Genomic DNA, 65,371 nt, shown 5'->3' on the forward strand with positions numbered 1-65,371 from the left:
CATCCTTCGCTCTGCTGGAACAGAACATTGCTCTGAGGGAGTGGCTTCCTGACCATCTGGTAGGTGGCCACTCTGTGACCCACTTAGATGCTCTTGATATACATCTCTTAGAAGATCTTGAGAGTGCAGGTGTGGGTGACAAGAGATGTACAGACTGAGACATGGTGTCCCTAGCAGAAGGATGAATGGTGATACAGAAAATGGTGAGTAGAAATAAATGGTGACTGGCTTTTGGGAAGGGGAGTAGCACTGTGCTTGTTAGCGGGGGTGGGAAGCCTTCTACCCCCTCTGGTGGTTCAAGGGGACTTTGTGAGATGTAGGAAGAAAAGGCTGAGCTTTTGCTTTTTTCATCCATTTGGGAGTCTTAGTAGGCAGTTACTGAAGAAGATGGCACTGCGATACTACTATCAGAGCTAAGAAACCGAGTCAAACAAGTTATGTCATGGCCTCTGCAGTGCTGCCTCAGGGCAACCCTCAAGGGCTTTATATCTTGGATGAAAGCACTATAAGCACAGCATGTAACAATCACTGGTAGTTCCGGATTTCTTTGGGGGACCTGAACAGGGTACTATCCCCTCTATTTCGAGGAACAGGCTGTTGGCTGGCTTTTTCCCTCTGTATTTGCTCTGTGAAGGATTCCTGCAACAGCCATTTGTGGTAATGTATCTGCCCAGTAATAAACCTGTTATTTGCTTTTCATCTTCAGCAATATTGCTAGTATCTCAGCCAGAGCCTAAATGTTTTCAGACAGGGATGTTAGCTTCCCTTTAATCACATGAGCAACATACCCTAAATGCTCTGTTGGCGGGGATTGTGGGCACCCGGACCGTGAATTTCTTCAGTTCAAGGAGCAACAGGCAGATGGGCTGGGTGGATCTCTCATCCTGTTTCCACAGCATGTGTGCAGTGTCATAGTGATGAGGTGGTGGAAGAAGATTTTTCTCACTGTTTTTTGCCACCTGGCAAAAGTAAAAGTGGTAAGAACCCTTGACCTGCATGACAGAAAGCAGGAATATAAGCCAGAGTTGTAAAGCTTATAAGTGAACTCCAAAGACCTGTCACATACATATGCAGGACTGAAGGCCAAGGTGTGTCACACTGTGACCACCAGAGTTGATCACAAGCCATTTGCCATCAGCAGGAGATGAGGATCTGTTTTCCAGGGAGAAAACTCATGTTGGCCAAGAGCACACCTGCTGCTCTATTTTAGAGCATTTGACAAAATAAACGAGTTTAAACAACAAGCAAAGCATGTGTTTCCTTCTCTCCAGAGCAGGAAGAGGGGGAACCTTTGGTTCTGTTAAACAGATCAGCACAATATACAGGCTGGATATTTTCGGAGATGTGGCCAGTCTAAAGAAAAGGATCCCTGCAGTGGTAATTGTTTGCTCCCACAGTACATTTTAGGTACTGCCAGTGGGTTCCTGGCATGTTCAGGAAAATTGAAGGTTCTGATGCAGCCTTGCTCATGATAGATGACAGAAGCTGGAAGGATTAAAATAGCCTCAGAACAAACTGCTCTTAATCTTTAAAACAAGCAGACATAAGGATGCCGTGACCTATTCCTGCAGGAACAGGCAGACCCACTGCTGGATGGCTCTCAGGCAAACTATGAACCTAAGCAGAGAAGAAACAAAGAGTGTGTGAAAAAGTGGGAGCCTATGAACAGTCTTAGGCAGGGTGCTGTTAGCCACAAACAAAGGTCTGAGTATTCCTCAAATTGTCTCATCCAAAGTTCTACCCCTCATCAGCCTGCTGCCCCGCCTCCATTTGAAGGTTTAGCAGCCGTACTTGTTTATAGTATAATATTTTCATTTTAAGTGTAAGAAGGATATATATTCCAAGGCCTTGAGTCACCTTAATTAAAACTCAGCTCCATTTCTGATATTTAATAAATTCTTGGTACTTCAATTAGAAAAAAAAAGCATCAAAGGATCATCTTCCTGATATCTGAACATACTGTAAAACTTTTGGTTTGATCACTTTTTCATGACAAGAACAACGTATTTGTTTCAAACTTTAAATGGAACATAGCAAAAACTTTCACTAGTAACCACTTAGCTCTTGATCTAAATGCCTGGACAGAATGAGAGAAGTATGGGAATTAGTCTACTAAGTTGGAGAAAATCTTTCGCTTGGGACCTCATTACAACTGCATTCACACAGTACTTCATTGTTACCTGGGTTGCTTACACCAGAAATAACAAACGTGCTTCCTCCAGGCCTTAAAAAAAAAAACCTACCAAAAGCCAGACCCAGTGACAGGAGATGACCTTTCCTTTGCAGCACCCGAGGACTTGGGTCTGTGTGACACACACAGAATAGCCTGGAAGTCTGCAAAATGCAGCAAGGGGCAATGCCTCCCAAAAATCACTGCCTGCGTAAAGACGTAAATTATGAGTTTGGGATGTAACAAGCTGTAATTGCCTCTCCTGTCACCTTCAAAAGAGTTCCTGAGTTTTGAGCCTGTTGCAGCTGTCGATGGCTGAGGCAAGACCTCTGCTTCAGTGAGAGGCACTGAAGAGCAGAGTCAATCTGCTAATGTACATCTCTGGCAGTGGGGTTGGCAATTAACCTTGGATTGCCACGTTTCACCCTGTTGCCTCAACAGGCACTTTCCTTCCTGAAGGACCTGGAGGACACACAGTGCCCTTGCGCAAGTGTCCCGAGCGTGCGCTCCTGCCGGAGGAGGCTGGCACACACCTTTTCCCAAGAGTATCACCACTGCAAGGAACAGGAAGAGACAAGGTGTGGAGGAGCTACGGGGGCCATAAACCCATTTCTTTATTTTGCTGGTGTTGTAGGCTGCTTTAAGGAAGGATTTTACTAACTTCAGGGATAAAAACTGAGTGTGCTTGTCAGTCACTGTGCAGTGACCAACTGACATACCTGTCAGTAAAATGAACAGGATTTTAACAGCTCTACAGTTTCAAGTTGCTGTACTTCATTCTCTCCCTTCTTATGGCTCATTCAGAGGGCTGAAAACCAAGCATCTTCAAAATCACTATTTCTCTTCCTTTCTAGTAACTTTCTGGTAAGTTTTAATTGAAGGAATATTTTGAACATCGAGAAAGCAAAAACTATCACATGTCATTAGCAACAACACTTAAAGAGATCAAGTCTGAAAATAAAATACAGAGGCTTAGTATGTATTTCCACCAATAACTCAGATTTCAGAAATAAGCAGCGATACAGCTCACTAATTTTTAAAAAACAGTTATGTAATTGTTTTCAAATGTTAAAATTACTTCTATAAAGTTGCTGTAATTTTTATTTTCTTATCCATGTATCCTAATTTATGACAACTAATAGCTTTGAGATTTTTTTGTTTTATCCAATCCCTCACCTTTTCAATGTGGTAGCCCATCAGTCACTTTCAATTCACTTTCCACAGCTGGCAGGGAAGCAGCCTAGCCAGCACTTTCAGGAATTATGCGAGACATTTTCCCCTGCATGTTTAGCCATAAGCATTCTTCCCTCTGCTGCTGCAGGCCCCTCCTTTCACACCAAGTCCTGCTCACAGCTTCCTTGTCTTATATCTCCACCCTGTCCTATTCAGCAAAAGACCCGACTTTTAGTTAGCTCAATTCTACCTCAAGTTTTAGTACATACTGAAGCTCAAACGTGTTGGCCAGGCTGCCTCTGCATATTGCCTCTTTCCCCATTTTTCTGTCAACATCTGGCAGGCTCATTTTACATTCTGCACAGTGAAGCAGAAGTATTACATTGGTTATCTACACAATGCAAATACACCTAGCATTTCACAGTTACTGGCCAGAATTGCTAATACTGTAGTTAAGCTGCTACTGAGCTAATATCCTTAAATGCAGTTACTTAAACCAACACCAATTAACACCAGAGAGGATTTAATGCTGCAGTTTTCCTCAGATTTTTTGATTTACACAGTATCATAATGCTTCTCTTTTCTCCTAATCAGTCACAGTACTTGTGTGTTTTGAAGGATGCCATGATGCACATGCTCCCTCCTTTCCCATCAGCACAGAACACCATCCTCTTCTTTCTCTACTACTGCTCTTTGCCAAAGAGTAAATTTTCATCCCCGTGCTTTTGTTGCCTAAACTCCTCTAAGCTGAACTATGACCTCACAGCCAAAAGACCCCCTCCTTAGATTGCATTTTCTTTTCTCATGTCAGATAGGAGAGAACTCAACCATGTATTAAAACAGGAGCTTGCTAAGACCTGCTTCATGGCTCGCTCAGTTTCCCACTGCTGCTCTAAGGGCTTTATGAAGCAACACCTCCCATTCCAAAGGGAAGGAGCCTCCCCCCTCCTTGGCCCCCTGCCCAGCGCAGACCCAGGGGAAACACTTTCCTGAATCAGCTACCATTTCACTTCTGAGTTCAGATTTTGCAGTGAGGACAGGAAGTGTTTCATTGCACTAACTGAAGTCTTCTGAACATTTTTTATATAAAATACTGGAATTAATGTCCTCAATAAAATGTATCTTTATTTTTTCCTCCAGAAGAAACAAGAGGAATAGAGGGGGAAAAAAAAAATTAGATTATGCAGGTTTGTTTTCTTCTTGTATGAGGCCAATCCACAGAGGGTAAAAGTTTAATTTTTTCAGTGTAAACAGCATGTTTGCTTAGTGCTCTCGCATATGTTTTCCAAATAAATAAATAAGTAGAGCAATACTGCTGTTTACATCTGGAGTCTCAAACCTTCCCCCTGAGTCAGTAACAGATCACAAACTCTCTCAGACTAAGTACAGAATGGGGGGAAGGACTATTTTTGCTCAGTGAATGCCTTTAGACCAAAAAATTCTTACAGCATTATAGGCTATAAATCATTTTATGAAAAAATAAATACAGTGTGTCAATCCTGCAGACAGAAGCAAGCAAGGAACATGATGTCATCACTCATCTTTTTAACAACATTCAATTAGACCTAAAACTGTATTTCCAAATAAGATGGTTTCCTTGAAATTATAGTCATATTCCTTTTAACCATAAAATGTACAGTGAAATAGTTAAGTAGAACACGCCTTTAAAAAAAACAACACAAGAACAAACTACTGACCATTGGTACTTACAAATAATGTAAATTATTATTCCACAACTGTAGGGATTGTCTTAAATAGCAAGATTTTTAATCAAGTAAAAAAATTACTTATTTACATAATTTAGATTGCTTCTGAATTTTATTCAGATTTTATTCTTAGTTTCATATAGACAGAACAAACATGGAAATCCTTCAACTACACAGTGTATGTAAGTTATCTGGTTATCCTGCAGCTGAAATCTTACAAAGGCCGCTGATCTCACCCATCTTGCACAAGCAAAGCTTTCATCTACTGTTTAAATACTTGTGTTTTACAAACAGCACTGTTAACAGTAGCACTGAAGATACACTTACTGAACAGCTGATGAAAATATTTTCCTGTATTTAAATGAGATGTAATTACAACTTTGCTAAAATGAACCACTCTGTTTACAATGGAAGCTAAAAGCAGTCCCAAATCACTGCCGTTAATCCTCTCTGTAACAGAACACATCAGTTCCCAGATGTTTCACAGGAAGTAATTCCTAACTATGCGCACAGTCACACACACACATACATACATACATGAAACAAAGCAAGGCTTGTACAGACTTAAAAGATTCACTATGAATTTCTTGCTCAGATTTGCCAGGAAAACCACGATTTGTCAGTTTTAGACACCTCACACGTTTACAAGGCAGACTGACATCTTTGGACCACTTTCTCCCAAAGCTGTATTAGACCACAACTCCTCCACAGCAGCCTATGAATCGCTTCTTTCATTGCCAGTTTGTTTTTTTTCTGGATCAAGATAACTGCCTTCAAATAACATTCTGTTTTTCATTCCTTCTTTAAGCATTCTTTGCCGAATCCTTTGTTGAGCCAAATTGTACCTGCAGTAAAACCTAGAGGGGGGGTATGAAAAGAAAACATGATTCCCTGCCTTATATGAGTCACAGTATCAAATCAGACTTATTCAGCCAGTTGAAACGTTGCGGTCACATATAAAAATGCTAGTAAAATTCAGCATGCTGCCTTTGGAATTAGGACAGAAGGATGGCATATGCAAAGGAAAAAAAGAAAGAATTAAGAAAAATGGAAATAACTGGGTGGCTTGAGCTCTTAGGATTCAAGAAACAATAGCAAGTTTTTTAAAAATATATGAACATAAAAATTCACTCACATTGAACTGTTTCCCTTTAAAAAAGAGAAATATCTTGGGGAGAAGGAAGAGGATGCTTTGCTAGGCAAGTTTTTTAATGGAGTTTCAAAAGCAGTGTGCAATACTGTTTCTGAAAACAAACATGGGGATCATGTAGTACAGTTCAGCCAACACATGCCTGTTAAAATTGAAGAAGCATTTTACATACCAGTATCCTAACATTGTGGAAATAAAGCCACCAACTGCAAAGTCACAAGATCTTCTAACTCTACCTAAGAAAAAAAAAAACAAAAACCCTCCAAAAAGTTAGAGGAAAAAAAGCCTTGGATGACTTCCCATTATTAATAACACTTAACAGCAAATAAATTTTTTTTCTTACAAATAAATATATAACCAGAAGGAATAAGTACTTACTAGTTGCTAAAAAATGTCCAAGACCCACAACTAAAGACCCCAGGGAGCCATAGAGCACGGATTCTCGGGCACATGGGACACTCTGAACATCAAGAAATCCCAAGAGTTTAAAGGACTGTAAGACACAACAAAAAACACACCATAAACTTTAAAAAATCACTTTTGTAGAAGTCTATGATGCCAACTCCATTCTAAAACTGACTTGTTATTTTAGTAGTCAAATACAACCACTTGAGGATTTACTGCTTGCACAGTTATAGCTGAGGAAAAGTGAACAAGCACAGCTGTATCAGGAATAGTTTTGGAAGAATTAACTACTAATTTATGCAACATAATTTTCTACAAACCTGTTGATCCATCCTTTCTACTGAATATTATAAAATGACTACTTAATTTTCCCCTTTACATTCCCCAGAAAAGGAAGGGAGAAAACCCTTAAGAATGCAGGATTTTTGTTACATCACAATACACAAATAAGGTTACAATCAAGTACATGGTTAGTTATGCCATGTAATTTTAGTATCTGAGAAGGCAAATGTGCTTTTAAAAAAAGTGAAATTACTACAAAATAAGCATATAATAGAGAACCTTGTACTGAACAGTGAATGAAAATGTTTATAAATCAGTAATTTTTAACCTAACCCTATGTACAGACAGGGGCTGGGCACAGAAATTCTTCTATACATAATGAGTAATTTTTTTAATTAACCTACTGGTAAAAAAAAATCAAACTACTACATATCCTGTCTCCTATCTATAAACTGACCTTTTATTTCACTCAAATGGCAATTACATGTGGCATTCACAAAGTCAACTGCAAACTGAAAAGTATGATTTTCATTTCAGAGACGCCTACTCTGGCTTCTGCATGTAATTCCTACTTCCCACCTGACAAACATCCTTGCAAATGCAGGCTGGCACCACAAGCAGGAGTGAGAAACTGCATACAAAAAAGAAGCCTCAAGATGACGTGAGTCAGGGTCAAGGTGGCTGCACCGCAGTAACATCTGCACATCTTTCTGCTATCATTCTTTTGTCAGTGATGGTCCAAGAATACATCTTCATTCTGTTTTTAAATCCTGAGAGCATTAAGTGCCATGTGTGCAACTGTATCTAAATTCATCAAAGATGACTGGTTTATTTTTTGTAAAGGTATTCTACTTGGTCAAAGTGGATTTTAAAGATGGAGAACTACAATCAACTGTTCGTGGAGGGCCGACATCTCTGAGACAAGTCATCACAAAGCTGTGGTAATAGGGATGACAAGCATCTGACAACAGCTGGATTTGTATGCAAGTATGGAAATCCCCATCGTTAGTTTTATCCACGTTCCCTATGGAAAACTATCAGCTGTTTCCACATAATCCCTGTGTACACGCCAGACAGAAAGGATGTGGTCTACTCTCACATGGAAGAAGTCACTGGATATGCTGCTGTTGTTGGCCAAGGAGGTATCCCTGCTACATCTGTGTAGCATGATGCACTCTTTTAAAATAGCATTTCACCTGTTGCCGAACTGGAAATCATTTGTTATGTCTCTAACCACTGTAACCACCGGCGTTAAGGAGGTTCGAGTGTCACGACGGCGTTTCGCTCACAGAGAGAAAGTCCCACGGGGCGGTCCGGGGGAAAACAAACACACACAACCCCCTACCCCACCCATTCGGCCCTACAGAGCTTCAGTTCTGCCGTGGGTTTCCGTGTATTGTTCCCTAATTATTTCCTCTGGAGATAAAACAGCGGGTGTGGGGGTCACGGCTGCTCTGCGACAACCTCCCATGTCCCCAGCGCAGGGCTCCCGCGGAGACACGGGTACCCGCGCAGCTCTTCCTCATTCTCCTCCTCCTCCTCCTCCTTCTCGCCCCTCTCCACCCCCCCTCCATTACCTTCCTCGGCTCAGAGTCGCCCTCGCCCGCCATGACGCGGCAGCGCCTTCCCGCCCGCACCAGCGAGCCGAGGCCGCGCCCGCGTGGAGAGCGGCGCCGAGGAGCGGCCGCTCCGCCCGCCCCGTCTCTATGGCGCCCGCGGAAGGGGCGGGGGCGGCCACGCCGGCGCCATTTTAGGTCCCGGCGCCGAGAAAGATTCCAGCGAAAATCCTTTGTTCGGCGAAATGGGTCACGGAGCGGGGGGCGCGCGCGCGGGCGCGCGGGCACGCGGGCGGGGGGCGGAGCGCCGGGCTCATCCCGCCCCTCTCCTCCCCTTCCCTCCCCACTCCCTCCCGCTCCAGGCGCGCGCCTCCGTGAGGCGCGGGAGAGCGGAGGCTGTGGGCAGCGCCTCGATCCTGGATCCCGGATCCCGATTCTTGGCTGCCGGCGGACACCTGGGACTACAGGAGACTGTGCTCGGGTGTACCATAAATGCTGGAAGAGAGGCCCTGCCGGAGTCCGGCTGAGCCGCGTTGTTAAAAGCCAAAAAAGAAATCACAGGACTGAGGGATGTAAACACGCTCAGTGGGTAGCACCTAGTGGGAGAAGGAGGTGATGGGATCCCTCACGGCGTGTAGGTAGCCTGAAGGATGCGGGGATATACCCCCCAGCGGCAGATGGGGGAGAGTTGATTGTCCGTCTCCGCAACCCAGAGTGCTAGAAAGGGACGATGGCTTGTGCGGCTGGGAGAAAAGTACCCAGGTGGCAGCGGGAAGCAGAAAGTGGAGGAAGAATTGTTTGAAGAGAAGTGCTGTGGAAAATGGCCTCTTGAGAAGCCACGTACATCTACTTCAGGTAAAACCCCAGTGGGTTCGGAAGGGGTGAAACCTGTGTTAAATCACTTGAACATGGTGGAAATGACCTATTAGGTATGTAATTGTATCTGCAGTAAGGATGCAAAGAGGTAAATAGAGACAAGTGACTTAGGACAGAGTACAGTTCTGCAAGATACTGTAAAAATACCTTTTGCCACAAGAAAACAAGTCTCTACCTTCTAAGAAGTGAATTACAGGGTGGGTTCAATTTAAGATCTTTTCCATTTTAGTGATGAAGTATCACAAGGATGAGAGGTGTGTAATATTGCTCTTTGATTTAAAAAATAGTGTGTCTTGACCTAGGCGGCATGAGATGTCTTCAGATCTTGTTAAATATTATTATGTATTTGGGGTTTTTTTAATCTGATGCTAAATAAAACAGTCTTTTTCACACGCTGAAATTTATGTCAGTTTGAATTTTATCTCATTACTTACATGTTTGCAGGATTTTGGAAACAATGTATTTTCACACAATCAATTTTCATGTATCACTAGCTGAAAAGTGCTACTGTACATGATAGCTATTTCCATGAGCTATTTTAAATCCCAGATGGATTAGAAACAAGTCTCAATCCTTCCCAACAGTCCCAATCTAGCACTGTTTTGTCTCTTTGTAGATCTTGCAGGCAGTGCTCTGAATTCCTGAAACACACTGATTCAATACATTTACTATCCATTTTAAACAGATCAGTAGGAGTCTGGAGAAGAGAAGGCTTAGAAGGCTTAGAGGCGACCTCATCACTCTCTTCAACTACCTGAAGGGAGGTTATAGCCAGGCGGGGGTTGGTCTCTTCTCCCGGGCAACCAACAATAGGACAAGGGGACATGGGCTCAAGCTCTGCCAGGGGAGGTTTAGGTTAGATGTTAGGAAAAAATTCTTTACAGAGAGGGTTATCAGACATTGGAACGGCCTACCCAGAGAGGTGGTGGATTCACCATCCCTGGAGGTTTTTAAAAAGAGATTGGACGTGGCCCTTAGTGCCATGATATAGTAATTGGAGTTGGATCAGGGGTTGGACTTGATGATCTTGGAGGTCTCTTCCAACCCTACCTATTCTATGATTCTATGATTCTATGAGTCACTTGAATTGTGAGTAACTCGGGCTGTTTAAAGCTAATATATGTTATGTATGTAGTGCTGCAAACACAGGACATTTGCTGTAATGTGTGAAAAACAAATTATTGGCATAATCTCTCATTGGAAAAGTCTGTAATGTCTGGTTTTATCTTAGTTGGTTTAAAAATTAGACAGTGACAAACATTGAGGAATATAACGAGGAATCGCAAGAACGTGTTAGTATGTCTGAGATTAACAAGGCCACAGTGGTGAGAAAAAGACACTGCTTTTACTGCTGATGAGGTGGCCTGGCCTGCAGCAGTTCATATTTTGAAGGAAAAGAGTGGAAGGATGTTTTTGTCTTTGAAAGAGGAAATTGGTTTTAGCATTAAGGTGCCGGAGAGCAGAGAACACAAAGAGAGCATCTTCTGACTGATAGTCAAGAATAGGCTAGGAAGTGTGTGGTTTTCCCTGCATGGTTATGTATCCCTTTTCCAAGCATCCAAATCACGCAAATTACACTAAAATATCCATTGCCAATAAACATATTCAATTTTCTCCCTTTCTTTTTGGTATTCAGTCATTACTCTGCTTTACTGCTGCACCTCACAGTTCTGCTTCACCTGATTGAGAAGCCGCTCTAAAATTAATAACTATTAGCCTTTGTGGAGTTAGAAGTACACAGAGGGCTGCTTGTCAGTGCTTGGGGTCAGTGAAGATGCTGGAGCTGGAGCCTCCTTAGGTTAAGAGCAGAGGGACCACTGACAGGACACTTTGGGATAGCCTGAAGCGTGCAGCCATCATTCGCTTGTGTCCCATAGGGGCCTGAGATGTCTGTGTGTGGAGGGCAGGGGGTGGTGTCCTCCGGCACATGAGGAGGGCAGGGATCTTGAAGTGCGGGACTCATACTTCTGCTGCTTTTACCCTGATGTCCACTGAAGACTCTGGAAGTAGGATGTTCTTTTCACATCCTGGATTCAAATAAAAGTGCGGATAGATAGTTCTAGCTAGCTGAAATGCAGGTTTTAGTCTGTAAGTTGATAAAGCAGGATGAGGTTGTGGGGGCATGTGGTACTGTTGCATTTAGAGGGTGATAGCACAGGGGATGTGAGAGCTGCTAGATATGCCTGCTGCCTTGCCAACATGACTTGCTGCAAGGGCTGGACCAACCTTGGCTTAAGACTTTGGTACACCTGGTCCAGCAAAGGCATATCCCAGAGTATCTTCCATTGTTCCTGCCAGTGTGCCTAAAGGGACAGTGGTTGAGCAAGAGCCCTGCGTGGCTTCCTCCACTAACAGGGACCTGTGCTGTTTCTGGAAGCTGGGCATCTTGTATATGCAAATTTGGAATTGTTGCCTTGGATTTCTGAACCTAAAAGATAATTTAGATATATAAAAATATTATTCTTTCTCCTCTTGGAGCTGGATAGCCTTGGCAAAACCTGTCTATACGTGCTCAGTTCTATCAATCATAGGGTGCTGATTGCCACTTGCTCTCAGCAGTTTGTACTTCTCCTATATTTATGCAGTTCTTATTTTTATTTGTAGTGATCAATAAAGTGTAGCATCCTTAGCTGTATGCCTGTCCATCCTGAAATTGACAGCTTGGGAATGGTTTGGATTGGTCTTTGACTGTAGTCTTTGTTCTGTCACCCTTCATCCCCGTGTTTAAAGGCTGGGCCAGGCAAAACACTTGTCAGTCCAGCAGCAGGAAAGAGACCACAGTGTACAGGACGTGAAGCAGCCGACAGAAACCTGACTCACTGACTTCTCCAGTGCTTATTTCCTTCATCACACAGAGAACTTTGTTGAGGTGTCTGAACCTACATACTAGTAGGTATGTATCTTGCCACTTCTGAAACAATTTTGGGCTAAACTCCCAAGGAGTGGAATTTCCTACCTTTAGCACCTCTTGGTCAGGTAAGTTATTCCTATACCATAAGCTGTTTATGTAACCTTGTGGAAAAGCAAGCACATTCAAAAGCTGTGACAGCCTGTCCTAAGAAATACATTTATTAGGTTGTGGATGATAACCACATTTAGGTCGATGGCCACCACAGACCTTTCAGACAACTAACCTTCATGGTGAATTCAGCATCTCCTGAGGGCTGCATGCTCTGCCTGGTTAGTTTGCAAAGGTCCTCCTGGTCAGTCTGTAGCAGTTGTTAATGACCAGTGGAGGCTGCTCTGTCTGTTGGTATCCATAGATATCCTTTCAGCTCCACATGCAACTTAAACTGTTCTGAGGGGGACTGCTGACACAAGAGATAGTCCAGGCTTTCCTCTTCTTTACTGTGAATCCTGTCTTCTCCTTTGTACCACCAGCCCTGCTGCCTGAGAAGCTGAAAGTTAACACTACACAAAAAGCTTCTTCCTGGCCATGGTGAGGGGAGAAACAGGTTGGTTGGGGTTTTTTTTGAGAGCAAGTGATGTTGTTTATTAAGTAACAGGTCATCGGTAGTTGAGGCATGCTTCAAGGCAAATTTTGGAGATGTCCAGTGGGACTTTTTATCTGTCTTCATAGTCACCCTGAAGCTACTTAAATAGGAGTCAAGAGTAGCTTGTGCTGACCACGTGCCATTTTGTAAGCCTTGAAAGCAAGGAGTACTTTGCAGCCCAGAAAGCCAACTGTCCCCTGTACTGTATCAAGCCACCTGGTTGAGTTCTAATCTACTCTGCTCTCTTGAGACCCCACTCTGGGATCCTCAGCACAGGGAAGATATGGGCCTGTTAGAGGGGGCCCAAAGGAGGGCCATGAAGATGATCAGAGGGCTGGAGCACCTCTTCTGTGGAGACAGGCTGAGAGAGCTGGGGTTACTCAGCTGGTAGGAGAGAAGGCTCTGGAGATATCTTATAGCACCTTCCCGTACTTAGAGGGAGCCTACAAGAGAGCTGGAGGGGAACTTTTTAGCAGGGCCTGTTGCAATAGGACAAGGGGTAGTGGCTTTAGACTGAATGAGGGTACATTTAGATTGGATATTAGGAAGAAATTCTTCACTATAAGAGTGGTGAGGCACTGGAACATGTTGCCCAGAGAGTTGGTAAATGCCCCATTCCTAGAAACATTCAACATCAGATTGGGTAGGGCTCTGAGCAACCTGATCTAGTTGAAGATGACCCTGCTTATTGTGGGGGAGTGGATTAGATGATCTTTAGAATTCCTTTCCAACCCAAAGTACTCTATGATTCTGTGTTTCTGTGGTGGTTTGTGGGGGTAAATGGTTATTATGATGGCTGCAGAGATACTGTGCAGTAGGTCGTGTCAGAGTAACCACCCTTGTGGGGACAGGCCAGGCACGAGGAGTGTGAGCAGGCTGCTGTTGCCAAGGCAGTCACCAACCACACTCATGCAATTGAATTAAAAAAATTACTTTTTTTCCCCCAAACATTAATGTTAATGCAAATTACATGTCAACTGCATGGCAATTTTATTCTGAGTTGGCTTCACTGATCATTTCTGTAGGTTGACTTTGCCTAACTTATTCCTAACTGCCTGTACAGATGATCTTTTCATCTGCAACACATAAGAGATTTTAATTCAGTGTATTCCTCTGAAAGCTAAGGAAACAAGGGCAGGCTCCTAATAGCTTTATTTTTTTCTGCCAGATCTCTTAATCTGTTTATGTTATTTAGGCACTTGATTCAAAAAGGAAGAGGGGTTTATAGTATAAAAGAAGTCTTATATAAAACGTAGGAGTTATAATTGAGTTATACAGTTAGATGTAGAGCTACATTTAAAATTTCCTGACTTATTAGTATCAATTGGATTCTGACTAAAAATAGAACAGAGTTTTTCTTAGATAACCCTTTTTTCATGTTATGTAAATTACTTTGTCTATAAGGCATGTCTTGAATGTGTTAGTGGCAAATACTGATGGACACAAGTTTTCTTGTATTTCACCGTAATCCACTTCAAGCAGATGATGGTACTATTTATTTCTGCCATTTTTGGTCCTTTTTTTTAAGTTGCAACTTTGTAAGATATGGAACTTTTCTTTTGAAACTGAAGATGTTAGGAGATTTATACTGTTTCTGAAACAAATTTGAATAATAACCTAGTAACCATAGGGTCATAGAAACAGGAGTGGAAGGGACTCCCTTTTTGCCTCAGAGCTATTTTCCTTAGGCCTTTTTCGTTCCTAACATGTTCATCTAATTTTCCTTCTAAACTTCCCCTTCCATTTCACATCTTAATTTTTCAAAATACAGTAGAGGTTTCTATCATGAACAGCGTGGAGGGGGTTTATTATGAACTCTGTGCCTCATGTTCCATGTCTATCATATGAATTTGTCAGGCTTAATCTTTATTAACTCCTGAGGGAAAACTGGAGACTAGAGTTAACAAGATATTTCTATGATAATTGTTTCTTTTGGGACATGGTTTCTGAGAATTCGTAACAAACTGGAGAGGGTTGCACCACTAAGAAATTTATTTAGAAATAAGGTGTTTAAATAGCACAACAAAATTAGAAAATTCATAGTGAAAAAATATATTGAAGGTTATTAAATGCTCAGGCACCCTCTCAGACATAAGAATTCCCTTGGCACAAGTCACTGGAGGCTGCAGTGGTGTTCTGAGGAGGTATCATGGTGTGCTTCTCCTATCATTACACTTTTCTCTATATATCCAACACTAGATAAATTAACTTTTTTGCATTACTGGCTGCGGTTCTTGCATTTTTGCCAAGATTAGGCTAAAGCCCAGTGAAGAGAAAAAATCTTCTCATTGCTTTAATGTACTTTAGTCTGGACAACTGGTTCATTTGTAACACAGACAGTGATATAATACAATGATATCACTGAACTGAAAGGTAAGAGAGGAAAGAAATGGTGTGCCAGGAGCCACTTTGGTAATGTTTTGTATGCAATGTGCTGTCCAAGAAGGTGTATAATTAGCAGCACAGAGGAAGAGAGGAGTCACATTCAAGGAGCAGAGCATGTCAAAGTAGACACTCAAACCAGACAGCTGGAGAGGATGTTCAGAAGCCATGCCTTGTATCAACTTGAGAAAATTATGATGCATCAGGTAGATCTCATTATATCTTGTTTGGGGTTTTTTTTCAATTTTTTTTTCCTCTCTTTTTTTTTTTTCCTCTTTGGCAAGTGGGAGAGGGTAAGGAGTTTGTGGGTTTGATTTTAATTTTGTAATCAGGTTTAAAGTGGATTTCACTGACTTATTCCCACCTCACATGGTCTGGCAACAGACTGTCCGCTAGTACCCTGCCAGATGCAAGGTGTTTTGTTGCACTGGAAGTTATAGTATAGTCCTGAGACAGCCACTGTCCAAAATACATGGAAATATTCAGAGAAGTCAGCCTATGTTGTTTCATTGTGCTACAAAGGCTGGTTTCAGTCTGCTGGGGCAGGATCTCCTACACAAAATAGCGCACCTTTGGCAAGAGGTAAAGGAAAATAATTTGCTCATGGCTTCAGAAGGATCTCACAAGAAACAGGCAGTCTGCAAGGCTGAGATTTGAGAGTTCAAAGTCAAACACAATGTATTATTTCCAAACAGTTGTTCCAGATTTGCAGGCACCTAAAGTCCCGCTGTGGTGTCCAGATTCCCTGGCAAGAATTCAAGGTTTTTCTCGTTCATGACAGGAATGACTTCATGTCTTGCACACTGAGAGTGTTAGTTTAGCGTATAAATATTTCTGTACCTGGTGTGGTTTCTGCTGCTTTTTGAGAAGAAGCAGAGATTAAAAATACCTCATATCTCGTTGCTTAATGTTTTTGGATCCAGTATTTTTCACTCTTTTCCTGATGCCTCACTGTGACCTGGCCTGAAGGTTGAGTCAGTCTGTTGGTGACTGGCTACCAAGGGCTACAACCTTCTGTCATATTTTGATTTTGGAGGATCCTCGTTTCCTGCCTGAAGAATTGGGTGCTGGGCTAAAATCACATCTATGCATTAACTCTACAGAGCACCTGATGCAAGACAGCCAAGCAGAATTTGGCGGGAGGGAGGGTATGTGTAGTACAGAAGCTGAGTTCTGAGGTTTTGGAAAATAGTAGGACAACTGGAGCTTTTTGAGTTGCTGGGGGAATTATTCCTGAGTAGACCAGGAGGGTTTGTGTGCACCTTCTGCACTGAACTGTTGATGTCCCCCTCCATGTGCCCAGTGGTGCTGCTTGGGAAACCTTCAGAAGTCTCCCTAGTGCAGAGCCTGCTGCTGTTGTCCTCACTGGTGAGACAGCTAGCGGCTCCCTAAATTGAGTTTCAGACCTCCTGAGCATGGGCATCTGTTCAGTGGCCACTGAACTGTGCGGAAGGGTTTCTTTCTTTATGCTAGTGGTTTTATTTTCCCATACACTTTCCCATGCTGGTAGTTCTATTTTCTCAGCATGTCTGACTTGCGCCTTCTCAGTACCTCTGCAGGAACAAGTGCAGAAGCTAAACACATGCTTAATTGCCTCACTTATAAACTGTTTAAAATTCTTAGACAGCTGGATGTAATAGATGTCTGATAGATTGGTTTTTCTGGTCTGCTAAAGCTAAAATAGCCTAACATCAGTCAGAGGTGGCTGGTGTGTTATTCTTCCAGTCCTGGGGAAGTCTGTGTTGTCAAGAATTTTCAACAACAAGCGTCACCAAATCCAGTGCTTCAGAGAGGGGACGTTTCTCAGGTGAGGAAAGGAAAGGAGTTCTTATTGTGATGAATGGTCCTTCAGAGCACTAACTTGGGCTTACAATAGTGTAATTCTGAATAATAGTGTCGGTTCCATCCAATTCCCTCTTCATTCTTGTGCTTGGGAGCAAGAAGTACATACCTGTAGTTTATGGTTTCCTTTTTACATTTTTTTGCCTCCTATGTGAGTATTTCAAACTCACGACTCAAGATGATCATTGCGAGACAGCAGTTTTTCTTAAATTCCCCATCTTTTTCAAATGCTTGTAACGAGTACTAAAAGACTAATGCTGTTCAGATTTCTGGATTTTTGCTTTTTTCCCCCCAACCTAACTACAGGCAAGCCTCAGATTTGGAACGTATTAGAGGTTTCTTCAAAATCTTATCTATAACTGGCATAATTATTTGCTCAGACAAGTCATGGTGAAAGACCAATCCCTAAGAAGAACCTCAGGCATTACACTGTTATTTTTAAGTCAAATCATGGAATGGTCCCCAAACCTTCACCATTTCACTTACTAGGTTTTTCTTCAAAAAATGTAAAGCTGCTGTGCACTCAGAGGAATAGAATTAAAGCACTTTGATTTTATTTAAACCTCAGTAACCATCAGCTCCTTAATTACTAGGGGTGTGTCTGCTAAGAACAATGCTAAGAACCTGTCACTGTGCTTTTAAGTGACTGTGATTTCAGATACAGAGCTAAGACAGGTAATTAACAAAATCGTGCAGACTTCAGTTGAGAAAAGTGCTAATATTTTATATGATCCAAAAATGTGCTGCTTTTTCACTTAATTTTATGTTCCTAGACAATTTTAGTCTGTAGTTATAAAGAATGGCATGTGGATTGATTGTAACTAATTTGTAAAGGCCCGTCAGATAAAAGTTGTCCAGAATCTGCAAATTTATATAAGTGTTGGTTAAACCTAATTTTCTCATAATTAAACCAGCTCAGTTTCTGGAAAGTTTCCTGAATCCATTTAACACACATTCCCTGATATTTTACCAAAACAATAACCTCATAAAATCTTAAAGCTTACTGATAACTTCAAATTTATTGAGGTTGTTAGTATAACTTTTGTGAAAAAACAAGTTGGAGGGAAACTTAATAAAAGCGCTGCAAGCAACAGCCACAGATGGGAAATTTTATAAAGGTTAGAGAGGCTGGAGGTGGAGCTGATGGCTGCTGCCCCGGAAAGTTTGAAGGAATCTTCTCAGCAAAGAAACTTCCTCCTGCTCCTCCATGATCAATAGCTTTCTGTCTCTGCCCCATTTCAGCTCTCAGGAGAGATTACCTATCCTTGCACTGACAGCTTCATGACCACACATGCCCCATGCTCCCTCCCCGCAGGATCCTGATAGGCCTTTTGTCTTACAGACTTTGCCTTCTGCAGGAAAAAGCAGCAAGGTATGCAGGTAATTTCACCCTGGGAGAGTTCTGGATACCTATTCATCAGCAACCCTTGGGCCATGTTCTCTGCCCCTTCCAGGTCCCCCAAAGAATACAAATACTAGTAAAGTGTGCAGCTCTAGGCAAAGATCAGATGTATAGTTACAGAAGTGGGTCAGTGAAAATGTCCAAACACCACAAAGACTTCTTGGTACCACTGTACCATTCCCACTCTATGCCAGCTGTGCCAAGCCCCTCTTACAGATCTTGTCATCGATCTTCCATGGTTAGAAGATAGCACACTTAGTCCAGGCTTAGTTGATAGTTCAGAAATACTCAGTTTTACTACCTTTTTCAAAGACTCTTCCTGCTTCAGAAACTATTTTACAACCACATTCAAAATTCCCCAGGCTGCTTGCCAGCAGTTACTGACCAAGGAATTCCCATCAGGGGGAAAATTCTCCTAGTTCCTGGAAATGAAGTTCTCATATACATATTGCCCTTAGACAGAGAAACTGAATGCATGAGTCAGTTTTAAAAAAACAAAATGCCTGTATTGTTTTATCACTCATCAGGATATACAGACTTCATCTGTGTCATTTGCTCAACTTGCTGCAGCAGTTCTGGGTGTGTATCTGCCAGCCCTGGTTTCTTCCCCCATTGCTGAGGATACTCAAGTCTCGCTTCTATAGGACGGTGGCTGCACAACAGTATCAGTGAGCTGAAAGAGTGCTTTGGTGTTGTGAGAGAATATTGATTTGGGAGAGAGTTCAGTTATTACTGTGTGACATATTATATTTGTCAAATTCTCAGTTAACAAGTTGCACTAGTTGCTCTTTACAAGGCTGATGTGTGATTTTCCCATACTTCCCATGCTGCTATGGGAACCAGTTTTGAAACTCAGTCTCCACTCCAATCACAACTGTGGGTCAGGCAAATTCTAGTCTGAAAATTGGTTTGAAAGTTCATGTGTTTGGCTGAACAGAGGCAAGAAAGACCAGCTGAACAATCTGGGAGTCAGACATGAGCATTCATTTCCTGATCTGAGGGTTTGACTGTCTCAGTGGCAACTCAAGGCTTTGAGAGCAAACAGGGATGTATGGATTGGTATCCCGAAGCTGGCAGGGTTGCTATCTCTGCTGGGATGAGTCACCCAGTGTGCTGAGCTGCGCTGCTGTTCTCCACTTTTCTTCACATCCTGTTCAAGGCTGTTTTATTAGACTAGAAAAACAGTTAAGTCTGACAACACAACTCTCTAAACTACATTGTAAGACAGAATAAAAGGGATTCTGAAAACACAGTTATCCTTTACTCAGTGGACCCTTAGAAGGCAGACAGATACAAGGCTTTCCTCTACGGTTTCCTTGAGTCCCTCTAGTTTTCAGTCTAGGCTCCTGCATCACCTTACCTTCTGACCAAGCTTCCTCCTTACATCCTTGGTTTGATACAAAACCTGGCTTCTCTGGTTGCTGTCTAAAACCTTGTAGTGGGTTGGTTTCTTGGATTTTTAGGCCTTCCTTAGCAACGGGGTCAGGAATCTAAGGAAGTATTCCATATCATTCCTTTCTGTAACACAACATATAAAAAGGTGCAGATAAGAGAGTTCACTCTCTTCTCTCTTCCAGTGGCTGAAGACGACAGGTCCCTTTCACAGACGGTTTTGCTTGTATAGGCCAAAGCCTGCCTGCTCTGACCTGCTGTTATCTCCAGTCTCTCCAGGAGGCATGGGGGGAGTTGGCTGCTGCCTTGCACAGCTCTGCTGTCCTGCTCAGGGAAGTATTTAATTTGTTTTTATATTTATTCATTAGCTCTCTATTAATGGGTATATTTGGGAGATATTTGGTTTTAGGTTTCTTTTTATCCCTGTTTTCTCCCTCCCTTTTCCCTTTTACCCCCTTGGGAGCTCCCTGTTGTGTATAACATATTCAAATTGTATATATAACTGTAAATATATGTAATATATATATATATTTGATATAATCCTGTTTTGTTTGAACTTCTTTCAGTTTTTTTTTCCCTGTGGTTCATTTTTTTTTTCCTCGCTTGAGGAGAGCGGGAGGGGGGAGGAGACAGCTTGGACTTGGCGGGAGAGCCAGGCCAAACTGATACAAACCTTTATGGGACCTCTGGGATCTACCTCATGACTCTGTTCTGATCCTACCATTTAGACAACAACCTGGCACTATGCTTTTCCTAGAAGCTTATAAGTGCTAAGCCATGGCTGGACCAGCTGGATCACGAAGCCATGCACTTTGCAAGCTCATCAGGAAAACGACTGATCTGTTCTGCCAGGGAACGTGCCCACGTGGGTGAGTAGTGTTCAGAGGAGGTGGAGTGCTTTGACACAAATTGCTCATCCAGGGAGAAAGGTAGTAGGTTGGAAAGCTGATTCCCTCACATCACCCTCTACTCTCCCTGGCGAGGCTCCAAAGAACATCTGAGCCTCTTCTGACATGAGCTGGGAGGAAGGTTGAGAAGGAAATCTGGGAAAGGGTACATGACGGAGAGCTCAATCCTGCAAATCCTGTCTGTGCCAAACAGGTTCCTTTCATGTACATGTGCTCTGTTACTCCCATAACAGATTTAAATCAGCTGGAAAAGTACCTTATGTACTAAACCAAGAGGGACCCAATGCCAGCATGTAGGCAACTGAACAGTGCCCTGACTGTCCAGCAGCTTGAGTCCGAAGAATGCAAGCACAGCTCCCCTCTCTACATTTAATCACTGTATTTTATATATATAAAAAGTATAATGCATTATTCTTTTGCTGTCCTCTTCTATGGAGTGACCATTATTGGTCACTTATCACTATCAACACTTTATTGATAGGCTAAGCGTACATGTAAAATCGAGTCTGTGGTGCCTCTTCATGCTGTAGATCTTCAAATGCTGCAGTTACCAGCATTTGTGAGCTACACACTTCTTCCATAAAATACCACACCTGTCTTCTGAACTGGCTTGTTCCTCCTTTGATGGACTACAGACCATCAAGTTCTGCTTCAAAATTAAGAGGCATCTGATTGCTTATTAGTCTTACTGTGAAGTTCTTTATGTCTTTGGTTACATGGCTACAGTACTTAGTGTTAATACTCCCCAGGCCTGCGTAGCAGCACTTTAACACTGCATAAGGAGATGGAACACTCCACAACAGAGTACACATTGTTCCCAGGATTTCTAATTTTACATCCTCAGTTTTTGTAGAGCCTTGCTGAGGGAGCCTCTCCAGAAATGGAGTCACGGGTAACCTGGCATTGTAATTTTGAGTGGATTTTGCAGCAGAGATGCAGAAAAATATTCACAGTAAGGTACCAGGATCATGTGGCTCTCCCTGGACCAAGGAATATGGGGACTTTTCAACAATAAACACTTGTTGGTTAGTGCTATGATCAGCTGTCATTTGCAGGACTTGAACAAAAATATTTGATGTCTGATTTCGCTGCCTTCAGCATTTCTGTATTATTGACAACATTTTTGTAAAATGTTGGGTCAACTCCTAGAAACATCAAAATTCATTCTTGAAATGAATTCCACCCTGTTGTCACCTGTTTCCAGATGTTTTCTGTGATTTGCCTGATTAGTATCCACTAGGAAGGCTGTCCTCCCACTGAAGGTATTACCTGCAGGTGCAAGCACTGCATTACATTGAGCAGGAACAGGGTGTCTGTTCTGCCACCTTCCACAGGAGATGCGAGTTGCTGTTGTGGTGGAGAGCACAGCTTGTCTTCACACCAGCAGTCCTGAGCATCAACCCCAGGCCTCCGCCACGCTGCCTAACTTGGGCTGTGGTGTTTCTCTTCTTAGGTTAAATGCCTCTTTATATTTTCATGGACTCCTTCCAAATGAAACTTGATTGAGTAATTAATAATATGGAGGGAGAGTTAAGCTTTTTAAGTTCTGCGTGTTTTTCTGCCAATTATTCCATCAAAGACTGGCTCGCTTTGTTGCTACAGAGCTTCTCAGCGAGGCATGACCTTGGTTTGTTCAATAATACATGTATTTCTGAGAGCAACTTACATAAGTTGGCCTATCCAAAACTTTGTCTTCATACAAGACTGATTTTTGACCATTCAGTGGCCATGTCAAATATGAAAGCAAACACTGAATAAAGTGTTCTCTGCTCAGTATCTGGGTAAGAGGGATGGGCAGCCTCACAGTGGCTGCACTTGTCTCTAAGCCACCATTGCTGCCTCTACTGTTTCCACTGAAGGTGCTGAAGCACAGTCTCCTTGCAGCCTCTTGGACATCTCGCCACGTGCTGCATCTGCTGGCTTGGCCTTTGCAGGGCAAACAATAGATTTCAGCCTTCAGAGACAGCAATAGCACTGCCTCTTGTGCTGGCGTGAGCTGTACCCAACAGTAGGGAGCTGGAAGTTTCTGTTTTTTCCTTCTCCACCTCCTCCTCCTCCTCCCCTTCTCTGCTGCCTAGGATTTGGGGCTGCATGGGCTCTCAGTGACACAGGGCAAAAGGTGCATTTGCTGCCAGCAGGTTGTCTCGGGGGTACCTGCAACTCCTCTGAAACCGCTTTTACACCACGTGCAGGGCAAGTCCCTCTGCACTCATTACAGCAAAGCAAATCTGTGAGCTTGAAATCTCGGAAGTAATTTCCATAACATCATTTCTGCAGCAGGCAGTTTCCATGGAAACCAAGAAACGACTGGCAGCGTGTATAGTAAAGAAGACAGCTGACCTGATTGTCCTTCCCTGGCCCCTGCGGCTGGGCTTCCTTCCATGTGCACGGGCACCTCCGTTGCTCATTGCCGTGAGGTGTACAAGACCAGGCCCAAAGGCTTCAGCTTGTTGCACCAGCAGCAGCCTGAATGCAGATGGGCTGCTGCCCATCCTCCTCATCCCACCTCATCCTGCCTCTCAGGGCAGCTCGTCCTGTAACCAGGGGAGGAGGGCAGAGGGAGGAAGGGTCTGTAGATGTCTTTACACACCCTCGCACCCCTGTGTCATTCCCAGGCCCCAGCAGTGATGGAAGGACTTGTGGTTAGCTTTGAACATGCATGTGCCCCTTCCTTTTTGGACCTCTTACCCATTACTCACCATATTTTGTTACCTATTTATTCCACTGCTTCTAGAATGTTCCTATAGGTTAACTTGTAAAAGATGTATATTTTTGAATATCAGTCCTATATGCATGGCACATAATTTACAAATATTCTTGGAATTCTTCCTAACTTCTACCAGAAATATCTGCTTTCCAGGCAAAGGTTCCATTACCTGTGGTGTTCCTTAAGGAGCCACAAACCCATGTCACACTCTTCAATAACTAGCAGTTTTGTCTGTGTTTGTGGGCAGAGAGAGGGAACTTGTCTGACTCAGGCTCAGCTGCAGCTTTTGGTTGTTTCATATCTTCAAACACTGCAGGCACCAGCATGGAGTATATTACTTAAAAACATGTTTTAATTTTAAAAGCAGCTTTTGCCCTTGGCCTGGAAAGTCACTTAAAACTAGACCAATTGTGTCAAGGCAGCTTCTGAAGTGAGTAAAGTGATGCCATGGGGAGGGGGGAACCAAGATGGAGCCCTTGAAATCTTTTGCTGTGTCTCTGGGAGCCCATCCTGCTCATCTGAGTGGCTCAGTGCTGTGTGGCACTGGCCTGGTTCCCTTTGCACGGCATGCTCTGTGTCCCCTGCAGCACCCCGACAGCAGCAACCTTGCAGACTGTGTCCTGTGGCTCTTGTCCCAAAAGCAAGTTGCTGTTGCCATTGGGAAAGGAGCACCAAGAGAGCTTATGTGGGCTTCTCAGACAGGAGGGCAAAGGCTTCCTTGTTCCAAGGTCATAATGGAAGAATGATGTCAACAGAACAGGCTTCCACAGTTGAAAAACTACAAGAGCTGTTAATAGAGTACTTTGGCCTCGCCAGCTGCCAATGGATATGGAGTTTCTAATGTTTTTCACAGACTGGCTTCTCAAAGTCAAGGCAGAAGTCACCAGAAGTGCGCTTTTAGGGTGGGGGTTCTTTCCTATAAAACTGAAATATTAAAATATTTGAAGGGATCAGCTGAAAAGTAACCTACCGCAGCACTTTCCTCCTGTTTGCAGACATGGCTTAAAGACAACTGTTGTCTTGGGCCAGAAAATCACCTCGGAGCCTGGGAGGAGGGAGCGAGCTTTTCCAGACTACCAGGGATACACTGCAAAGGCTGCCTCTGGTGGACATTAAACAAGAGCCCATTTTGGGGGAGGGGGGGTGTGCTGCTGCTTCAAGACATTCTCAGTAAACCTCTCCAGAAGATATGGAGGAAGTAGTATAGATTCACTCATGACACAGTCAGGGAAGTGTTATGACCAATAGGGTTACCTGAGTAACCCTAAAAAAAGCAGATCCTCAGAGACCATTTCGGAAGTTGAACATCTGTAGAGGACAGAGTGAGGGAGAAAAAGATGACTGTCAGGAGCTAATTGCTCTGAATGTACTATACATATAGGTCATGTTACAGGCCAGGACTGGGAAGATGCATAGTCTAGCTCTGAATGAATTCCCATTTGTACTTAGTTTAATTATGCAGTATTAGTTTATTATCAATAAATAATGACATGCCAGTATAAAAGCCTTTTTTTCCCTCTCATTTGAAGACAGTCTCAGCAATATTAGCACCAATGATTACATCTTTGAAGCTCAATGCAACCTGGAGAGGTGCTAGAGGCTGCCTTTCTCTCTGAAGGATGCATTGCAGGTTCCCACGCCATGCTCATCCATACTCTCCGAAAGCATGGGGCGAGTGTGGCACCCCTGGGTGCATGTCTTGGTGTGGCATTTCACTGGGGGAGCGTTTGTGCAGGGAGTTGTGGAGTAGAGGCAGTGCTTTAGGCCACAGAGCCTGTCCTTCCTTTAAACCTTTTAAAATGCACAGAAGCCACAAGGCTCCTAGAAGGGCAAAGCAGCTTATAGAAAGCAATTGCAGAGATGAGAGCATCCTCAAAAGCTGGGCACTCCCTGAGGTGTTCCTCTGCCCTCGGCTCCAAAGTGCTGGAGGGAAGAGCCAGCCCGAGCAGCCTCCACTCAGCCAGTCACCCTTACTATCATCATTTCTTGTTCAGTGCTTTTACTAAACTTTCCAAGTCTCTCTGACATAAAAAACAATTGACCTTTACAGTTGTATTTGAGCCAGCTACACTGCCATCAGCTCTTGCTAGTCCTCACTACTCTGTTCATGTTTTCTTAATGGCATGTGAATTAATTTGTTGGAAGCTGACACTTTGCTGCAGGATTAGTTAGAGAGACTAACGCAGGGCTGGTGCAGGGAATTTAAGATGCAGAGCATCTTTTTGAGGTAAAGAAAAAAAGGAGGCAAATTCCAATTCTTTTGGAAATCTTCACTTTTAGGATGCTAGAACTGAGTAATGAATGAGCTGAAGTACAGAATTAAAATAAACTCAATTCCAGCTATTTAAAGGCTCAGCAATTCCTTCCAGGCAAAAAACAAGTAGCTATTGTGTGCTGGCACTGGGAAGGCTGGGGGAAGGCAGCGTTTCCCACAGGCAAATTAGGAGTGGGAAAACCAGAACAAAACCCACAAACCTCCAAAGCCCGAGTAAGGAACACAAGACATTTTCTGTTCAACATGATTTGTGTTGTCATTAGGTGGGTTTAATGGGGCTTTATTCTTATTCTATGAGGAAAGCTCTGGCTCTGCTTGAGCTAACAGTATTGACCGTTCAGACCTGGGAAACATGAGGGAGCCAGCTGAAACCGCACTCACCATGTCACTCAGGCACTCACCGGGAACAGTGGGTCTCCTCCGCCCCCACCTCTTCCTGCTGCGGGAGTCTGGACACGTTTCACTGGAGCCTGATAAAAACCTGTCTGTGCCCTGTTTGGCCAGGGGGTGTCTGATTCATGTCACTTACCTCACTGCAAGGGAGGGCCCATATTGACCATCAGCCACCCTGGGACCACACCAGAACTCCACAAAAGGTGCATTTTAACCCCACCCTGCTACTGCCCACGTCACCTGAGGCAGAAGACAAGGCTGGCATCATGGATGCAGGAAAGGCTTTTCTCATCTGAGATGGCCTGAACCCCTTCCTACCCCTCCACTCAAACTATGGTGAGCCCCCAGCAGGAAGAGTTCAGCAACACAGTCCTGGCTTCTTGAATTCCAGTATTTGGGTGCCTTGTTTCAGGCTGTGTAAAGGTGAAAGGGGATAAGGAGTTAAGAAAGGCTCCCTAAAAGGAAATCATGAGTTGAAACCCATGAACAGCTCCTGCGGGGCATGCATGAAGGCCCTCTCCTTCACCTTTGCCTCATTCAGGAGACTCCTTTCACACAACCACACGGGCTAGAAGCAGCACACCAGGTAACCAGCAAGTGCAGCAGACTTTCTGCTTTCAGGCTTCCAGGATCAAGACACCACTTTGCAAAGACTATGAGGACTGCTGGCCACCCATCTTCCATCTGCAAAAGGAGCAGTGTTATCTTAGTACTACTTGTCCCAGGCTGCTGCTCAGAGATGGACAGGGATGGAGAGCCACTCTGGTGTGAGCCATGTCCCTTTCTAAGGAGACACGGAGATAGATGCAGCCCTCTGTCATCCCCAAAGCAAGCTAAAAATCACACCAGTGCAAGATCTAGCATTTCTTTATGGCCAGATCCTATTTTTAGTTTGCTGCATGCTGATTTTACTAGACCAGATCATGGGAGAAATACAGGATTCCTACTCTAGCCCAACAGGAACAGGAGTTGCCAGTGGAGCACAGCTGCTTTTCCAAAGAACAGCCACGGCCTCCCTGACAAGTTGTTACATTGAGAAGTTTGAAGGGTGGTTTTATGATCTGATTTAGATCAAACCACAGGGTATCAGAGCAAGTCAGGAACTGTCCACTAGCCACTTTCATTGCACTATATGAAGTACTGTGGAAGAATATATTTATTTTGGGGGTATGATAAAACTAAGGTGCCTTTAGCCACAAAAAACACCTTTGCCTGTTGAGAAGCTGTTCCAATGACAAATCTGTCACGTACTTCTGCATGCCTGAAGAAACTTTTAGAAAATAAAATTTTCATTTGAAACATTTCTATTTTCTTCAAGAGCAGCTCAGTTAAATTCAGCCACTCACCAATTAACAAACAGTTAGAGTTATGATATGCAGTATGTATTTTTGTATATTGATCACCTTCCTAGAAGTGGATAGGCACTCTTGGCCCTTGGATGCCAGAAATGAGTTTACCTGGAAGTCACATTAGTTTTATTTGATGAACTCTTGTCAAGTTTCCTTTCAATAGGTTACAAGTTCCTCAAACTCCCTTGCATCTTTGTTAGTGATTAGGGTCCCTTTTAGCAGTCAGAAAAGGGAACACACCTGTGTCTGGGCAGCTTCTCCAACAGGTCATGCTCTAGCCAATCTTCATTAGCTATGCACACAGCGATGCCAGGCTCAGTGCGCAAACCACAGCAAAACACATCCCTTTCCCAGTGTAGTGGGTTTCTGTGGCTAGGTTTTGCTAGCAGGGGGGGCTACTGGGGTGGCTTTTCTTAGAAGCTGCTAGAAGCTTCCCCTGTACCGTGGAGCCAATGCCAGCCAGCTGCAGGATGGACTTCCTGCTGCTGGCCAAGGCCAAGCCAATCAGGAGTAATAGTAACACCTCTGTGATAACATATTTATGAACAGAAGGTTGTTGTGCAGAAAGAATTCCAGCCAGTGAAGTGGAGTGAGAACATGGCAACAACAAGGTCAACAGAAAGGTCAGTGCAGAAGGAGGGGGAAGAGTGCTCCAGGCACCAGAGCTGAGGCCCCTGCAGCCCGTGGTGCAGACCATGGTGGAGCAGCTGTGCCCCTGCAGCCCATGGAGGACCATCGGGGTGCAGAGACCCACCTGAAGCCCATAGAGAAGCCCTGGCTGGAGCAGCTGGATGCCTAAAGGATGCTGTGACCCTGTGAGAGGCCCAAGATGGAGCAGGGTCCTGCCAGAAACCAACAGACTGTGGAGAGGGAAGCCCACGCTAGAGCAGGTTTTTCCTGTGTGATAAATGTGGCCTCTGTAGGGGACCCATGTTGGTACAGCTAATTCATGAAGCACTGCACCCCATGGAGAAGCGACCCACGGGACAATAGTTTGGGAAGAACTGCTGCCCGAGGGATGGACTCACGCTGGAGAGGTCCATCAAGGACTGTCTCCCGTGGGAGGGACCCCACAGGAGCAGGGGAAGGACTCCTCTCTCTGAGCAGCGGCAGAAACAACAACTGACCGTAACCCCCATTCCCCATCCTCCTGCATCGCTGGGGGGAGGAGGGGTGGGGGAAGGTGTTTTGGAGATTGTTTTATTTCTCACTCTTTGGCTCTTATCCTCTTAGTAATAAATTTAAGTACTATCCCCACTTTGAGTCTGTTTTGCCCATGAAGGTAATCAGTCACTGACCTCTCCCAGCTCTTATCTCAACTCATGAATCCTTAGCTGTTTTTTTTTCTCTCTCCTCTGTCCAGTTGCACAGGGAGAGTGAGAGAGCGGCTTTAATGGGTACCTGGTATCCAGCCAGGGTCATCCCACTACACTCAGCTGTGGGGCAAGAGAGGTAGGAGCAGCACCAGCTTGAAGAGCACTCCCATTTATCAGTGCCTTCAATGTGCAGAGAAGTCTCTCTCCTGTTAAAACACATGCATTCACCTGCCCTTTGCAAATTCCACTGCTAACACCTCTGGGTGCTAGCAAACACTGTGCCAGAGCTTGGGAAAGTTTGGGGAACAGGCTGTGCCAGTTAGCTCACCATGCAGCTGCTCCACAGCACCCCACAGCCAGTGTGGCTGCAAGGAGCAGGCCAGCTCTGCTGCCCAGAGCAACCACAGCTTTAAACAGAGGTGCCACCACCCCACAGGTTCTGTCAGGCTGTAACCCAACTGCTGAGCGATCCTGTCCAGGAAATAACCTGGCAGCTTTTTAATTCAAAGCCAGGGGAGCTTCTCCAGTCTGGGTCAGCTGTGCACCAGTGGTGCTGCTGCCACAGGAGCAGGCACAGCACAGGCAGCCATGGCTGAGGCTGATGTTGCCATTGGTACTTCCCTGAACTCTGGGTACTTCTGCTCTGCTCAAAGGAACTGGCAGGGCACAGACATTACAGACCCAACACGCCTTGTGGCTCCTCAGTCCACTGCAAATCCAGACCACAGGGCCAGGCTTTCAAGCAAAGCTGTAGAATGTGGCACATAGTACCTGCAACATATCCCCAGCACAGCAGGGTGTTTGGATACCCCAACAGATGTAGTTAGTACACCAAATCTAAACACATTTTGAATTTAGTCTAATGGAAACTAGTGGCTCTTAATAACACCTCAGACAAACCAAACCACAGCACCTGACGCTCACGTCAGCGTAACAACCTACAGCTTAACTACAGGAAACCCCCAGATAGTTTTACTGTCCTTCAAAACCATCTTTCTAAACCAAAGATCAGCTTGGGTGGCACTGCCAAAACAGTACAAGGGTATAAGGGGAGTAACACACAGAGCCAACTGTCTTTTTTTTTTATAAAAGTATTTTTAATAAACTGATGGATTTAAGTTTAAGATGCTAGACAAATTGTTGCCATGTACAGGTAACAAAAGTCAAAATTCTTCAAATTTTATACAAATACTATGTAGTACAGTAAACTTGAATACAAGTTTACAAAAAATGCATCAGTGAATATTCAGCTTGTAAGCAACTTCCAACAGTGAAAATTATCATCTATCAATAGTGATCAGAATTGCATTGTCAATTTTAGAAGTAATGCAACTATGCTTTTTTTACCAAGCCACTCTGGAGTTATTGGTGCACGCTAACAGTACATTGGATTTTTTTGGCTTGCTGAACAGAAAATGGCATTTAAATAAAATGACCGAGTTAAACAATGTAATAAGTATCAAAAGTACTATCTCACAGGAAACTAAACAAGAATGAGAAAGTAAACAGAGCAGAACCCTGAAGTGGTGATTTTTCTACCCGTTTTGATGGAAAAGATTCCACAGGTGTCCAGCTTTCTCACAGCATTTTGGAGTGTTCTAGTCCTAGCACAGTGTGGTCATTAGTAGACTAAAGTAATCCCTGCTTGGCAGTAATGCTGGTGAAAGGTAACTTGCTCTATTGCTAACAAATCAGAGTAACCACTGGCAGGGCGACTTTTTGGAGGCATCCAGCAGAAGCTGAGCTGACAGCACATGACTGGAGTTACAGTACCGCTCCCTTCGATACAATACCCAACAGCCTTCAGGGTTCAGGTGTCAGTTTCCTCATAGGATTTACAAATTGATGGTTTTGAAACAAACACAAAAATCATTATGGAGCATGAGACAGTATTTTCACCTGTACAGCTACCAATAAAATGAATGTTTTTGTTACAAACTTTCCAGTCTGCTTTATAAAAAATAGTCTTAGTTTTACTTCTAAATAAAAACTGTGCTGTGATCTGTCACGTTCTTGCATTGTACATGCTGTAATTGCGTGTGTTAATGAAGGTGTAGAGATTTGTGACCTAGCACTCTGGATGTATCAGAAGCCTAAAAAGCTGATTTTGGTACATAAAAGGTAGCAATGAAAATTCATTCTATTTATTTTTCCTAAAGCCTAGGAAAAGCTACAGTACATTGCTAGATCAGTGGCCTCAACCCTGAGCTGAAATAAAGGACCTGCCTTGGCCAAGAGACTTAGTCACATTACTACCACAGCTACACAGCAGAGACAAAATAACCTGTCTGCAGCCTGTTGTCTTAGCTGTGTGTAGTGCGAGATTCAGTTCTGTAATGCTTGAGAGTTGACTGGAGACCACCATATTCATTTTCACTACAGGGAAAAAAAGGAAAGGAGAACTCAAATTCAGAAATTCAAGTGAAAAGCACTCAACGGGGAGGGTAAGTATGTCCAGCTTCTGGAGATCAGAGAACGAAGTCAGTGGCAGACTCATCAGTCTTACGCATTTTCCCATGTGGTAGAAGAGATTATTAAAATACGTACCAAAATACAGTTAAGGAGACTCCTACTATTACCTCACTCTTTCCACAAAGAGTCTCATGTGATTTCTCCCCCCCCAGAACTGAGTGTTTCTCTCTCTGTACCTACATGGCATCACAGAAGATAAGTGAAAACAAAATCTGTCTGACAAAGGATTCAACTCAGCTGCCAGCAGAGCAACTTGTTTCTAACACGAGTCGCAGTAAGCCATCATAAGAATTCTTACTAGGATACAGCCTATTGCACCTTCCTGTAGGGTTCAATGGCACCGACTACCCATGGCTAGGAGCATTTGTAACATGAACCATTCCTGCCTCCCTAGAGGACTTTTTTTCCTTTTAAACAGCAGAAACTGTAGAGTCAGTATTTCACTTAGTGGAAAAACTAAACCCAGAAACAGACTGAAAATAAAGCTTGTAAGAATCATTTATATTTCTAGTAATACACACTTCTTTGTGAGCTGATCAGTTTAGGGATGGTATGTTTTTTGTTTAAGGCAGCAACTCTTAGAAAATACACAAGCTCACCTCCCTCATGTTTGTGCTACTGTAGCCTTATGCGCACAATAGAACCTCACTAATTTACACTAATGATTGGAAGAACCATTAATTCTCTTGGTAAGTGAACAAGAATAAGGCATTCCATTATATATTCTGATCACTAATTATAATTTAGCTCTAATTATAATCTACCAGCAAACATACTTCTGTGTTTTAGAAAATAATATCTCTTACCTTCAGATATAATTATGTGTGCAGATTAGTGGGTTCTGCTGTGTAAACACGCAGGTGCATAAGCAGTTTTCAGGTTTTTCTTCATTACATCTGACAAAAAAAGTTAATGCCACAGACAGAGACAGTGGGAAAATAAATTAGGATTTCTCTATCATTTGTGCAGATATGCACAACTGGGCAGCACTTCACAGCTCAAAAAAAAAAAAAAAGGACATGAATGTTTACAAACTCAAATGAAGCAAAATCAGCAGCAGGAAGCAAGGCCATTCCCCAAACATAAATGGCTTGTTTTACACGATTCCAAACTATATGAAACAAACAAAAAAGGAATACAAGTACTACTTGTAGATACAAGTTTGAAATCAAGTAAAGCAAACAGCGAAAAATTTTTCATGCTTCTAACAGATGATTTTCACATGTCTAAATCCTGATTGAAGTTAACTGTAAATAAAGATGGGAGGTCAGATGTAAACTACATGGCTGAGTTAGAAAAGAAGGATCAATGTGCATTGTAATGAAATACAAATTTCCCTTCATATGTGCAAAAATCCACAGTTTCATTAATGTAGAGGTCATACTTCTAGGAACAGATCTTAGACGGAACCAGTCTCCCTACATCCTGGAATCTACCTGCTTACATCAGCCACTTAAAATGCACAATACCCTGTTCACATATATAGTATTCAGCAGTTTCTGGCATTTCTCATTTTAACGTTTGCCTGCCTTAAATCTTGAAAATAAAGGGGAGAGTTCATCCAGGGCATCACACCACTGTTTTGAGTTACACCAACAGTTAAATCAAACTCAAATTCTTTCTTCTTCCATGGTGGCAGGAGTCCTTACAGGACTTGTAAACAGCAGTACACAATACTGTAAACAAATAATTTAAGTTCTGCTTTATACAAGATGTTAAGTTAATCCAGGTCTACCAAACATCGGGTGAAAATGAAAAGGGTGGCTTCAAACAAAATCCTTCCCTTTTCTCCCAGCAATTCCTCTCACTACATAAATAATCCTGAGCTGAAACATGGGTTGCTGAGAGCTTTTTTTTTTTTGCATATAAAAACAATGTTCTAGAGTCAGCTCTGTCAGGAAGCCAGTTGCTGGAGAGATTAAACTGAATTTCAAACCATTTGTTACTTTGAAGGAGGACTTATAATTTGGTGTGGCGTCCAGTTCTAGACCCAGATGCTGAGCTTGCCAAGGAAGCTGATGCTGCTGCATCCTCAGCTTCCTCCAGCTCATCGTGTAGCTCCTGGCTGACACTAGACTGGAGAGCTGCAGGAGTTAGCCACTCCTTCGGCAGGCAGCTCTGGAGAAAGGGTATACAAGAGCTGAAGTAGGCAAGGCGATTCACCCATCGTGGAATCTCTTTTCCACAGAGAATCTACGGGGGAAGGAAAAAGAAAGGATTAATTTGTTTTCTGGATTAAGCATTAACAAAACTGCAGCGTGGTAATTAAAAACCAAAACCTGCAGTAGCCTTACAGTTTACTTATCACAAATGCCACTCAAGAAGCACCCAAGTTAGCTGCACTAAGACAAGTTTTCTCCATCAGTAAAAGTAGCATCCCAAGTCCCACAAGGAGACTTATCTTCCACTGTGAAATTTGGACACATGGTTCTGTGCTTTTCTTAGAAGTCCTGGAAAGCCTAACCACCTCACTCTTCTTGCATAACTTCTACGAAAGGGACAGAAATTAGTTAAGGTAAGTATTCCATTCACTGCTAATTCCCCAGAAACAGAAATTGCAGGAGAAACTTCACTAATACAAAAAAGCACCCTGAAATCAAATGACCAAAAATACTATAGCTGTGTGGAGTTACACATACAGCTGAGGCTATTTACTGGGATGGCCTCTGACAACTTTCATGAGATGTCACTATCTTACAAAACAAGCACGCACACTTAGGTTCACTGGAACAAGAGAGGATATACACTGCACAGCTGGTGTCAACTCCTCAAAAATATATAAAGCAGCATTAAATACTTATTTGTACTGCACATCAGTCATTAAATAATTCCGTTGTCACTATTCAAGGAGCGAGCCATTTTACTTAACTGCCTCCACGTTCACTTCTGGTATTACTTACTCCAGTGCAAATCTGGAGAATGGGAGCATTATTCTGCTGTAACTGAGCAGCATTTACCTTGTAATTATACCCACTTTTACAGTCAATTTGAACACTAAATAGAACACTAATAGGACAAACACTTAAACAGAGACAATATGACCATGCAGCTGAAGAGTATAGCAAAACCCTGTCCATATAGGCCAGATTTCACACCAACAGCAGCTTTGTTAGTGTCTCACCCGACTTACTTGTACCAGCATTGCACATGAATCATCATCTCAATAAAATTTTCCAGTACCACTGGAAGATCAGTCTACACAAAACACAGGCTATACAGTAAGAGTGCATTAACTATTTGGGGGGAAAAAAAATTAAAATCTGTGAAAGTTCACTACAGAAAAAATAGCCATTCTTGTTTGGGAGTGTTTCAGTGAAACATCATAAATTCTGGCAAGCACAGATTGCCAACTATCAATAAAAATCAAATTTCCATTCACCTCTTTGTCCTGGGATACTTGTTCCTGACCCCTTCCCTTGTGTTGATACATGTGTGAACGATCAGGCATTCAATCATATTGGCAAACTGATCACATTGCAAAGGGAAAAAAGCAAAGCCCATTTGACTCCTCAGTCAGATACTTTGCATGACTCAAGTATCTACATGACCAGGACACAGATGCTGGCAGAGCAATACCCTGACAAAAGCCTCTCAGGCAGAAGATTAACACTGTCTGTGTAACTTCAATGAATGTGATATTCTTTAACAGTAGCGCATAACTTTAAAAATTATTTTCAGTTTGATGTTTCTGTAGGGAAATACTGACCAAAATACTATCCTCAGTAGCAATCTCTGAAGCAACTGAAATGATTTTGAAATCCTGTTAGTTCATTTACTAGGTCTCTCATTTAGGAATGCACCCCTGCTTGAACACAAGCTATGTATGAGAACAATATTTAGCATTTTTGACAGCAAAATCTTGTACTTTGGACATAAGCACAAATACAATCTGAAAAATGGTGACATTTGCCCAAGGTATCAGAGATAAGAAGTTGGAAATTAGACCAAGCATTCCACAGGACAGGAAGATGATACTCTGTAGCCACCTGGGAAGTATCTTTCTAGATCTTCATGTTTGTTTACCTCAGATAAAGCTGAAGAAAAGTGATTGCAGTTTTTGTGCATTAGATGATAAGCATTTCCTTTGAATTCTTTTCCAAGCTCTTCTACTATTTTTTCTATGTCATCTTCCATAAAATCAGTACTGCCTAGAACCACAGCCTCTCTAGAAGAGAAACAGAGAGTAAGTGATCAGGCTCCCATGATACAGGTGGATTACTGTTCATACACTGCTCAAAAGTCACCACATTGTGGGTGGTGAGATCTTTCGGTCCTCCTAGAACAACATAAATTCTTTCTATTCCATTTTACAGCATCACTTTCATATTTATCATGAGAGATTATGTTTCTTTGCCTATTATCCACCTTGAAAAAGTTAGCCACAAGTCCACAAAATTTGTGTGCATTTAAGAAATTTAATGGTATGCTAAAAAAAAAAGTTCTTTGCTGTAAACACTTCACTATCTCATTACCTCTGTCCATCTTTCATTTCTAAGTAAACACATGAATTTCTCAGAAAGTCAGAAATCCTTGTACAATTCTTCTTATCCTCAAAAATAAATCCAACAAATTGTCTTTTTCACATGCCTTCTCAGAAAACAAGAAAATAGGTATCTTTCTTACTTAAATTTAAATGTTTCTCCTAGCTCAGAAGCATTTCCTGGTGAAATTTCAAATATTCCAGAAAAAGGGTATGGATGACCACCGTAGGCAAATTCTAAAAGAGAAAGTTCAAATTTAACAAAACCAGCATATGATGACAGCAAAGAACAGCAGGGCTCACTGACCAAAGACAACTTCACGTGGATGTAAAGCTAGGAACCAGACATCTTATTATCACAAATGAAAGGAGCTGGAAATGAGTAAAAACTGACAGGAAATTTCCCACAGTGTATAGATTTAATTTGAATAACTTTACAGTAAGTATATAATTTTCATTGTATAAGTGAGGATTTACAAGTTAAATTGTAAATCCTACCAATGTTCTTTATACATGCTTGTCTTTAAAGGTCCACTTTGATATGTCTAAATTGGGGATTCAAAGTACAGCATCCTCAAAGGTCTGATGGCACTTCTATTCAGTGTGCACTACATAGCTCTAAGTGTGGCAGCAAGTAGTGGCATAAGAGGGTTTTAAATGTCTTGATTTGCAAAGGTTCAACTGTCACGAGTTTTTTTACTATAACAAGAAAGTAAACCAGTGCACGCATCTGAAGTCTGCACATAGCGTCTGCTGGCACAAGCACTCACAGTACATGACAATATCACGGTATGCTGTAGCTTCCATCTGTGTCTGTCAGATAACACAGCATGCCGTGCCCAGACTGCAATAAAAAGCTTTAAGCATGACTTCACGCTTCCTTTCCTCAAAACTCATAACACATCATGCAAGTCTGGCACTCAGTTTTGGGGATAATCTTTTTTACAACACGTTAATGAATAAAAAGTTTGATGTACTTCGAAAAATGCAAGTCATTGTTCTAGCAGGGGCATGACCTGCTATATGAGAAAGCTGTTATAATCGCAACAGGAAGGGAGGCACATGTATTTGGCACAGCTCAAAAACTGGGTTTCAGGCACAGCACTATTAAGAGTCAGATCTTTCTGGTTCAGATTAAAACAAATAAAAACCCCACTTTTTACAATAATCATAGTATTGTCAATTTGTTGCTCTGGTAACACTTGCAAACCCAGTTACAATGTGACCATTATAGTAGCTGAAACATAGTTTAGGACAACTTTGAGCAGTGTGGCCTTCGGACTGCATGCCCTGCCTTTTGCTGCTTCCCCTCACCTCCAAAAAAAAGAACTGAAGTAGATTTGTCTTCTTTAAATGGACTACTTTCAGCAACACCACCACCTCTGAGCATCATTATACTGCTGTGCAGAAACACCTCAGACCTGAGCCTGTGCTACAGCTTCCCCAGAAACACCTTCTGGCAGCAGTGCAGATTCTAAGTGGCCTGAACAGATCAAGAAGCTGAGTCCCACAGTACAACCTATTTAGCAAAATCAAAATGTATTTCTGTATTATCACTAGGGTATCTTTTATGAACAGCATGAACGAGATGTCTTTTAAAGAAACAGTCTCCTTAAAGCAGACCAACCTACCAATAAGGAATAGACTTTTTCCTGAGCATCATGCACTCTTGGGTGCCTCTCTTGTTTCTGTACCTGAAAATTAACTCCTTGCACTAAGTGCTGGCAGAATACGATTCAACCACGCTTACATAAAGTGTACATTTGTTTTTGCAACAAGTGTTTTCAAACCTAAAGTAAAAGATTTCTATGCCTGGCTGAATAAATTGCACACTTTTTCATAGCTGCATAGCTTTATACAAAAGAATGCATGATGGCTACCAGATTATTCCTGTCCAAGATTTTTTCCAGAGGCAGAATAGATGAGAAAAGAGATAAATGGGTTTCAGGAGCCAGACTTCCCTCACTACCTGAAAAATGGTTTCAAATAACAGAATTCACAAAACAAAGAGTAAGTTGTGCTTTTTTTGTACGTACCTCGGCCATATACCTCTATACCTGAATGAAAAACTCCAATTCCAAGGGAAGAAGTATATTCATTCATCCAATACTAAAAGGAAAGAAGAAAACAAGAACAACTCTAGTTAGTTTGCAATACAGATTTTTCTTCTCATAGCAGACTGACATGTATTTGTCCCCCATATGAAAAGCATTAAACCCTACCACAAAATGAAACTGCACAACTCATTTTATGGGAACAGAACATGTCATTAAAATTCCCCAACTGTACGCAGTGAATTAATTCCATTAGGTCCTATGCCAGTGTTTTCGTGCTGTCAATGTCTGTCAAGCAAGGAGTCTGTACCCGGAAGAAATCCAGATCAACTTTCTATTTGCCAACAAGTTGTAGGTTGTAAAGTTTTCCATTAGGTGGAACACATTCTAGAATCAATTACAGTAATCTTGAAGGAGGACATTTTTAAAAAAATAACATCACAATGTAAGGCTGTAATATACACACACTGACTGTCACTTACAGCAATGATCACACTTGCTTATGAGCAGATGAGCACGAGACATACTCAGAGATCTGTAAGATGGACTGAAATGACCTTATTATATTTTGTCTTTGAATACTTAAATAGTGGTCACCACACAAGAGACAAAGCTCTCTCCAGGCTGCTGAGGCATGGGTCTCCTGTATCAGGTTTAAGTCTTTTGCATAGGTCTAACACCTGTTTCCAATATATCACTTGTATTGTCACCAACAGAAAACAGATGCATTTCAAAAGGAATCCAGGAAGTGACAATTCGTTAAAAAAGGGAAAAAATAGGAAAGAAGAGAAATTTCCCTTGTGATTTCTCTTTTCTTTTTACAAAAGCTGCACCAGCAACCAGTGTCTATCAGAAGCTACTACCCTCAAGTCCTTAAAGACGCAAGGAGTTCTGGAAAACGAAAATCTCAAAATTACTCTTTCCTTGTCTACATCACCACCCTCAAAATTTCAGTCTCCAAGCATCAAAAATTTTCAAGTGACACATAATTAAAAGAAGGAACCTCAAACAAAGTCTTTAAAAAAAAAAAGCCTCAGTTGTGCCCTTAAAACTGAAATTGACTAGAAAGAAAAACCTCTGGAAAATACAAGAAAAGTATTATTTAGTCAATTACTCCAGTAACAGGATTTTTTTTCCTCAGAGAGCATCGCTGCAAACTTTTACAGAGCAGACTTCAAAACATCAACTGGCAGGCAGATATGGGATGAGGTGTTACCGCCGGTAAATTAATACTGGTTTAGCAAACAGAAAAAAGAAGCTATCTTCTCTGCACAACCTGTTGACACAATCAGTGTTTTCTGATGCGAAGTCACTATTAAAACAGTACAACTGATGATAAAGATGTAAAAGGTTGCAGATGTCACATTTTTTTAAGAAGTGCTAGCTGGAGTTACTGTGTAATTTACAGTGCCATTGCAAACATTATGGCGTATAACATGCATTTCTGAAAGCTTGCTGTCTCCCAATAAAAATGATACACTAAACCTTGGATTGACAAACTATTCATGAAAATTAAGACAAGTTGAATGGCAAAAAGAGAATGTCATGCCAATAGTTACAAACAGACAGGCCAGTTTGTGAGAAATTTTGTCAACATGAATTAACAGAAGACAGGTTTTGTGCCATATATTTATTTAAAGCTCATTGTGATCTGTGGATAAATTTTGCTTAAGACTAAACTTTACCCTTCGCTTTAATCTCTGCCTTTGTCAATGCATTGCTATGTTAGCTAGTGGGGTATGGATGACTACACTAAATCATCACCTTAGTCTATTTAAAGGGCTTAGCAGTTCTTTCCTTCCGCTCCCCAGGAAAGAGCAAAGAGCTAGTCTTGTATGAACAAGCTACATCCAGAAATATACGGAGTTGATTTACTCTGTACAGAAAGACATCGAACAGAGAGAAAACAAAGAGGAGAAGAAAGGAGAATGATGCTAAGACTACTCATCCAGCTTCATGGGTTTGTGACCATAAAACAATGGATTCTGGTCATGAGCTGAAATCAAAATCCCCTGGAAAACAGAAGAGCTACTGCAACATAAACCTGTTTCAGTTCTGAAGCCATTCCTATCCCACAGTTTACCAGCTGACCATTCCAAAATAGTCTTAGGTTTATATTTATAGTTAGAACTGTAGGCACAGTCAGCATACAGTTTGTCAGCACTGGAAGAAAGTATGTTTGCCTAATGAGGTGCATTCAAATGAACCTAATCTAGAACTGAGCTAGACAGAGTCCTGGTACTTTAGGTCTTTCCCTCTCCTGGACACTTTTGGCCAGAAAACTCAGAATCTGGCCTTCGAATTCCAAACAACCTACACATCACGTACCTATTGGATCTGCTAATGACAAGCAAGGTTATGGCTGCTCTCTGAAAATGGAACAAAAGTTAGACAAGATACCCCACAAGCAGTAAAAGAATAAAGTCTAGTTGGTTACTAGACAGAAAAAACGAGGAAAAAATTATTCATGCTTCTGCCCGCCCACAACCCGTGAAACCTGACACAAAGTATAGGGAGAGGACAGAAAAGTGAGTCACCAACCCTTCTCTTCGATCTGCACAGAAGCAGGTGAACAGGAAGGAAAGCTGCTCCAACAAGGTATTCAGCACGTGCTATTCAAGTACACACTCCTCCTTACTGGTGCCACCTCAATACATAGGGCTCGCTAGACTACAAAAACTGAGCACTGGTGGCAGATGAAACAAAAGTTAGCAGAGCTTTGGAAGAAGAGCCTGAAGTAAGCTGGCACTTCGCTTCATGTTTCCAGTAAGAACAGAGTAGGTTAACTGAAGATAAAAGAATTTCAATGAGGCAGAATTACTTTCCCCCTAGGAACAGTAATTATATCTAATTATTACTTAATCTGGATGAGCTATTGGAAGGTTGGTCACATTTTCTCATTGAACACAATGCCTTATCTCACTGAAGAAATGCAAGACAAATGCAACAAAGTGTGCTGAATTTCACTACAGCTGAAAAGATTATACATAACTCACAAAATAAAGATTGTAAATCAAATGACATCTACGTAATTCACTGGTTCAGTAACATGCCATAAATTCATTAATCCCAAACTCATCCCAAACACTATATCCTTGCTTCCATTGAACAAACTGGATTCCCTTTGGTGTAGATATGAATTTTGCCATAGTAGAATGCTTCAATTCCATATCCTCAATATTTTGCAATATGTCAGTCTTGTAAAACAGGATTTCAGGTTTAATGCAACTATCATAGTGAAAATTTTAGAGAAGTGTTTTTCTATGCGCACGGTAAAGTCACATCACTGCAATGAAAGAAAAACACTAATCCCAGTGCTTCAAAAATATCTACAGTACTTTCTTCAGAGCTTTCACTTATGTTAATACTTTAGCTTGTTATCACCTTATTTGACAAGGGGAAAAAATAGGATACTTCTTTGGGCACAAAAAAACTAGAATCCTAAAACCAGAAGTTAGTTAAAATGAAACTATAAAGTACTCCGGTTCTCAAAACACAATATATCAAAGTCTTCACCCTACCCTTTTAATGATCATAAAAGATTTTCAAAGGTATGAACTGCATGATGTAAATATGGCCTTAAGCTTTTCTCCCTCCATAAAATCACCAGTACTTGAAAGTCCACTTTCTTGTACAATACTCAACCCTCTTCCCTCTTCGTTTTTATCAAAGATTTTTGTTTTTTCAAGTGATAAGGACATTGGAAGGGTATATGCTCCAAAACCAACCAACTCAGTGATGTAAGGAGATCCAGCAGTAGCAAGGTCACCTAGTATTCCCTGCATACCTAAGCAGCTGCTTGGGAAATGAAGCTACAGTTAGTATTCAGGTTAAAATAAAGCTGTTCATACGGCTTTGCGATTATTACAGTAGTGTTGATTCTGTCAACCAGGTGAGTAGCAGTGGTCTCTTGTTCCAAAAGAGAAACGAAAAAAAACAATCCCAAACCTAAACTACAGAAAACCCCCAAATCCACTTCCAAGTGACACAGAATGTCAGGAGCAAATAGCAAACCTGCTAATGTTTTAAGTACACAGTTGGCAGGATTTGATGAACAAGCAGAACTTCAAAATAGCCTTTATAGAAGACACTTCCCTTCTTCCACCCACTCTCAGTGCCCCCAAATAACGCAGTACCATTGATTTCAGCAGGCTGTGTACATGCAGTAACGACTGCTATGCACACGAACGTGAGGCTTTGGTTTAAATTCCTGCTTCAAACAAGTTTAAAATGGACTGAGACATCATTTAAAAAAAGAGTTTGAGGCAGGATGTACACTGACGGTATCTTTCAGACGTCACAGGAACCTGGGTTTTTCTTACCAGTTTAAAGGAAATCTGTTTCTCTAACGGTCAAATAATGTAGATATTGCTATAAAACGACAAACAGGACTGAAGCAGGAAATAGAAACACTTTCCTTTATGGCTTCAGCTTATACTATGTATGATTTGTGCTGATGTACAGCTTTAACCAATACCAAAACTGTGGGCTAATGCAAACAAAGTCACCCCCTACATGCAATCAAACATCTGCAAATAAATGTACTTGGTTGCTTTTTTGGAGAATAAGTTCCTTCCACAGATGGTGGCTTTAGAGGCTATGTAACTTCTCAGTGGAGGCAGAGCTTCAGCAATCGGAGAACGATCAGTCCCCAACACATCCTAAGGAAAAGTATGACACTAGTTTTCATGAGCACACCTTTCCCGTTGCTTTTTTACCTCCCTTCCCTTTGTGTCAACTGCCAGCCTTCCTAGGTTGGCTGCAGTAAAACTGATCTCAGCAATTCAACTCTGGAGGAAAAAGAAAGCAGGATATGGGTTGCAGCAAAGAAATCTAAGGAGTAAGAGATGAAGGAGAACCATGTGAATGAAAGAGCAGACTATCACACGAAAAAAAGAAAACAGCATGCTGAAGTCACACCCCACCAATGCTACCATTATAGTGAGAATGGAGTTTCTCACAGAGGCCATGGCCCTACTTTCCAGGCAGGCATTTATACAGGAGACAATCCATTCTGTAAAGTTTTCACAGCCTGCCTGTGAAGTGGGCCCAGTCGACACTTTGCACAGCTAAGCAAGTCTTTGTGGGAACACTAGGTCTCCATCTTGGTGAGTCAGAAGTGCGTCAAGCCTTGACTTTAAAGACACTCTCTTACGTAAGAGTCCTGAAATTGAAGTCCTACTTCTTTCTCTGTACAAATATTTATAGTTAATATATGTAAAACCATCTCTTTTCATGCTAGAAGAGATTCTACAATGCGTATTTTTGCACTGTAATCAAGAGAAGTCATATGCACGCATGTGACAGAGCATCCTTCCTTCCTCAAGTCTAGTGTAAGGCACACAGTGACTTCTTCCTAATATCAGCACCACATATGAGCTTAACCAGGTGAGCAAAGACCTCTTTCTCCCCCGCCTCCTCAGAAAAATCACAGTGAGCAGACTAATCCTGTTTCCAGTCTCCCCTTATTCTCTACAAAGAAGGCAAACCAAAGTCAAAGTAACAGGTTATATTCACTGGAGACAGAACTCAAACACAGGAGTGGAGAAAAAAAAAAAGCCCAAAAAACTCCTTTGGGAGGGATGTTGATTTCTATGAGAAGTATTGGGGTGAAATAATGATGACGAGGATCAGGCTAGTTCCTATAATATCATAAATAGATTTGATTTCAGGTCAGATAGCTCCCTATTGATTGCTATCAAACGTTTTAGCATTTGAACATGACCACTCTCAAGCTAATAAGCTGTATTTTCTTACTTCCAGCAGTCACTGACTCTACACTATATACCTTCACCCTTTCAAAACACCAAAGGTTCACTTTAAAATGGTGGTAGGAAAGTCTATCCAAAACAAGCTAAGTAACACAAACACTGTCACCTGAAGCTAGCTGTTGATCTTACTGTCCCTCTATCAGTAGACTCAAAACTTGGTCAGAGAACTAATGCCACTCGTTCTAATTTCCAGCAGCTGAAACGCATTAAGGGATAATATTTTCTTAATATTATTTATCCGCACCTCCTGTTCCATGCAGGTACTTACACTTCATTTGTTACCATGGCATTTGAGCAGCTTCCAGCTGAACATAAGACAATACAACAGTTGCTGTAGATGTCACAGAAAGATTACCCAGAAGGGAGGGAAGGTGAGCTCATAGGGCTGCAAATCAAGCTGGAACGATTCCTTTATTTCTACCAAATTGCAGCCATACCAAAACCGTCCAAAAATTCTGATCCAGAAAAAAGTCACCTTACTGACACTGCACTAAAAAGCTCTTATCCCAACAGAGACAGTGGTTATCCCCAACTACTATCCTGCTGGAAAATTAGACACTTTTATGGTTTTCGTGAGCAGAAAGGCAGGGCCTCCCCGCTGCTGAGCTTTGGGGCAATAGCAGGGGGAGCGGCACAGCTCGGGGACGCTCATGGCAGGGGAAGTTTCTCCTGCGACAGGGAGCGGATCCACCTGCCACTGGAAGACCCATCCCAGCAAACTTTGGTCGCAGGTCACGAAAGATCTGCAGAAATCGACAGACCTCCCAGATCACCGCCCGCGACCCCCCTTCCCGGATTCGTTATTTCTCCCGCTCCGCCGCCCACAGAGCCCACTCCCGCGGGGACAGGCAGGGGAAGGGCAGGAAAAGTTTCCCGGCCGCCCTTGCCCCCCGCAGGACAGGGCAGGGCAGGGCAGGACAGGGCTCTCCCCGCCGCCGCCCTCCCGGGATGCGGCCGGGACCCCCGCCCGCCTTGTCGCCCCCGGGCCGTGCCGAGCCCTGGCTCACCATGTCGTAGACGTTCAGGATCACCAGCTGGTTCGCCATCGCCGGCGGCCCGCGGGCGCCCCCCGCCCGCTCGGAGCTCCCGCTGCGGCGGCGGCGCTCAGGCCGGCGGCGGGGCCGTGCGGACCCCCGGGGGCCGCTTCCTCCTCGTCCTGCCTGTTGCTGCGGGGCGGGGGCGGGCGGCGGGCACCATGGAGCCGCCGCCGCGGAGGGACCGGGCCGCGCCCCCGGGAGACGCGCTCAGCCCGCGGCCGGCGGCGGGGGCCGGGGGGCAGCGGGCGCGGGCCCCACCCCGGTGGCGATGGCGGTGCCGGTGGCGGGAGGGGAGGAGGGAAGGAAGAGAGGGAAGGAGAGGCGAGGGCGGCAGGTCGCGCCCTGCCTGGCGCTGGCGGCGGCGCCGGGGCCGCGGGACGGCCAGACAGCCCCGCCAGTGGGCGCAAGATGGAGCCGCTCCAGCCCGCCCCCAGCGCGCGCGGAGTGGGACGGAGGCGCCTACAGCTCCCGGCGCGCAGCGCGGGAATGCGGTCCCGGCGTGCCCGGCGCCACCACGGCCCGCCCCGCGCCGCCGGAGCCCGGCCTGGGATGTGGAAACCCCCATTTGTCCCGTCTCCGTCCTGGGAAGTGTTGGGGGTGGCTGGAGAGTCCCGGTGGGAACGCGATCCGCCCTGCACCGCAGCCGAGCCCGCCTCACGGCCGCGGGACTGTGCCTGGTCGCCCCGTCCCGTACATGCCACACGTGCGGCTAAGGCTCGTAGTTCCTAGCGGCAGGATTACTCGGTTCCAGTCCGTGTTGTGGCCGCGTGCGGAGCGTCCCCCGGCACCGCCATTTTACGTTTGAGTTGAGGGAAGAACGGGAATTTTAACTGGCTCGACAGCAGGAACGTTTGAGCCGTGTGGATGGGCGGATAATCCGCATGTGGATGCTGGTGAATGCGTGGCCGTTCCTAAGGCTGCTGGCAGTTTCGAGAGTAACCTTGCCTTACAACCTGGTGGTAAGGCAACCTCAAACCTATAACCTTTTCAAGCAACAGCAAAACAAAAATCCATTTGGTAAAAGCAGGAGAAAAGATGCCTTCTCTCTCCCAGGAGATTCAGTTTTATAAAGACTACTACTGCCGCTTTACAGCACTTTAAAAAGGGTGCTGTTCACAGCAGGCTGTGGTTGTGCCCTTGGGATGAAGGTGCTGCAGGAAGGAGATGTACCATCCCGGGGGGTATCCTGGCTTTCACTATCATTTCTGGCTGCAGACTTTTAGATGTTTAGCCCCTCTTTCTTAGCTAAAATTTCGCTTGGCTGCTGAGCTCCATTTTGTGTACAGAACAGCTTATCCCTCGAGTACTACAGCATAGCTGATGTAGGCAGTTAGAGAAAGCAATTCCTGCTTTGGGGAGTGATCTTTGGCTAGATGAAATGAATATTGTTGCAAAAACTTCTGACAGGTTTGGCTACTGATTGTCAGAATATGTAATTCAGGCACCTGAGAGACTGGTGTGTGAAACTGAGGTTCACCTTAGCCATGTGAGGACTTGGCAGTAATGCCTTACTTTGCTGGTAAAACCGTAAACATATGGACAGGTCTATAACTCCTTTGGGTCATGTTCTTTGCTCCTTTGGCTGAAAGCTAGGAAACAAACTGGTAGTTATTAAACCAAAAAGTTTTGTGGGAAGAAGTTGCTTTCATGTCAGGGAATACTGAGGAAAATATGATTGTATCTTAAATCTGAGAAGGCAGGGACTCCGTTTTCAACTAACAGTATTCATTAGCTGCAAGACAGAAATACAGAGTGTTGGAATGACTTGTAGTGAGTCTCTTGGTCTTCATTCTCTCCTGATTTCTGTCTATAAGAGGCACTGTGAAGCAGAAGGAGAGGAATACATAACTTCTAGCCAGGAGAGAGAAAATTCATGTTCTATGAAAGGTGAAGAATAAACCCCCAAAGTGTCATTTATTTGACTTAAAAATTGAATTTTTGCATTTAAATACTAGACCTAATACATAGCAGAGTAACACAATATTACAGCTCTGACTTCCTCGATGATGCAGTTTATTTTTTCATGCAGTTATCTGCAAAAAACAGGAAAATCCTTCTTTTGAGCAAAAAGGCTGCGATTAGCTATGTGTCAGAAGTAATGTTAAGTGTGAGTGAATACTGCAGAAAGTTACGCTGTATATGGTTTGTGTTTTAGCAGTTTGCACATATCTGAGTAGTTTGGAGAGTGAGGAAGTATGGTATGGCAGTACTCCAAGATGCTCACAAACATCAGTCTGGCAGTTTGGTAAAGGGGCAGAGATCAGTCATGGGCACTGTCACCACAACAGTATAATGTGGCAAACCCAGGGACTTCTGCATTGTAAAACTGAATGACAAGCTGCCTGAGCCCTTAATGGGAACACAGAAAATCTTCTCAGAGAACACCACAAACCAAAATCATTGTCTGCCAATCTGTGCTACATTTACTTTATGCCATGACATTTTCCTATCCTTCTATGGGAGAAATATGCTCAAAGAGCAGTCTGGTTTCTTGTCTTTATGGAAAGTGTCATTGTCTGTTTAGTTTTCAAAGGTGTAGAAATAGTCATGATTAGAGGAGCACCAATTTTCAGCCATAGAAGAGAAGTTAGAGAAGCCTAAGGCACCCCACACAGATGTTGCTCTGCAGCTCCTGTATGCCTCTTGCACTTGGCATAGGTGCAGCTAAGATGGAACAAAGATGTGCAAATGCTACAGATGGAACTGGAGGGCTCTCATCTATGCAACAGCCCAGGGGACCATCCTCTCTTAAGGGAAGACCGACTTAATGTTCAGTAGGAACAGACTGTTTCCACTGAAGGTGAAATTTCAAAGTTGATTTCTAATTTTTTTCCCTGATTTCTGTCTTGGTACAAACTGTACAGAAATAGATGGAATACGAATCATGAAAAATAAATCAGTAACAAAGTATTTTAAATGCTTTTGTATTCTTTGTGTCAGATTTCTACAGCTTTTATAATATTTTAAGAAAATTTTCATAAACTTGTGAATATAAAATACAGTAATTATGAGAACCTCAGACATTTATTTACTTATGGAGCTTTATTAAACTTATTTTAGGACAAACAGCAACTGCCATTAACAGTCTAACTAATTTGGTCCTGCTCATATTAAGATCTGTCTGCTGTCCGTCTCAGCCCTGAAACTACAGGGAGTTTTGGAAACAGCACAGATTTCCTAATGCTAATGAAATTCAGATATGGTTGAAATTTTGAACGAGTTCCAGACTCTTTCCCATGGAAAAAGAGCAACCATTAGTGCCTTGATTTTTTTTTTCCCACACTGGTTGAGGCGACCACCTTTATACAGAGGTGAATGAGCAAACCAAATCACCATAAGCTCAAATCTCTAGTTTAGGAAAGTTGTGAGCAGCAAGTGTAACTCCTGCTATACAATAGGCTGTTCTGACAGAGGGAAGCTCTTAACCCAACTCTGAATGAATGTCAGAGCAGTGAAGTTTTCTGACTCAGGTACTGAAGACTGCCCTTCTGTCATCAGCATCCTGAGGCAATACTGCTCCAACTTCTGCTCTGGATGCAACAGTTTCGAGTATCAATTTTTCACAGGAATCAGATGTTTGCTATATCTTTCCTTGAATACTTCAAAACCCTGTTGAAGGTTTCTATCAGATCATCTTTTCTTGGAGGGACACCTCTGGTGAAGCCAATGACTGAGCAAGCAAAATAGAAAATGTAGCAGAAAGTAATAGTGACAATCCATCATCATTATTAGCAATACTATTATTTTGATTAATGGCTGAATAGAGCCCCATTGAACTTTTATCTTCCGGTCCCTAACCACATGGCTCAAACACTACTCAAATCCAGTAATGGTGTATTTATTTTCATTGACTGTGTTTCTGGCAGAGATGTATATGCATTTTCCAGGCCCTGTATTGGGTACTTGTTATGGCCTATTCCCTTCTGAAAACTAGCTGTGGCTCTCTTAATCTAGTATAATCTGAAACAGATGGTAAAAATACACTAACTAGTTCCAAAGTTATGAGGAGGTATCTCCAGGTTATCAGCTGCTGCCTCCAATTTTGTATTATTCATGACTTTGCTGAGGGTGCATTTCATCTCACTGATGGAGATGTGGAACTTATCAGACCACCTCTGCCAGCTGGATTTTGAAGTGATGACCCTATGTGGTCAACCAGTTTTCCACCAATCTTGTGCACCAGTTATTCACTCTATACCAAATGCTTCGCTAAGGTAAATGACATCTGTGTTACACGCTTGTCCAAATCAGTCATCCTCTTGCTGAAAGTGAGCAGGTTTGTCAAGCATGATTTGTTCCTGGTAAAATGGTGCTGACTGTTTACAATCACGTTCTCCTTCTTTCTGTGACTGGAAATGCCTTCCAGGATGATTTGATCAATAATGCTCCTAAGAACTGAGATTAGGCTGATTAGCCCATAGTTCTCCCTTGTCTTCCTTCTCTCCTTCTTCAGATGGCTGTTTGCCTATTTCCCCTGATTGTCACTACTATTCAAAGACAACAAAGAGTGGCCTTGCAATGACATCTGTCAGATCTCTCAGCGTTCATAAAGGTATCCAGTCTGATCCTGTGAACTGTGCATGTCCAGCTTATCTAAGGAGTCCGTATTTAGATCCATTGATACTATGTGTGGTAACTCTCCCACTAAATTTACTAATGTGAATGGAGACCTGGAAAGACTGCAAACAACATTTGTCAATAGAGACTGATGGAAGGAGGAAGGCAGTGACTACTCCAACCTTTTCTTTATCCTTAATCAATAGATCTCCAGCCTGACCTAGCAGTGGGCTCACCTTTTCCGTTTTCTTCTTTATGCTATTGATGCACCTACAAAAGCACTTTTTGTTATTCCTTCATATTCCTTGCTCGTTTAAATTCCAGCCAAGCTTAGATTTTCCCAGTTCTGTCCCTGCATGTCCTTGGTAGCTTGCCCTGCTTCCATCTACTGTACATTTTGGTTTTGCATTTGAGCTCAATCATTATCTCGTGTAGGGTACGCTGCTGGACCTGATTTTGAGTCATGCAGATCTGTTTATAGCTACAGTATATTAAAGTGCACTTCTATTTTAAACATCCCACAGTCGATCGAGAAAAAAGGTCAAAGGCTCAGGCTGTCTTTCCATTTGGACAGAGAATTCTCTTGCCTATGCCAGGGGTAGTAACACAAGACTTCAGGCTAGGGAAGCTGCAATGGCCATGTGGCAGAAACTCTCTCAACAAAGAGCATTGGAAGATTGGTTGAGCGGTTTCCTTCTCATGCTTCTCCTTACTGAATCAGTATGGAAATGGTACTCAGGTAGTCTTTTGTGAGCCTTCAAGCCTGACTTCTGTTTAAAAGAGACTAAGAAGAAAATGGCTTCAGTATTTGACCTCCTCTCATGGCACTGTCAGTATCATTTCTATGGTATCTAGAGGTTATTCTCAGCAGAAATATTTATCAAGTCCTTTTTGAAAATTTTCTTGCCAATACCCTTGGCCTGGCTGCCTGCACCGTGCAGTGGTTGGGCTGGCGGTTCTGCCATACTCTACCTGGATGCTTCTTGCCCTTTGTATGTAGTGCCTCAGCTGCTGCTGTATGTGCAAGGATAAGCTTGTCTCTCAAGCCATCACCAGGCTACCTTGTTAGGATCGATCCTCTGTGTCACATAAGATGCATCAGTAGGTAAAACTGAGCGTCCAGTAAGCCTGATAGCTTCATCTTGCAAGCCTTGTCTCAATGGACATTTATTGTGGCCTTTGGAACTGGCTGGTTTTGTCTGAGAGTTTTCTTCCATATGATCCTGTGCTGTCTGAAGGATTTTTTAATAGAACAGCACCTCAAAACCGTAGAGTAAGATCTCTCAAGTTTCATGAACAATTTTGTAGGATGTGGCTGTGGTAATGTTCGGAACCGCTCCACTGAACTCTGAACTTCATAGGGATGGACTCAGATTGGTCTTTTGTACAGTTACCAGGTGACTCAAGCAGCCAAAAAGACATTCTGTTGAATGAATGGCACCTGTTGAATTCTCCTTTAACAGTCAACTAAAGTGGAGCAACTACTTTGGGAAAAGACTTTATGGGGTTTTCTGAAGCTGGAATAATGAACAAAAGGACTTTCCTTAATCACAGTTGTGTTCTATTTGGGAATTCCAGGTATTTTCAGGTGATTCTAATCTGAAAATGTGTGCCTTAAAGAAAGTTGCAAAATAATCTCTCTTTGATGTACTGAAAAAGTTGTCATTCCATTTTAGTCACCTCCACTTGAGAAAAATCAAAGCTATCATGCCATTAAATTTCTAGTCAAACAGAATTTGAGAAAAAAATTATCTTCCTGTAACAAGTGCTGACCCTGAAAACCATAATTTTCTTATTAGAATCATACTGGTACAGATGCAAGTTTACAATATCTGAAGAATACATAACTCTAGTTTGCTAACTCTCTTCATGGTATCTGTTCATCTAAAAGTAATAATTTTCAGTCTTAACACACCAATGAAATGAGTGTTATTCTGCTGCTGTCATTTATAAAAAGGTAGCTTCAGTGATCTCCTACCTGAAATTTCTATTACTTTATTACTTAAGAAAAAAATAATAAGTACTTAAAATATTATATACTTAATCTGATGAATAGTGATCCCATGAAATATTTCTGATGGAGAAGGTTTTGATCTAAATACTTGAAAATATCCATTAGCTGTGTTGGTTTTTTAAGTGTAGAAAATGCTCATATCATCCCACAGCAGCCCAGATGATAATTCTGTATTTATGCATGTCATACTCAAAACAGATCTGCAAGGAACAGGTAAGTAAAAATTTCTTAAGCCCAAAAATTGTCTGTCTTCATTATAAACAGCCAGAAAAAAAATCTGGAGGAGCTGCAGCCTCTGCAGATCAGCAGCAACATAAATTCAGATGGGACTGAGTCATAGATAGCAGCCTCTATAGATAAAGAAGCAGCATGGAAAATTGAAGAGCTTCACTAAGTTTGCTGTATCTTCTATTTTATTAAATGTTTCAAAATATGCAAGATGATGTCCATGCTACCAAATACTTTTTTTCCACTCTGTTAAAAAAATGACACAATGATTAGGTGAATAGTAACTTCTCTTAAAGTTTATATCAAGGAGGTACCTTAAGAAATCAAGATGATTTGGGATACATTTGCAGCTAATGTAATTAGGAGCGCTTCACTGAAATGCATTTACAAATTTAAGCTGTGATCCTAAAAATGATTTCATATGGCTGCATGAGCTCATGCAGTGAGAACAACAGACAGTGTGATGACCTTATGTCAAAATGTTCTTTAAATAAACTTGTTGCTGTCTGGTAATTTTTAATTCCAAAACCAGCATTACATCAATGAAAAGTAGATCTAAAATAGGTTTATCCAGATATTCAGTGAAGACCATCCACAACTTAAGTGTCAAATGAGAACTACAGATGGCTTACCTGCACTGGATAGACAGATGAACACCAGTATCTTGATTGTATTCCAGTTATTTCACTTTCAGGAAGCTTGTGTTCTACTCCAAGTTAAAAAAAACTATTAGCTTATGACTTATAAAAAGTACCATTTATTAAAAATATGATTCCATTTTTTCTTAGGTCACAACAATTACATTGTTATTTAGCCCTTGGGTCAAAGCATGTGGGGGTACTTTTATTTCTGTCTGAGTTTTGAATCTATCATATGTATAGGAAGTTCCAAAATTTTATAACAAAACTTGCTGTTGTAAAACATAAGTGTATGCTTAACTGCTCCTCTGGGTCAGGGCCCCAGTTAGCACACCAAGATCTAATTTTATTCTCAGTTACAGCTGCATAAGACTATATTAAGCAAACCACTTTATACCAGTAACAAAAATTAGATTAAGCTAAGGATAGAAAGGGAGAACATGACACAGAAAAAGGTATCTTGTTCTTGGATGTTGCTGCCTTGGTAAATAGTGAGAGGATCTTCAGCTTCTTAAGTCTTCTCTGAAACTCAGCTTTCTCAGAGAACTCAAAACTCAAAAAAGTTTGTCAGAATAGGACTAGATTCTATCCTGCATCACGTTTACTCCAGAAGCCAAAACTAGAAAGCTTAATACTGACCTGAATTGTTTGATTTTTAAGTTTCTGTCAGCCCTGCTGTATTTTGATGTATTGAAGCAAAACTGTTTAGTCTGTTTAAGGTTCCAAAAGCAAAATAAGCTGGTAGCTCAGTTGATTGGTTTTGTTTCTTTTTCTCTCATTTCACTGGAAAATATATTTCCAGAGAAATTGAGCTTGAAATTTCAGTTTTCATACCTTTTCTAGTGATAATCATCCTGTCCAGTCTGACTAGAGTTTGAATTAGTCTATGGGCTCAGTGCTCTCAAGAGGAATGGTAAGGTGTCTTTTACATATGATTATTGGATACAAGTTGTTTCACCCCAAACTCACTTCTGCCTTTTCTATTAACAGATGTATTAACTTCCAGACTTATCTTAATAAATGAAATATTTGGAAAGTCAAAAATTATGCAAATTCTGCTATTGTAGATGTGAGCCTAAGTGCCATTAGCTTCAATAAAAGGTGTTTCCGCAAAATAATCAAGCATATGTGAGGTGATTTAGATGAATCAATGGACTCTCTTCCTCATTTGGTAGAAAAAAAAGGCTTCGTAAATAAAGCAATTTCATTCTCTTTACTTGATTATTCTGCACTTCAGTTGTCTTAAAGAGCATCAGTTAGTAAATAATACTAGAACTCACACCATTAAGAAGCAATTTACTGAAATTGCCAGAATGCATATGTTCCCATTTCAAGGGGTGGGGTGAATTATTTAAGCTCTGCTGTGAAAAAATGGGATACAAAAAGCCCATCTCTGATTATAGTAACTTTTGATATGGAGTGTTGCTATGTTGCCATCTAGTGATAAAATAGAAAGGTACAATAGATAGTGGCCGATGGAGAGGAAACCAAACCTACATAAACAGCACTATTCACTCCATTAAAAGCCATACCCATTTCTTGCACTATAATACATAGTACTAATTACATGCTGAGGCTAAACTTTTTAATAAAAAGAAGGTGAAGTCACAAAATAGTAGTGAAGTTTTTATAATTGGCATTAAGAGACTGTATAAAATGGGTAAGGGTCAGATGGCGAATATGCTGCAGGAAACATCTGCAGTTGAGAACCCCTTGTAAAATGTAAAACTAGAGTCACTGTCACTACCCTATGACAAAAATTAACTCTGATGGATTTGGATTAGCTTCACTGGAGACTTGTAGGATAAAATTTTACAGATAGCATAATTTGTAATACCTTTGCTACACATAACTCCTGGTATGTTCACATCACTGTTGGTTATTGGTTTGTTCTATTTTCTCATAAAATCACAATCAATTTGAATCACAATGAATTTTTGTCACTGCTGACCTGTTGTGTTTTCATGGTATGCTGCAAAATATGGTGAATAGTACATACTCTTAGAAAGGAAGTAATTGCACTAAAATACCGTAAGCAGTGATAAAAGTAGAGCAACTAACAGTATAAGAGTTCTTATATTAGTTCTAGTATTTGTTAACCATAGTTGCTTGTGAAAAGAAACTCATTCATCCTTTGGAATCCTATGCTGCTCTTAAGAAAAAAGCTCCTGTGAACATCACCTCATGCTGTAGTATGAGAAGACTCCAAGATCCCTTTTGCTTTTCCTTCATCTACCAACCACTTCCTTGCTATCCTATGTCCTATAGAGAATATGCAAACGCCCAGTCAAAACATGATTGTAATATAAGCAAGCATTTAAAGGATTAACACTTTGGGTATTATTTTATCACATATGTTTAGAACCATATTACTACTGCCATTGCCCCTCTACTGCTCATCAAGGGTTAGTTGTGGATTCACAGAAAATACTGAAGCCTTCAGCAATAGACAAAAGAAATTGTTTAAGATGTGATACTTTGCACAAATACCTGAACTTTACACAAAACAAGCTAGCAGAGACACTGGGATCAGTTTAAATGAACCTGAATGATGTTCTGCCTGAGATACTATACTTCTTTTTTGAAATTGTGCCTGAAATATCAGCACTTAAATTGAAGCTGTGCAATTCTCACTTAGAAGTCTAGGGAGGGGTGAAGAAAAGTGGATATCCAAGATGTTTTTCTAAATGAGGATGAGGTTTTTGACATAATATCCCACACTGGTCCTGAACACTAGGAATGGCACACCTGAATGGGAGGATATATTGAACGTTCAGCTGACACCTAGAACTTGTCAATTAAGATTAAAGACCATTCATTACAGTAAAAAAAAGTGGTCATTTTTTATCTTGCTTTCTACTCCATGAGCTTCTATATAAAAGAAGTGGAGCAATTACATGCAATGAGTTTTTTTAGGACTGACAGAAAGGCCAACTTTAGTTTAAGTACTGTGGTGAAAGGGCAGCTAAACGTGTAGATGACAGCTTGTCATCTGCTGTCTTGAACCTGTCTTCAAAGAAAAGGAAAAATGGCTCATGAGTATCGTACTTTTTGTTTTGTCAAATAGGTATGAACAACAGGTTCCTGTCTCAAGTTCCAAAACAGCCTGCAGAGTATCTCAGAACTCTGTTTAATATATTAAAATAAAGGTTATCATTTATTATATTTTTGTCCAGCTATCTTAAGGCAGTATATTACAACATTTCTTTTTTGAAATTCTTAAGTTGGAATCGGCTCTGATATTATAAAATAAATTTTCGAACAATGACATACTATTGAAATCATATTTACTCAATCTAATAATTTCAGAATACCCAACACTCACAGCCAAGTTCAGTTTTCGCTGCATTCTTTCCATAGCAGCAAACAGAAAACAAAATCGCTTTCCTAACATCTAGTAAAGGTAACAAAAATGACTTCAAAATACTATTAATATTTTTTTTTAGATAGTAACAAAGGTTAAAAAAAACAAACCCCCCCCCAAAAATATAAAATTATGGCAGCTTAAGAATAAAGAAAAAATTAAAATAAATTGTTGTGGCATGAATGCATACCTTGTGTCAGATACTGTGCCAAAGACTAGTTACTTTCTGCCAACTGTTTAGGTCAGAAACCCATTCCTAACAAAATTTATTGTACATATTAATCCCTACAACTAATCCATGGGGGATAGTCTCTTCAATCCATTCAGTCCAGAGATCAATCTGTATAGATCAGTTTGTACAATAGGTTGTCACATTTTAGGTCTAAATTAAACAATCAAATTGACATTTCTGTTTATCACATATCATAACTTCCACAATGCTTTTGCTTAAACGTTTTTCCAACAGTTTGCCATGCAGGTGCATGAGTAAATCCGAGGAGAGACTTCTGTTTGACTGTCACGCTGAATCACTAAAACTTACTAATTATTCTATCCCTATGAAATAGATAATAGGCTTCACCTCACTCATTATACCTGTGTTATTACTGCAGTATTAACAGAAAAGAAACCCCTGCAAATTTATTTTTCCTAACACAGTAAAAGAAAAATAAGTAAAGATGTATACAGGCAGTATATTTCAATAAGACATTTTCACTTTCAACTGGTAAATTTTCACAAGACATGCATTTATTTCTTAAGTGGCATCATTTCAACATACTTGTGATGGAATAATTGCAGTGTGATCAGTTTGGAAGCATCTGCACTTTCAGGATCATATAACCACAAAATTAACTTCTAACAAGTAAAAAAGAGACACAAATTGATAGTTTTTAAAGAAATACTAATTTATCGCTGTGATAGTATTTCCTCTTGTGACAAGACAGTGTACACATAAGATAGTGTAACAATATTGAATTAGGTAATGCAAGTGCTGCAAGCTACTCTTGTACTCTATTTCTTTTTGATTTGAACAGGCAACAACCACTGACTCAGTCACCTCATCCCTGGAAAGGTGATGGAGCACCCCATTCTAGAGGCAACCTCTATCCATAGGGATGACAAGAAGGTGACTGGGAGTAGTCAGCATGGATTCACTAAATGTAAATCATGCTTGACCAACCTTATTACCTTCTACAATGAAACAACTACCTGGATGGATGAGGGGAAAGAAGAGGATATTGTCTACCTCAGCTTCATCAAGGCTTTAAACGTCTCTCACAACGTCCTCATGGGCAAACTCAGGAAGTGTGGACTGAGTGAGGTGGACAGTGAGGTGGATTGAGAACTGGCTGAATGGCAGATCCCAGAGGATCAAAATCAGTGGCAAAGGGTCTAGTTGGAGGCCTGTCACTAGTGGTGTCTTCCAAGGTTCAGTACTGAGCCCAGTATTGTATACCTTATTCATCAGTGTTTTGGATGAAGAGACAAAGTGTCTCCTCTGTGAGTTTGCTGACAGAGCTGGTAGCAGTGGCTGATACCCCAGAGTGCTGTGCAGCCCTCCAGAAGGACCCTGACAGGTTGGAAAGATGGGCAGAGAGGAACCTTCTGAAATTCAACAAAGGCAAATGCAGGGTCCTGCACCTGGGGAAGAATAACCCCATGCACCAGTACAGGCTGGGTGCTGACCCGATGGAAAGCAGCTCTGCAGAGAAGGACTTGGGAGTCCTGGTGGACAACAAGCTGTCCCTGAGCCAGCAGTGTGCCCTGATGGCCACCAAGGCCAATGTTATCCTGGAGTGCATTAGGAAGAGCATTACCAGCATATAGTGCTTTCAGAAAACTCCATAAAAGAGTATGGCGTAATAAACACTTGAAGAAAAGTACCAAGATCAGTGTTTACAGAGCCATTGTGCTGTTCACTCTTTTATATGGTTCCAAATCATGGGTCATCTACCGCCACCACCTGCGTCTCTTAGAACGCTTCCACCAACGCTGCCTCCAAACAATCCTAAACATCCACTGGTCAGATTATGTGACCAATACATCTGTTCTAGAACAAGCAGCAGTCACAAGTATTGAGGCCATGTTGCTGAGAACACAGCTGCGTTGGGCAGGACACGACTCAAGGATGAAAAATCACCGCCTCCCTAACATCCTGCTTTATGGTGAACTTACCACTGGCTGGCGCAAGAGAGGAGCCCCGAAGAAAAGATACAAGGTCTCCCTGAAACAACATCTCAGCCTCGGCCATATTGATCATCATAACTGGTCTACTCTGGCCTCAAATCGGGAGGCCTGGAGACACACCATCTATAACGCTGCTGCTCCCTTTGAGAATGCACACAGAATCATTCTTGAGGAGAAAAGACAGCGCAGAAAGAATCGTGCCTTGCAGAATATACCACCTATTGAGTCCTTCTGCTGTGCCTTTTGCAATCGGACATGTCTATCTCGTATTGACCTTATTAGCCACCAGCGTGCTTGTAACAAATGTGGATAGAGCCTTTCCCAAATCTTCGTTCACGAAGCCTAGCCATGATGATGATGATGACCAGCAAGTTGAGGGAGGTGATTCAGCCCCTCTACTCAGCCCTCATGAGGCTGCACCTGGAGAACTGTGTCCAGTTCTGTGCTTCCCAGTACAAGAGAGACATGGAGCTCCTGGAATGGGTCCAGCAGAGGGTAACAAAGATGATTAAGGGACTGGATTATCTCTCTTATGAGGAAAGGCTGAGGAAGCTGGGCCTGTTCAGCCTTGAGAAGAGATGACTGAGGGGGAACCTCAATGTCTGTAAGTATCTGGTGGGAGGGTGCCAAGAGGATGGAGCCAGGCTCTGGTCAGTGGTGCCAAGCAATAGGACAAGAGGCAATGGGCAGAAACTGATGCATGGGAAGTTCCACCTGAACATGAGGAAGAACTTTTTTACTGTGCAGGTGACCGTGCACTGGAACAGATTGTCCAGAGAGGTTGTGGAGTCTCCTTGACTAGAGATACCTTCTGGATACAATCCTGTGCCATGTGCTCTAGGATGACCCTGCTTGAGCAGGGAGGTTGGAACCATATGGCCCACTGTGGTCCTTTCCAGCCTAACCCATTCTGAGATTCTGTGATTCTCTGAGGGAAGCAGCACCTTCTTTCTCAGAAATAAAGGGGGAAAGAGTAAGAATTTATGCAGAAGAATTTTTTATCCTCTGATGACATCACACTTCTCTCAGAAGTCCTTCCTCAGTCTTTCTCCATTCTTGTGGGCCATGCAGCTATATACAGCTTGTTCTGCTGCAGCAGGGGAAGAGAGGTTAGTCACTGTTGAATTTTTTGTCAAGGAAATGTTACAAAGCTGTTATTTCAACATGCATCATGTATGCTTCCATGACTGGCACATTGCTGACATACTGCTGTTTCAGTCAGGAAGAAGACAAATACCTGATATTTCCATCTCAAGGTACGTGCAAGAGGAATAAACATTCAGTGAGATAGACTCACCACATTTACCACAAAGTATAGCAGAGTAAGGATGTGCACAGAGGCAATTATCATAAAACAGCTGACATGCTGCAAGTTTACATCCTACAGTTTGCACCCTGCAGTTTCCTATTCATCTACTCAAATCAAAATGCCAAGACTTGCAATCCATCCTTAGAATAGGGCAAGCTGAGTAATCATACAGCTGCTTGCTCAGAGGTGGCTGAGTAGAAGAACTTGCACAGGGAGAATATAAGGCTTGCCTCCACAGCTGTGAAGTTCAATCATTTTTAGCAGACTGCAAACTACTTATGAATTCAGTTTGTTAGCAAGGGCACTTTTTAAAATTATTTAAAGTTTTCATATTTCCCCACACGATCACACTCTCTCAAAGAGGGAGTGAGGTAGGAAATAATGTATGTTATCATCTCTTTATATTAAATTTGGCAGATGCTATAAAATAAGGAATTTTATAAGCAAAACGATATGAGTCTACTGTACCAATGGAATGTTTAATCAAAATCATTGTATGCCACACACATTTTAAAAATTTCAAACAAGTACAGAAATTCAAAGAAATTAATAATAGGTTTGTCTGCCAAAGTCTCCCATAATCAGCCTGAGTTTGTGTCAAAATTGTTTTCCATAAAAATAAAAAAAATGGGGGAGCTAAATTAAGATATAAGGCCAAAGAACACATTCAGATTTAAATTTACCTTGCTTTCACTGATGGAGAGTGGATCTGTTCTAGAAAAATACTAAATTATGTATGACTTTAAATTATCATATTAAAAAGCTTGCTATTGAATAAAAGTATTTGACACAATTTAAATCAATCTGCTTGTATGAGATATGTATACACTGTCTAAAATAATGTTTTTAACATACTGGCTTTGGTTGTTCCACTGCATAAATATTTTAATGTTTAAAGAGAGGTCCATATTTGCTGATGTTTCTCATTTTAAAACATACTCTAAGCATCTATCATAGGCTTTTTTTATAATTTCTCTCTGACCAAAAATATGTACTACTTAAAGAAAGTGTGACTGCTTCTTTAGAGTTATCAGATTAAAAAGATCAGTTTGCAAGGAAGTACATCTGTTGTATCAGAGTGCACAATGGAGACCCTGTGTTGTGCCCTATACGAGGAGAAGACTCCCTTCTCCAATAAAGGAGACACATCCCTCTCTGTAATGACATGACAGGGAGCAAAGTGCTTCTTGTGTTAAAATTAGGGCCTCCAAGTCTTCTGCAATCTTGCTGCACATGGAGTGGGCAATGTCCACGGGTGAGGGAAAGGCAGAGAAACTGTTGTATCTTGGATGTCAGAAATACAATAGAATTAGGTTTGCATGAAATCAAACCGCATTAAACATCCTGGATGAAATGTTAAATCTGAAGTCAACACTAAAACATCCACTGCCTTGCAAGGAGGTCAAGAATTGATCCATCAGTTAAAGCAGAAAAAAGAAGCTGTAGACAGTGATCAGAGTTTAGGATATGAAGCATGTTTTAATCACCATTCAAGTAAAATGTTAAAGAGCTATAGCAGAGTTCAGAGGGTCATGGTCAGTGGAGTAGAATCCAGATAGAGGCCTGTAGTCAGTGGCATTCCCCAGGGATCAATACTGGCTCCAGCTTGATAGACACTTGTAAGTGTCTTATAACTCTTCCAGTCTTATAAACTCTGAAACCCTTGTTTATCAATGACCTGCACCCTCAGCGAGTTTGCTGATGATATGAAACTCGAGGTAGTCACTGATACACTTGCAGGCTGTGCTGCCATTCAGCGGGACCGTGATAGGCTGGAGAGCTGGGCAGAGAGAAACCTGATGAGGTTCAACAAGGGCAAGTGCAGGGTCCTGCAGCTGGGGGGGAGTGGGAATAACCTCAAGTACCAGTACAGACTGGGGGCTGATCTAGTGGAGAGCAGCTCTATGGAAAAGAACCTTGGAGTCCTGGTGTATGACAAGTTGACCATGAGCCAGCAGTGTGCCCTTGCAGCCAGGAGAGCCAGTGGTATCCTGGGGTGCATTGGGAAGAGTGTGACCAGCAGGTTGAGGGAGGTGATCCTGCCCCTCTACTCGGCCCTAGTGAGGCCACACATCTGGAGTACTGGGTCCAGTTCTCCTCAGTACAAGAAAGACAAGGACTAACTGGAGAGGGTCCACTGGAGGGCCACAAAGATGATTAGAGGTCTGGAGGTCTCTTGAGGAGAGACTGTGGGAGCTGCTCCTGTTTAGTCTAGAGAAGAGAAGACAAGACTGAGAGGAAACCTCATCACTACGTATAAATATCTCAAAGGCAGGTGCTAAGAAGATGCTGCCAGACTCTTTTCAGTGGTGCTCAGTGACAGGACAAGGAGCAATAGCCATAAACTAAAATACAAGAAATTTTACCTCAGAACAAGGAATAATGTCTTTACATTGATGGTGGCAAAGCACTGGAACAGGCTACCCAGGGAGGTTGTGGAATCTCCATCTTTGGAAATACTCAAAACCCACCTGGATGTGTTCCTGTGTAACCTACTCTAGGTGACCCTGCCTTGGCAGGGCGATTGGACTGGATGATCTCCAGAGGTCTCTTCCAATTCTAACTATTCTGTGATTCTGTGATTCTGTAACTACAGATTGTCTTCAAATTTGATGGAAAAAATCCATATTACTACAAAACTAAATCTGCAGTTTTCAAAAAAAGACACAAGTAATTTTAACTACTGTGACTGAATTAGAAGGAAAAAAGTTTGGTCTATGGTTTTTCTAGGATGAGAGAGATTGCTGCTATTAAGGCTGTCTTCTTGTCAATTGAGGCCTTCTTGTCAATCATGTTTTGTTTAAGTTTGGTAACCGTAGTTGGCACATTCCTTCCAGCAAAACAAAATTTAAAAAGGCAATTAAGTGCTCCTTTCTGCAGTAATATCTGGTAAATGTAGGAAGACATTCTCAGGCAATATTAACACTAATCAAAAAAACTAATCAAAATCAAAAATACTCCTGACTAGCATTATAAATGTTTTCCTCTGCAATGAATAAAGCAAGCCAAATACTGTCAGACTCCATGGATAATAGGAGCAGAATACAAGTAACTGTTTTCACCTAAAAACTACTGGGTTTGTTCAGAAAATCTAATAGAACTTTCTTTCCTTCTTCCTTGTGCTTCTGAGTATAAGGTGATCATAACTCTGGTAGGGTTTCCTAGACTGACAACCACCAGGGTTCCTGTCAGGTCTTGCTGTGCTAAAATACGTGCTCTTACACTTCACTAATCATTTTTTCTTGTCCTATCTAGCACACTTCAAGAACATTCTCTCACCCTCCACACAAGTGGCACCCTCTGTTCAATTATTTTTAATTCCTATTTGTTTGAGTAGATGTTTTTTAGCTGCAACTTTACTCTCCCAAGTTTGTCTGTTCTCTGTAATCTATTGCTCATGAGCTGCCTTCTGCAATTCTGTCTTGAAACACTGATTTACCCTGGGCAATGGCGAGCTGTGGTTTTGTTCAGTGCTACATCTGAATTCACATTCATTTTTAGACCTCTACCAGAGTACAGAAAGCTCCTCTTTTTACCTTCTATGGATTATAATTCAATATGCAAACAAAGGAGTTCTCAATTTGACCTGTATATAGATACACAATATCCAACATTATTCAAAAATCCTAAATTCCAAACTGTCAGATTTTTAATTAATCACATAGATCATTAAATATTATCTCTGTTAGTATTATATATTTCAAAAAAAAGTATTTACAATGAAAAAAACCTTACCTGTTTGTGAAGCTGATTGAAAGTATGTTTTGCTTTGATACGCTGTTCTTCCCGGTGCTGTTGGTTTATGTTTTACTTGTATCAATACATCTATATGATGCTTTTATTACTTGTACAAAGAGCTTTGATTTATGAATAATCCAATTCTCACTGTGTTCAGTGAGACTATTTACAAACACAAGAGCATGCTCGGAAACTCAGAGAGTTAGAGAACACAAACAAATAGGTAACAATTAGTTTTGATGTTCATGAAATAAGTTTCAGCAATCACATCTGGTAAGAGAAAATATGAAATGAAGAGAGGTTTCTCACATTCTTACATTCACTGTTACTTAATAGCAACAATGTCTGCTTAATGGTTTCTTACCTCTCATTTAATGTAAGATTAAAATCTGTTAACAGTGTCCCATACTGTTTTTAAGCTTCAATCATATTAGAAAATACAGAAAGAGGTATGAAACCACTCAGTGGTCATTACAAAAAATCCTGTAAGACAGCTGAGGGGTTTTGCAGCTATACATGATAAGCAGCGGCCTTTTGTCCCCGGAGAAAGTATGGGATGCAGATAGGACTGCGGAGCAAACAGTAGCTGGATGTTAAAGGGATAAGTGTAAAATACATAATATTGCAATAAAAAACCTGAGGCTATCAGAAATCTCAGATTCATTGATTCATTAAACCACCTCTACCCTAGTTAAACTGTTCTTACTTGGCAGTTTTCCTTCACAACCTTTAGCAATAAAGATGGGTTATTTTGTAAATAGCATGTTCAATTCTGGAGCTCCATTTCAGTACAGACAATGGATGCTATCAGAGACATCTGCATCCAAACTATCATGAGTACACAATGAAAATAACACAATTAGTTTTCTCGCAATGTATTTACACAGCTTACCTTAGACTTTACCTGTGGTTTTGCTCTCTAATGCCCAGCAAATGGACAGTTCAGTGTTGGTTTTGGTGAACTAAAATTTAAAAAAATAAACACCACACAAACCACAAATATTTAACCCTAGTTAACGTGAGATAAGGGCCTCTGAGAATGTATTTAGATTAAATCTTGAAAATTTAGGACTTTAGTGTCCTCTAAGAAAAAACTCACATTTTTATTAAACAGAGCATACATCTACAGTTCAGCATTTCAGTGACAGATAATCTACACCTCTGAGATTGAATGATTATAGCATTATTTACAAGCACACTGGACCAAATTAAAAAAAAAAAAAAGAAAAAAAGGAAAAAGAAAGAAGAATGTGAGAGAAACTTGAGCCTAAAAGCACGTAAAATATTCACTAAGCTTTTGGCTCAAGTTTTTTTTACATATATGTGAGACAACCTAACTACTGTACAATATCAGTGACAGTCTGGGGAACTACAAGATGACTCTCTCAACAGGTATATAAACAAATCTCTTTATGACAGACAACTGGCAGGGCGCATTTCCCAGCCCCTGAGCTCTCTAAGAATGTGGTATGGGTCATTCTGAAAGCTGACACATCTCGATCACCCACCTTTAAGGTCACACTTCACCCCATTCACCAGTTTAGTCTCATACTATAATGTCCCAAAACCTAGTAGCAAAAGAAATTAAGACTTTATCAGAGCTTGGGTATATGGGTTACAGGTTAACAGAAACAAAAGTCTTTATTCTAACCTGTATTTAACAACCAAATAGAATTTTTGTTGATGCAGTAGCTTTCACCCACAGCCCTAGTTGCACTTTCAAGAAATTCTGAACTTAGGGTGCTGTTTTCAAACAGATTAAGACTGTGTAAACTGGGGCTACCGTGCTCCCCTGCCTTGAGCTGACACTTTTGCAATGACCTAAATAAGGGACCTATTCTGACCAAAAACCAGACCTAGGAAAAAGGTGAATTAAAGATCTTTCTTTGTTAAATATTGTGTGATGTTTGACATCCTTTTTAGTGAATAAAAACAACAAAAAGGATTTATAACTTCATTAGGGATTTTTTTGTTTGTTTCTCTTACATAGTGCTTCATTCTCTCTGACTTAGAGAGACATATTCTGAGAAATTTATAAATCTAAAAAGTCCTGAAAAAAAATCACCCAATATCTATCACATATCCATTCTATTAAACTTTCAGTGGCTGATGCTGTTAGAAACTAAGAGAGAGACAGAACACAGTGTCTTTGTACACACTTAACATGTAACATCAAGGAACAGGGAACTTATTTTCACCTGTCCTGAAGGATAAGCTGCTACTCAAATCACAAAAAGCAATGAAAATCAGGGGGGAACACTGTAATAAAAGCTAACTTGTAACATATCTGTCCATTTTAATATTTAACATATTATAAGCTATTTAACATATATATTTAAATTACAGTATCATACATATAGAAATCTCCATTTCATTTCTGCTCTGTAAAGACAGCAATTATCTTGTGCAGTACGTACATCAGGAAATTCCCATTCAATAAATGAAGTTCTTTCATATTCTAGATACACCTAACCAAAAGGTTGAAAATACTTGCTAGTGTGTCCAAATAATTTGTGACAACATATAAAACAATTACTTTATAATGTTCTTAATCTTATTTTTATAATGATAAAAATATTAACAAAAATAAAAAGGTAACAAAAATAATTAAGGGAAATTTTAACTGGAAAAACTAATTTAAAAACAATAATAACAAGCAACAAGCAGGGTTCAATTACATTAGCATACTGTCCAAATAAAATTATGTATGTCCTAACTGCATAATGATTTCTCTTCCCCCTAAG

At 41.7% G+C, this 65,371-nt stretch overlaps 2 protein-coding genes across 5 annotated transcripts; both read right to left on the minus strand.

Moving 5' to 3' along the window:
• Positions 1–5,142: 5,142 nt before the first annotated feature.
• On the minus strand, positions 5,143–8,689 carry LOC113967865 (cytochrome c oxidase assembly protein COX20, mitochondrial). 2 transcript variants are annotated; one of them, XM_027683870.1, is made up of 4 exons: positions 8,464–8,689; positions 6,578–6,692; positions 6,372–6,459; positions 5,143–5,906 (listed from the first exon to the last, which is right to left on the minus strand). In XM_027683870.1, the coding sequence occupies exons 1-4, from the start codon at positions 8,494–8,496 to the stop codon at positions 5,765–5,767; spliced, it is 378 nt and encodes a 125-aa protein (XP_027539671.1). In that variant the 5' UTR covers positions 8,497–8,689; the 3' UTR covers positions 5,143–5,764. The 2 variants fall into 2 exon arrangements, with proteins under 2 accessions (XP_027539671.1, XP_027539662.1); XM_027683861.1 differs by having other exon boundaries at positions 6,372–6,435; positions 8,464–8,589.
• Positions 8,690–29,855: 21,166 nt separating this feature from the next.
• Positions 29,856–44,714, minus strand: DESI2 (desumoylating isopeptidase 2). 3 transcript variants are annotated; one of them, XM_027683828.1, is made up of 5 exons: positions 44,563–44,714; positions 37,767–37,839; positions 35,874–35,967; positions 35,274–35,415; positions 29,856–33,443 (listed from the first exon to the last, which is right to left on the minus strand). In XM_027683828.1, exons 1-5 carry the CDS (start codon positions 44,599–44,601, stop codon positions 33,210–33,212), a joined length of 582 nt encoding a protein of 193 aa, XP_027539629.1. In that variant the 5' UTR covers positions 44,602–44,714; the 3' UTR covers positions 29,856–33,209. The 3 variants fall into 3 exon arrangements, with proteins under 3 accessions (XP_027539629.1, XP_027539639.1, XP_027539648.1); XM_027683838.1 differs by lacking the exon at positions 44,563–44,714 and adding an exon at positions 43,800–43,885; XM_027683847.1 differs by lacking the exon at positions 44,563–44,714 and adding an exon at positions 43,824–43,851.
• Positions 44,715–65,371: the final 20,657 nt, after the last annotated feature.

This window comes from Neopelma chrysocephalum, unplaced genomic scaffold (genome assembly GCF_003984885.1).
Source record: "Neopelma chrysocephalum unplaced genomic scaffold, ASM398488v2 Primary Assembly neopelma1_23, whole genome shotgun sequence".
Lineage (NCBI taxonomy): Eukaryota > Metazoa > Chordata > Aves > Passeriformes > Pipridae > Neopelma > Neopelma chrysocephalum.

Coding starts and splice junctions, on each gene's coding strand:
- DESI2 (XM_027683828.1), bottom strand. CDS start 44,601: ATGGCGAACCAGCTGGTGATCCTGAACGTCTACGACATG. Junction 37,840..44,562: donor TCCTGAACGTCTACGACATG/GTGAGCCAGGGC, acceptor CTTTCCTTTTAG/TATTGGATGAATGAATATAC. Junction 35,416..35,873: donor GGAGAAACATTTAAATTTAA/GTAAGAAAGATA, acceptor TTTCTCTTCTAG/AGAGGCTGTGGTTCTAGGCA.
- LOC113967865 (XM_027683870.1), bottom strand. CDS start 8,496: ATGGCGGGCGAGGGCGACTCTGAGCCGAGGAAG. Junction 6,693..8,463: donor GCGACTCTGAGCCGAGGAAG/GTAATGGAGGGG, acceptor TGTGTCTTACAG/TCCTTTAAACTCTTGGGATT. Junction 6,460..6,577: donor TGGACATTTTTTAGCAACTA/GTAAGTACTTAT, acceptor AACTTTTTGGAG/GGTTTTTGTTTTTTTTTTTC.